General features: G+C 42.7%; 1 protein-coding gene across 2 annotated transcripts; it reads left to right on the plus strand.

Annotated features, from left to right (window-relative positions):
- Nucleotides 1-1,643: 1,643 nt before the first annotated feature.
- LOC135529976 (dual specificity testis-specific protein kinase 1-like) lies at nucleotides 1,644-49,454 on the plus strand. Of its 2 annotated transcripts, XM_064958372.1 has the most exons (10): nucleotides 1,644-1,863; nucleotides 2,384-2,486; nucleotides 20,064-20,272; nucleotides 21,572-21,693; nucleotides 23,758-23,806; nucleotides 24,409-24,558; nucleotides 38,216-38,389; nucleotides 38,621-38,704; nucleotides 38,861-38,947; nucleotides 48,110-49,454. In XM_064958372.1, the coding sequence occupies exons 2-10, from the start codon at nucleotides 2,456-2,458 to the stop codon at nucleotides 48,224-48,226; spliced, it is 1,023 nt and encodes a 340-aa protein (XP_064814444.1). In that variant the 5' UTR covers nucleotides 1,644-1,863; nucleotides 2,384-2,455; the 3' UTR covers nucleotides 48,227-49,454. The 2 variants fall into 2 exon arrangements, with proteins under 2 accessions (XP_064814444.1, XP_064814445.1); XM_064958373.1 differs by lacking the exon at nucleotides 2,384-2,486.
- Nucleotides 49,455-72,089: the final 22,635 nt, after the last annotated feature.

A 72,089-nucleotide genomic window follows, 5' to 3' on the forward strand; every position in this document is an offset into this window, starting at 1 on the left:
TACAAATATAGCTGGTTCATATAACGCGTGTGTGTAAAATTAAATATATGGTCCCATATAGCTCAGTTGGTAGAGAATGGTGTTTGCAACACCAGAATAATGGGTTAAATTCCCAGGACTACCAATATGTCAAATGTGTGCATGCATGACTGTACATTTCTTTGGATAAAGCGTCTGCTTAATGGCATATTATTATATACAGAACAAGTAAAAAGTTGGGATGCACCAACTCATTCCAGGATTTTTCTTTATTTTTTACTATTTTCTTCATTGTAGAATAACAGTAAAGACATCACAACTATGAAATAACACATATGGAATCATGTAGTAACCAAAAAAGTGTTTTAAAAAATCTCTATATTTTATATTTGAGATTCTTCGAAGTACCCACTCTTTGCCTAGATGCCAGCTTTGCACAGCCCACATCATCACACCTCCTCCTCCATGCTTCATGGTGGGAACCACACATGTGGAGATCATCCGTTCACCTACTCTGCTTCTCACAAAGACACAGCGGTTGGAAACAGAAATCTCAAAGGACTCAACAGACCAAAGGGCAGATTTCACTGATCTAATATCCATTGTTTGTGTTTCTTGGCCGAAGCAAGTCTCTTCTTATTATTGGTGTCCTTTAGTAGTGGTTTCATTGCAGCATTTCGACCATGAAGGCCTGATTCACACAGTCTCCTCTGAACAGTTGATGTTGAGATGTGTCTGTTACTTGACCACTGTGAAGCATTTATTTGGGCTGCAATCTGAGGTGCAGTTAAATCTAATGAACTTATCCTCTGCATCTGTGGTAACTCTGGCTCTTCCTTTCCTGTGGCAGTTCTCATGAGAGCCAGTTTCATCATATCGCTTGATGGTTTTTGCTACTGCACTTGAATAAACTTTCAAAGTTCTTGAAATTTTCCGGATTGACTGACCTTTATGTCTTAAAGTAATGATGGACTGTCATTTCTCTTTGCTTACTTGAGCTGTTCTTGCCATAATATGGACTTGGTATTTTACCAAATAGGGCTGTCTTCTGTATACCACACCTCCCTTTTCACAACTTATTGGCTCAAATGCATTAAGAAGGGAAGAAATTCCACAAATGAACTTTTAACAAGACACACCTGTTAATTGAAATGCGTTCCAGGTGACTACCTCATGAAGTTGGTTGCCAAGAGAATGCCAAGAGTATGCAAAGCTGTCATAAAGGCAAAGGGTGGCTACTTATTTTGATTCGTTTAACACCTTTTTTGGTCATTACATGATTCCATATCAGTTATTACATAGTTTTGATGTCTTCACTATTATTCTACAATGTAGAAATAAGTACAAATAAATAAAAACCCTGGAAGTGTGTCCAAACTTTTGACTGGTACTTTATATTACAGTATATACTGTGCTATTTACATCTTGTGCCTTATTCTTCTTATTGTACCTGCTGAATAATTACACGGGGAAAAAATAATGTATTTTCTATTGCATGATTACAAAGTAGCCAAGAGCACAACTGATCGGTGGCTATAATGTAGCTTCAAGCTTACAGAGTGGGTGGAGACTGAGTTGAGCGATATCAACCGGCGTAATTACAGTTGGCTCCAAAGGCAACCCATCAAACATGAATTTCATCAAGACTGTTTCACCCCCGCTCCGCCGTGCAACCGCTTTCACACCCTGAGTGGCGAGTGCGTTGGTTGGAGACTGAAGACCCAAACTGCATTCGGAAACAGTGCATAGCGCACCGAATTCGGATCCCAGTGTATCCTACGTAGCGAACGCAGTTCAAATATATCACTGTGTAGAATATAATCAATACATTTCTGGTGGAACACTTTACTCTTTATAAACGAATTGGACTGTTGTTATAACGATGTAAGTACCATTTATACCGATCAAGTATGTGTTAAATATGTGTTCAAGGTTGGAGTTTTGTTCAAGGATGGAGTTATAGCCTAAAGTTTCCCTTAATATTTTTCTAATAACAAGAGATCATTGATGGAAGAAGTGAAGATTAGGCTACATACCAACAATGTATTGAATAGAATATCGTACTGGGCAAATGGCTGGCTCTTAATCCAAAATCAAGACTCATTTGTTAGTATTTGTCATAGCCTACCCTACTTTACTTATGTAATCCTGTTTTCATTTGTAATATTTGAATTGATATTTACAGAAATTACAGACAGGGTCAATGTTTCTATTCCTTGCATGGAAAATGTGAATGCAACAGCTGGCCTACTGATTATTTGTTTATGCCTGCATGAACGCAAAGCCTAATGTATGTCACAGTATAGTAACAGTCCTGGCTCTGTGTGTGTGTGTGTGTGTGTGTGTGTGTGTGTGTGTGTGTGTGTGTGTTTGCTCATTGTTGCATGCATGTGGTTCTCCCCAGCTTCTAGATAAAGACTATAACTACTGGGTATTGCACTGACTGGCGGCCAGTGCATTTCCCCCCATCCTCAAGATGCATATGAATAGCTTATTAAATCAATGGAGTAAGTACTGTAACTGTTTCTTACCCCTCTTAATATTGCATTGAAAATGCTATGAAAATATACCACAAACGCATTATATGACATCTCTATCATATCATTTGGTTTTTGATGTTCCCATGACAACTATGTGTCATATAGAAATATTTCACAGTTTTACAGAAGTAGTGCATTGCATTTTTATCCTAAGCTCTATTTTTACTCTTAGTCACATGCCTTTGATTCCGAGTGACTCCATCCATTACACTGAATTGTTTTATATCTTTCATTTTTCTAATATGTTTTGCTGCTTGCCCGTGATGGTGATTAAAGCATGTGTGCATGGAGCACCGTGCATTGAGTTGGATGTTGTTGATGATCAGCAGCTTTTGTAGATGTAATAATATTCTGTGTCATATAGATGTGTGTGTGTTTCTGTTTCCAAACCTGCACCATTCAGATGTGTCCCAAATGGCACCCTATTCTGTTATTCCCATTTACCAGCTACCTGCCGGTTAAGAGTGATGGGCCAGTAACCAAAAGGTCGCTCATTCGAATCCCTGAGCCGACTCGGTGAAAAATCTGTCAGTGCCCTTGAGCAAGGCACTTAACTCTAAGTGTTCCTGTAAATCACTCTGGATATGAGGATACACAGGTGAAATAAAATAAAAACATGTAAAATGTACTTTTAACCAGAACCCTAGTCAAAAGTACTGCACAAGGGAATAGGGTGCCATTTGGGGCGCAGGCCAAGTCTCTGATACAGTGTGACTAAGTGTGTATAACTGTCTTGTCCTAATATAGAAACTCCTCAGTATTGTGCGCTACTATCCTAACCGTGTTCAGAGGTGTTGAGTCAGAGAAATGTCCTACTATCTATCTATCTATCTATCTATCTATCTATCTATCTATCTATCTATCTATCTATCTATCTATCTATCTATCTATCTATCTATCTATCTATCTATCTATCTATCTATCTATCTATCTATCTATCTATCTATCTATCTATCTATCTGTCTGTCTGTCTGTCTGTCTGTCTGTCTGTCTGTCTGTCTGTCTGTCTGTCTGTCTGTCTGTCTGTCTGTCTGTCTGTCTGTCTGTCTGTCTGTCTGTCTGTCTGTCTGTCTATCCTCTGTGGTTTGAAGATCAGAGACTCAATTCTCTGAACAGGCTCCAGGTGAATACATTTGATGAGAGTGATGTACTGGCATGATAGAGACTTGAGCATCTAAAATAACCTTTGCTTTAAGGAATATCAGGGCCATACTAGAGTAGGAGTGCTGATCTAGGATCAGTCATTGTAATCGAAAAGGCTAAATATATCCTTGATAAGAGCACTCCTACCCTGAGACCCTTTCTGAATATGGACTTTGAAGATGTGCTGGGAATTGGAGTTTTCTGTTAAAGTGGTTGCTTATGGTTGTTAAGTGAATGATAACAGAAGCCATAGAGAATGTGAAGGACAGTGGAGGCTCCTCAGAGGAGGAAGAGGAGGACCCTCCTCAGCGAATTTCATAAAAATAGAAATAGTGAAATATTATAAAAGTTATCATTTTTAGATAATATTATACAAAATATATTCACGTCACCAAAAAGTTTATTAAAACACACTGTTTTGCAATGAAGGTCTACAGTAGCCTCAGTAGCACTCTGTAGGGTAGCACTATGGTGTAGCCAGAGGACAACTTGCTTCTGTCCTCCTCTGGGTGCATTGACTTCAATACAACACCTAGGAGGCTCATAGTTCTCTCCCCCTTACATGGACTTAAACAGTAAATATGACAACTTCCGGAGGATGTCCTCCAACCTATCAGAGCTCTTGCAGCAAGAACTCTGTAGGGTAGCACTATGGCGTAGCCAGAGGACAACTAGCTTCTGTCCTCCTCTGGGTGCATTGACTTCAATACAACACCTAGGAGTCTCATAGTTCTCTCCCCCTTCCATGGACTTAAACAGTAAATATGACAACTTCCGGAGGACGTCCTCCAACCTATCAGAGCTCTTGCAGCATGAACTGACATGTTGTCCACCCAATCAAAGGATCTGAAAATAAATCTAGTACTGAAAGCATAAGCTACAGCTAGCTAGCACTGCAGTGTATAAAATGTGGTGAGTAGTTCACACAAACAGAGAGAGACAGTTCAAACAAATTCATTTCTTACAAAATTAAGGAGAAGCAAGAGAGAAAGTGAGAGAGAAAGAGAGAGCTAGCCATATTTCGTAGTCTATTTTTTTCATGTTCACTCACTTAGCTAGCATCAAATGCAGCTACCTAGTTTAGCCTACTTAAACACCTGGCTCAAAATGGAAGGGATGCTATGTTAGCTAGCTGGCTCTGGCTATCCAACACTGGAACTCTTCCAAGCCAAGGTAAGCTTTTGGTTTAATTAATTTATTGCCACCGGGGCCCACCAGTCTAACTGCTAAACTGCTTGCTGCTGACTGTACGTGTACACTGTACTGCATGATTATAGAGGGTTTACTAACACGTTAGTTCTAGTAGCTATGTTGACTATGACGTCACAATAATGTAGGCTGTGTGTAGCAGTTAGCAGTCATGATATAAAGGTTTAGTACTGATATAAAGGTTTAGTACTGCTCAAGAGTCCAATGGCGGTGAGCTTTACACCACTCCAGCCGACGCTTGACATTACGTGTGGAGATTTTTGGCTTTTGTGCGGATGCTCGGCCATGGAAACCCATTTCATGAAACTCTGTTGCTTCCAGAGGCAGTTTGGAACTCAGTAGTGAGTGTTTTTTAAACATTACGCGCTTCAGAACTCGGCAGTCCCATTCTGTGAGTTTGCGTGGCCTACCCCTTTGCCATTGTTGCTCCTAGACATTTCCACTTCACAATAACTGTCACATGAGTTGACGCTGGAGAGACGAAGCAGGTAGAGGGAGTCAAACATTTAATGAGGAACGGACATGGAACGAGACAGGAACAGAAAACAAAGACAAAAAACAATCAGCAGGGAACAGAGCAGGGAAACTGACAAATATAGGGGAGGTAATAAACAGATGATAAGTGAGTCCAGGTGAGTCCAATATCACTGAAGCTCGTGACAAGGGAAGGCAGGTGTGCGTAATTGATGGCAGGTGTGCATGATGCAAGAACTGACGATCCGGCTGAGGCCCGATGTGGGATGGGAGCCATCCGAGCCAACTGGGGCAAGGAAACCTCTCGAGCCAGCTAGGGCGTGGAAGCCCGACGAGCTGGCTAGGCACCACGTGTTCTATTGGTGGAGACCCAGAGCCGATGCCACTATACCAACCGGAACGCCAGTACGCTCCGATGCTTTGTGTGATGCATTCTGTCACATGAGTTGACGCTGGAGAGACAAAGCAGGTATGGGGAGTCAAGCATTTAATAAGGAACAGACATGGAACGAGACAGGAACATCATCAGCATACAAAAAACAAAGACAAAAAACAATCAGCAGGGAACAGAGCAGGGAAACTGACAAATATAGGGGAGGTAATAAACAGATGATAAGTGAGTCCTGGTGAGTCCAATATTGCTGAACCGCGTGACGAAGGAAGGCAGGTGTGCGTAATTGATGGCAGGAGTGTGTGATGAAGGGCAGCCTGGCACCCTCAAGCGCCAGGGGAGGCAAGAGCGGGACTATACGTGACAATAACAGCCCTTACAGTTGATCGGGGCAGCTCTAGTAGTGCAGAAATTTGCGGAACTGACTTGTTGGAAAGGTGGCATCCTATGACGGTGCCACATTGAAAATCACTGAGCTCTTCATTAAGGCCATTCTACTGCCAATGTTTGTCTATGGAGATTGCATGGCAGTGAGTTCTATTTTATACACCTGTCAGCAATGGGCTGAAATGACCAAATCCACTTATTTGAAGGTGTGTCCACATACTTTTGTATATATAGTGTAGATGCGAGAACGAGTTGTATATACAACTAGCTGTTGTCCACATGTGGCTGCTATGAAAGTGGACTGTGTTTGCATGTGATCAGGGGATTATTCATTCATCTTATTCTGTTGAAAAAAAATATTAAACGGAAGCAATCCGAATGAAACGGTGATAAACATACCTGAATTTGTCCAATAGAAACTCTTTTTTGCAACTGTTGGATCAGCTAGATGCAGGCAAGAGTGTGCTGTTGCAGGCAAGACTGTCTGTTACCTTGATTACTCTAAATTCTCTCGACCTGTGCACGTGCATTGCAAACTTTCATTCGTAAGCTAGGTTGTAGCAACCTCATGATAGGTACAGGGAACATTTTAGTATCATATACGTAGTAGCCTAAACCTGCCTCTGTTACATTGAGTTGGGTGAATGGAATATGAATGACAGCCATCCAATATGCTGCAATATAAATAAGGCTATTTTCAGGAGAGGGGAGTCAGGAGAGGGCAGTCAGGAGAGGGGAGTCAGGAGAGGGGAGTCAGGAGAGGGCAGTCAGGAGAGGGCAGTCAGGAGAGGGGAGTCAGGAGAGGGGAGTCAGGAGAGGGCAGTCAGGAGAGGGCAGTCAGGAGAGGGGAGTCAGGAGAGGGCAGTCAGGAGAGGGCAGTCAGGAGAGTGCAGTCAGGAGAAGGGAGTCAGGAGAGGGCAGTCAGGAGAGGGCAGTCAGGAGAGGGGAGTCAGGAGAGGGCAGTCAGGAGAGGGCAGTCAGGAGAGTGCAGTCAGGAGAAGGGAGTCAGGAGAGGGCAGTCAGGAGAGGGCAGTCAGGAGAGGGGAGTCAGGAGAGGGCAGTCAGGAGAAGGGAGTCAGGAGAGGTCAGTCAGGAGAGGGCAGTCAGGAGAGGGGACTCAGGAGAGGGGAGTAAGGAGAGGGGACTCAGGAGCGGGGACTCAGGAGAGGGGACTCAGAGGAGGGAGAGGCTGGGAGAGGCTGTTGTTGTTTATGATGATGTAATCAGAGGGGTTGAATCTTTCTGCCTGTCCTCCTCAGAATCAGGATTACAAAAGTACTGGGAAAATAGAGTGTGTTACAACAAGTATATGTTGGTGGTTGCATCCAAACGGTACCCTATTCATTTTATAGTGCACTACTTTCTAGTAGAGTCATGTGGTCACTGGTCAAAAGTTGTCTACTGTAAAAGGATTAGAATGCCATTTGCGATGCAGTCGTTCTGTCCGATTGACTTCATAGCCTTAGCCTCTTAGCTCACACAGATGTCACTGTGTGCTGTATGTTATAGTGAAGCATGCATGGGGAAAACCTTTCTGTAAAGACTTGCTCACATCGCACCAAATGTGGATCAGCGAGCTGTGTTTTGTAAGTCGCTCTGGATAAGAGCGTCTGCCAAATTACTTAAATGTAAATGTAAATGTCAGGGCTCACCTGCTGTAGATGTTTTACTGGCAACATTTTTCATGGGATTCCACATGGTAAACCGATGTACATTCGGTTTGCAATTTACGTTCAGAGGTGCTAAGTACTCTCGGCCAGCAAACACTGTTGGTGTGTCTGAGCCCTAGGTCTGTTGGCTCTGTCCCGAATGGTTCCTTATTCCCTTTATAGTGCAATACTTTTGACTTTTTCACTATAGTTCACTATATTGGGAATAAGGTGATGTTTGGGATGCCAAATGTTATTATCTGATTTATGGTGCATTTTCAAGAATGTATGGGGTGTTGTAGTTAAACACCCAAACTATTTCAGATTTGACACTGACACTCCACTCTTCCCTCATCTGACCAATGACTTGCAAATAAGGTTGGAAAGGGAGGGAATATTACTGGAAACTTTCGAAGTTCACCAGTAAACTACCAGAATTTTGGTATCTTTCAAGGAAAGGGATGACACAAATATTAATTCAGTGATTAAGTCAGTGATTCTCTCATTAACGCAGGTGTGAATGTTGACGAGGACAAGGCTGGAGATCATTCTGTCATGCTGATCGAATAACAGACTGGAAGCTTCAAAAGGAGGGTGGTGCTTGGAATCATTGTTCTTCCTCTGTCAACCATGGTTACCTGCAAGGAAACACGTGCCATCATCATTGCTTTGCAAAAAAATGAATTTACAGGCAAGGATATTGCTGCCAGTAAGATTGCACCTAAATCAACCATTTATCGGATCATCAAGAACTTCAAGGAGAGCGGTTCAATTGTTGTGAAGAACGCTTCAGGGCCCCTAAGAAAGTCCAGCAAGCGCCAGGAACGTCTCCTAAAGTTGATTCAGCTGCGGGATCGGGGCACCACCAGTAAAGAGCTTGCTCAGGAATGGCAGCAGGCAGGTGTGAGTGCATCTGCACGCACAGCGAGGCGAAGACTTTTGGAGGATGGCCTGGTGTCAAGAAGGGCAGCAAAGAAGCCACTACTCTCCAGGAAAAAAATCAGGGACAGACTGATATTTTGCAAAAGGTACAGGGATTGGACTACTGAGGACTGGGGTAAAGACATTTTCTTTGATGAATCCCCTTTCCGATTGTTTGGGGCATCCGGAAGAAAGATTGTCCGGAAAAGACAAGGTGAGTGCTACAATCAGTCCTGTGTCATTCCAACAGTAAAGCATCCTGAGACCATTCATGTGTGGGATTGATACTCATCCAAGGGAGTGGGCTCACTCACTGCTAAATGACTTAAATGTAAATGTAAATGTAATAAAGAATGGTACCAACACATCCTCCGAGAGCAACTTCTCCCAACCATCCAGGAACAGTTTGGTGACGAACAATACCTTTTCCAGCATGATGGAGCACCTTGCCATAAGGCAAAAGTGATAACTAAGTGGCTCCGAGAACAAAGCATCGATATTTTGGGTCCATGGCCAGGAAACTCCCCAAACCTTAAACCCATTGAGAACTTGTGGTCAATCCTCAAGAGGCTGGTGGACAAACAAAAACCCACAAATTCTGACAAACTCAATGATTATGCAAGAATGGGCTGCCATCAGTCAGGATGTGGCCCAGAGGTTAATTGACAGCATGCCAGGGCGGATTGCAGAGGTCTTGAAAAAGAAGGGTCAACACTGCAAATTTTGACTCTTTGCATCAACTTCATGTAATTGTCAATAAAAGTCTTTGACACTTATGAAATGCTTGTAATTATACTTCAGTATTCCATAATTACATCTGACAAAAATATCTAAAGACTCTGAAGGAGCAAACTTTGTGGAAATTAATATTTGTGTCATTCTCAAAACTTTTGGCCACGATTGTAGTTTACCACTTGTTATCTAGTGGGTAGTTAGCCCTTGATCCGCCACTATGTTTAACAGCAGAGAAAACACCCTAAATTATATTTTTTCAACTTGAAATTTGATTACTTTTCCTAGATTGACCCCAACATTAGAAAAAGTGAAACATCACCTTTGTTCATATGTCATAGAAAGCTGTACACCACCAGGGTACAAAGATTGTCTTAGGGTTTTTGACCCAACAGTTATAAAATAATTTACACACCACTAAAAACACACACACACACACAATGAGAAATTGAGATTATGTGTGTTACAGATTGAAATGAAGGGGAAGATCACCATGGTTGGCACAGTTAGAAAGAACAAGCCTGAGCTCACCCTGCACTCCTCGCAACAAGGGGGTGAGAGGCCTTTTCATCAAAGTTTGCCTTCATGCTCACCTCCACTCCAGTTTCTTACCTCCCAAAGAGCAACAAGAATGTGATCCCCCAGAGCACACTGCACAAAATGGCTGAGATCAGTGATCGTGAGGACAGAAAGCCAGCCATCGTCCTGGACTACAACCACAACAAAGGACACATGGACATCCTGGACAAGGTGATTAGAACTTAAAGCTGCAGGAGGATGACTGCCCACTGGCCCCTGGTCATCTTCCATAACCTAATTGATGTTACAATTTGTGATATGGAACAAGTTCAACCCTACCTGGATGCCTGATAAGCGGAACAAGAGGAGGGTGTTCCTGGAGCAGCTGGGAAAGGCACTTGTAACCCCATACATTCAAAGAAGGGAACACCTCCCCCGCACAGCAGCCTCTTCAGGGCTTGTGAAAGCTGTTCAGGGGGCGGAATCTTGTCCTGATCCATCTGAGGCTGCAGCTGGGGAAGGCAAGAGGAAGAGGTGCCAATTCTGCACCCCAAATATGGATTGTAAAACAAATACTATGTGCTGCACATGTGAGAAATGCATCAGCAAAGTCCATGCACACACACACTTGCATACTGTCCTACATGTGCTAATTAGTGTTGATTGATTTATGTTCTTCACATTTTTGTATCTATTATCTTGTGTTATTCTTATTTATTGTTGTTGTTTATACACCTTGTGGGTGGGGGCAATGGTTTAAAAAATGGGAGAAGACTAGTATTTTGTAGTTGAATTCCTCATTGTACAGTATATAAGAATATATCACTGTTGCCAAAAAAGACTGTTATTGTTTCCCTTCAATAAAACACATTCAAAACTTTCTGCACATTTCTGCTACTTTCTTAGGCTATACAGGTGCTATCTCTTGCTAAAAAAATGTATGTTTACACCTATGCAGTACCTTTAGCAATAATAATAATAATCAAGAATTATGACAGGTGTTGTAATAAAAAATGATTGCTGTCCACTGATTAAATGCAGTCTTTCTGCATTGTGTAGAGGGAAAGATATCAAAGTTTGTGATGAATGACAGGTTGTTCCTTTGCTTTATTTTAGGGGTTTAGTAAATTCTTGTGAATTTTGTACCCTTAAGACAAGGGGAGAATACAGAATGTTAAGACTACACAAGGGTTAAGATTAACACAGGTGTCTGTAATTTCTCTTGCCATCTCTCTGCCCTTTTCACATGTAAAATATATAAAATAATTAACTAAGATGATTTAAAAAATAAAATGACATATCTGTAAAACATTATCGTAAATATGAACCAGAAACTTAGTAAACAACATTGGTTTTTATGTGTGGTTCAGTTGGTAGCGCATAGCACTTGCAATGCCAGGGTTATGAGTTCAATTCCCACAGGGGACCAGTATAATGTATGCACTCACTGCTGTAAGCTCTTCTGGATAACAATGTCTGCTAAAATGTAACATGAGTTTTTTACATTTATTTTTTATTTTTTTATTTCACCTTTATTTAACCAGGTAGGCTGTTTGAGAACAAGTTCTCAGGTGCGACTGCGACCTGGCCAATATAAAGCATAGAAATCCGACACATACAACAACACAGAGTAACAGAGTTACACATAGAATAAACAAGACAATGCTTTCAGTATGAAATATCCTTATATATTTTTTACACACTATTATTTATTTTACTATGTATTTGTTGTCAATGTTTTGCTGGCAAACTGGTGGCAGTTGTGAAAAAAGTCAACAGTTGGATGAGTTGCAGAGATAATTGAAAATAATGGCATTATTGATTAAATGTTTATTTCATCAATTAGCCTATTATCTACTAGAAACTCATGGACAATATGGACACATAGATACAAATAAAAATGAATGCTGTATATGAATAAAAAATAATGTAGGTATAAATTACCAAAGTTATAATTGATTGCCATATATTTTCTGTTAGTTACCAAAATTACTAAATATTCCGTTAACTTTGGTAAATTACTGGTGGCTTTGCAAACTATGTTGTTCCTTCCTACAGTATTAGTGACGCCTGTCCAAGACTGTTCAAGAAACAGACTGTTCTTTAATTCCTAATCTGTCCTCCCTCACTAAATGTCAATTCCACATTTTAATGGAACAATGTCCCTACTTACATAATCAAATACCTCCCAGGTTTTAATGGAGGTTGCAATGCTTTTATTTCAGGATGCCTTAACATGATTGTTTTATTGAGTGCTGATGATAGTAGTCTTTGAGTCTGGAGTTTGCAATGGCCTACTCTTACAGTGGTTGGCTACCCTGAACATGCCGAAACAATCCTTAGTTCCAGTTGGTTGTTTGACCAATGCATGGGAGGAGTTCCATGGGATCTACAGGAGAACGCTGTGTCTGAAATGGCACCCTATTCCCTATATAGTGCACTACTTTTGAACAGAGCTCTATGCATGCCTTGGTCAAAAGTAGTGCACTATATAGGAAATAGAGTGCCGTTTTGGACAAACACATGTTAGAGAGGGACAGAGTTACATTGTGTGCTGTTGACATTCTGTGTAACCTGCCATATACTGCATCCAGCCAACAAATGCATATGCGAGGATGCTGTTCATCGACTACAGCTCGGCCTTCAATACCATAGTGCCCTATAAGCTCATTACAAAGCTCACAGCCCTGGGTCTGAACTCCTCCCTATGCAACTGAGTCCTGGACTTCCTGACTGACCGCCCCCAGGTGGTGAAGGTAGGCAACATTATCTCCTAGACACTGATCCTCAACACGGGGGCCCCACAAGGGTGCGTCCTCAGTCCCCTCCTGTATCCCCTGTATACCCACGACTGCGTGGCCTCAGACAGTTCCAACTAAATCATCAAGTTTGCCGATCAACAACAACGACGAGAAAGCCTACAGAGAGGAGGTAAGCACTCTGACGACATGGTGCCAGATTAACAACCCCTCCCTTGACGTTAGCGAAACAAAGAAGCTGATTGTGGACTTCAGGAGGAACCAGGTTGGACACATCAACGGGGCTGCCATGGAGACGGTCAATAACTTCAAAATCCTCGGCGTAAACATCTCAGTGAAGCTAAAATGGTTTAACCACACGGACAACATAGTGAAGAAGTCACAACGGTGACATCGAGAGCATGTTGTTGGGCTGCATCACAGCCTGGTACGGCAACTCCACCGCCGCAGACCGCAAGGCTCTTCAGAGGGTGTACATGCAGCCAAATGCACCATGAGGTGCACACTGCCTTACAGGACACCTACAACACCAGGTGTCGCAGGAAGTCAAGAAGATCATCAGGGACCCCAGGCACCAAACCATGACCTGTTCTCCCCACTTCAATCACTCAGACATGGCAGTACAGAAGCATCATGGCAAAAACTGAAAGGCTGGCAAATTGTTCCTACCCTCAGACTATCAGGCTGCTGAATAGCCACCACGAGTCAGCTACCTGCTCGCCCTGCCAACTGCTACTTCTCCTATGGACAATCCCCTCCCCCCTCCAATCCTCAACCCTCACTTACCTTACCTGCTAGCCTATGGACAATCCCCTCCCCCTCCAATCCTCAACTCTCACTTACCTTACCTGCTAGCCTATGGACAATCTTTAGCCTGCTGTCCCCCCTTCTACTCCCCCGTTAAATTTCACATGGATATTTAGCGCTGAACTTTCACGAAATAGCTTGAATAGAGCCTTAATAGTGCCTTTTTGGTTCAACGAAGGAAAGGTGGTCATACAATGGATCATGTAACTTTTTGATCCTGCTCCTGAAATTTGCTCCTGCATTCATCCCAGTAATCAGCAACAGAGCATTGGGGTATGTACAATTACAATAATACTTTATGGTCAATTTATAAAAATCTCTCTCTCTCTCTATATATATATAACATAAACATACTGTTGACACGTAGGGTGTGGTGTAATGGAATGTTTTGCCTTGTGTGGTATTGTGGGGTTTTATACTCTTATATAGGTGTCATAACCAGCCATAAAAACACACAATATATGTCACAACAGGTATAAATATATGTGTCATGACAGTGATAACAGGTTATGACAAGTTATATTAGCTGTTATGAAGTATTATGACTTGGTTATGACCGTGTTATAACCTGTTATGATGCTGGGTGTCACAAAGTTTAAATGATCAAATATAAAATGAGTCCTTTACTACTATACCCCATAGAAAACACATTCCATTCATAAATGGTAACAAAGACACTTATTTTACCCCTTATTTTTGTTTGCACAAAACTACCCCCATACGTGCATTCATTTGTATGGGTTACCTTCAGACGAGTTGTAGAGCAAAACAGAGAACACCGTCTTGTCTCATCTTTGAGGTCATACTAGTTAGTAGGCTAAGAAGTTTTTGATTTAGATGTTTTCATCAGAAAAAAATCTCAAATTTAAAATGATTTTGCTGGCAATGTTTGTATCATGTTGGTTAAATAGGGGGTTAAATATGTGTAAAAAAAACTGGAACCAACAAGCTGTCACAGTCGCACTGCAAAATTAGACATTTTTTCAAGTTTCTCCCTGACTGTAACACTGATGCTAACAGCTGCATATTTTACCTCATTGCTATGCCATCTATTTTGAACCTTTAAATGTTATTATGCAATTACATTCCTTATTCCTGGCAGAAACTCAGTTCATTGAAAGTCTCTCCCTTTGTATTATTTCCTTCAGTTCCTTCCTTTCTTTATTCCTCTCTCACTCTCTATCTCTTTCTCTAGAAAACATTTCAGCTGTTCATGCATAATTGAGTTATGCCTTGATTTGGACTCTCAGGTCAGGCTGAGCAAGAACCCATACAATCTCAGACAGACAGCCATACAGTACATGGCACATACAGTTGAAGTCAGAAGTTTACATACACTTAGGTTGGAGTCTACTGCTACTCTCTGTTCATCATAAATGCATAGTCACTTTAACCATATATAGATGTACATACTTCCTCAATCAGCCTGACTAACCGGTGTCTGTATGTAGCCTCGCTACATTTATAGCCTCGCTACTGTATATAGCCTGTCTTATTACAGTTGTTTTATTTCTTTACATACCTATTGTTCACCTAATACCTGTTTTGCACTATTGGTTAGAGCCTGTAAGTAAGCATTTCACTGTAAGGTCTACTACACCTGTTATATTCGGCCCATGTAACAAATAAATTTGATTTGAGTCATTGAAACTCGTTTTTCAACCACTCCACAAATTTCTTGTTATCAAACAATAGTATTGGCAAGTCGGTTTGGACATCTACTTTGCGCATGACACAAGTCATTTTTCCAACAATTGCTTACATTATCTCACTTATAATTCACTGTATCACAATTCCAGCAGGTCAGAAGTTTACATACACTAAGTTGACTGTGTCTTTAAACAGCTTGGAAAATTACAGAAAATTATGTCATGGCTTTAGAAGCTTCTGATAGGCTAATTGACATCATTTGAGTCAATTGGAGGTGCACATGTGGATGTATTTCAAGACCTACCTTCAAAATCGGTGACTCTTGGCTTGACCTCATGGGAAAATCAAAAGAAATCGGCCAAGACCTCAGAAGAAAAAAATTGTAGACCTCCACAAGTCTGGTTCATTCTTGGGAGCAATTTCCAAATCCCCGAAGGTACCACTTTCATCTGTACAAATAATAGTATGCAAGTATAAACACCATGGGACCACGCAGCCATCATAACGCTCAGGAAGGAGACACGTTCTGTCTCCTAGAGATGAACGTACTTTGGTGTGAAAAGTACAAATCAATCCCAGAACAACAGCAAAGGACCTTGTGAAGATGCTGGAGGAAACAGGTAAAAAAGTATCTATATCCACAGTCGAACGAGTCCTATTTCGACATAACTTGAAAGCAACTGCTCCTAAGCCGTCATAAAAAAAAGCCAGACTACGGTTTGCAACTGCACATGGGACAAAGATTGTACTTTTTGTAGAAATGTCCTCTGGTCTGATGAAACAAAAATAGAACTCTTTGGCCATAATGACCATCGTTATGTTTGTAGGAAAAAGGGGAAGGCTTGCAAGCCGAAGAACAGCATCCCAACCGTGAAACACAGGGGTGGCAGCATCATGTTGTGGGTGTGCTTTGCTGCAGGAGGGACTGGTGCACTTCACAAAATAGATGGCATCATGAGGATGGAAAATGATGTGGATATATTGAAGCAACATCTCAAGACATCAGTCAGGAAGTTAAAGCTTGGTCGCAAGTGGGTCTTCCAAATGGACAATGAACCCAAGCATACTTCCAAAGTTGTACATACAGTTGAAGTTAAAACTGTACATACTGTACATTTAAATAAACAATTCAAGTGGCTTCTGCATATTCCACCTGTGTGATGTGACCTATAGTTGAGACTGAGCACATTCAGCACCACAGATATGTGGTGTCTGGCCGGGTGCCGTATGTTTCAGACCTATTGATCAGCTGTAGAGCCACACAACAGGATCTCTACATGCTCTTCCTGTGTTGGTCACCAAACTGCAGACATAAGCAGGCAGCATTAGGGTTCCTGTGTCTCCCCTGGATGGATGTCTGAAGATCCACGAGGCAATTAACACTTCAAATGTCCTCATTGGATCCACCCTGTGTTTTGCGTCCTAAATGGCACTCTATTCCCTATCAGAGCCCATATATGCCCTGGTCAAAGTAGTGAATGTGGTGCCATTTGAGACACACAAGTGTTGTGTTCACCCTAATGCACTCAGCTGGAGCCACAAGCCCTGAGTAAATCGTTATGTAGGATTAATGACCCAGCTTCCAATCTGTACCATAATGGTCTGTGTCTGAGATCAACAGACAGAGCAGTGGAGACTATTTACAGATTCTGAATCTGGCTGGCCTGCCATATTGACTGAAGCCTATGTGTGGATGGCATGTTGCTGTTACACTAAGTTCATTATTACTGTATGTGCGTACACATGCATACAGACATACTCGCATTCAAACGCACACATGTGCACACAAACACACACACACACATACACACATAGTTCCACACATGCACTCAGAAACAGTGCCACACATGTACTCAAACGCATATAGTTAGCCTTGATGTCTTGTTTTTGTATGGTTATTTTCCTTAGGTTTTCTCTTTTTTCTCTTCTGTCCTTTCTGTTGGTTGTTGGCATTTTGGGTGGGTGGTTGTTTTGGTTGGGTTGGAGGGCGGCATTGGCTTGGGGTTTTGGAGGGGGGCATTGGCTTGAGTTTTTTTGGGGGGGACAGTGGGGGGTCTCAGATGGTTGACGGGCAGCTCTTGGGGGAACTGTGGGAGGATCTTGGATGGTTGGTGCGCTTGACCCTGGTAGTTCCTGTGGATCGCTCTGGATGGGAGTGTCTGCTAGATGACTGAATATAATGTAAATGTCGATTGTATGTTTTAAAATTTGAAAACACATAACTTAAAAAGCGTTAGCACTGGGTATTTCCGAAATGGCACCCATTTGGCTCTGGTCAAAAGTAGCTCGCTGCAATATATAGGGAATAGGTTGGCATTTTGGACACAGACACTTCTTTCTGTAGGTGAGAGAGTGCTGCTGCATGACAGGGATCCTGTCAGACTCGAGTAAAACTTTTGTCGCTTGCGTGTCTGTGTGAAGGCTGTGTCATCCTTTGTGACGTCACCTGTTGACGTGATTCCACATCAGTCAGGAAATGGCCTTGCTGAAGTACACAAGTATTTGGTTCAGATGCCTCTGACTCTCTCTCTCTCTGCCCTGAACTGAGATAACAGTCAGATATGTGGGACTTCCTCAGACAGAGAGTCGTTCCCCTGAGGAATAGTCTTGGTTCACCAGTTCATCTTGGTGTGAACTGGTCTCACTGTGAAGGTCTCATAACTGACATGTCTTATCTGTGGGTAGGACGTCAGTAGGGCGGTTCCACTAGTAGTGTTTCTCCTGAAGGCCTCTGTGGTCAGACACAGGTCAAACTCACTGTTTAGTGTGATAACAGGCTTTTCCACAGGAAATCACTTTACTAAGGCTGCGGCCCAAATGGCACCCTATTCCATAGTGCTCTACCTATTCGCCCCCTGGTCAAAAGTAGTGCACTATAGGGAATAGGGTGCCATTTAGGATGCATTTCTAACTCGAGTTCGTACTTTTTTTGCAGCTCTTGGCTCAGTAACAAAACCCCTCTGTAAGATAAAGCTGAAATAGACGGACCGAAAAATCTGATTTGTAAACACAAATTGAATCCCAAAAATATGAAATTCAATCTAGAGACAGATTTGTTGTTTGTAAACTGAGATTCACTCCCAATTAAAGTGAAGTGCCATCAGATTGATGCTAAGGGAAGATGACACCATTACCTGATTTTTCTACCATTGTGTATTCAAACAAACCAGACTGTAATCCACATCCATATTTTCTGAATGCCATATAGGATGTACATTCTATGGTCTGTCACACAATGTTCTGACTTCTATGGAAGTAACTGTTTGATTGAGGAGGGTTGCAGCAGGCTACAGCTCTGGTGACTGTGACAGTGTGGCTCTAGGATGAAGTGTGAGCGTGCGTTTCTGTGCACCATACAGGATGCCATATAGGGTGCTTTGTCTTGGGATTTCTGTGAAAGTAACAGTTTGATTGAGGTGGATTGTAGCAGGCTACAGAATAGCTCTGGTAACTGTGTGAAAGACAGTGTGCCTCTATGATATACTGTAGATCCTCACCAGTGAGAGACATAATAAGGCTGCACTGCAAGCGTTTTCTCTGACAGCCAGCCGGGCTGGTGTTGCCGTGGTGGTGGTGGTGATGGTATGTGTGGGGGGGGGGGGGGGGGGGCTGCAGTTGAGATGAAAACACTGTGATTGTTTGTACACGGCTGTGGCTGTTAAAACAATGGCAGCGTGTGTGAGAGCTAACCTCTCATGGTGATTACCATGGTGGGGTTGATTCCCACTTGATTGACAAAGCCCTGCCAATTGTGTCAGCGTGTCAGTCTGTGCTGTTCACTGGCGTCATTGTCAGGACCAGGTTTGTTGTTGCTCCCTCGGAAGTCAAGTAAAACAACTTATTTTAAGTAAGATATTGTTTTCATAGCAGCAGGATAGGCACCTTTCCAGTGTGGTACAGACACGATATGGTTTCAAACACACAGAATTGTCCTTCCCTTACTACACACAGACAGACCAGTATATTATTTTATTTTATGAAATGCATTTTACACGTTCACCCACTGAAAAATCACTAGCCTCTACGGCTACACACATCACTATATCTTACTTAAAATAAGTTGTTTTACTTGACTTCCGGTGTCGGGACAGCATGGTGAAAGGGCAGAGGGAGCAACAACAAACCTGGAAAGGTGCCTATCCTGCTGCTATGAAAACAATGACAGTGTGGTTTTGTTTGCTGCACACACTTCCTGTTAGAGTTGGTCTTCTCAGCTGCATTTTCCTGTGAGAGTCGATTCCAATCATTTGTGTTTGATGTCTGATAAGGGCTTAGAATGCCTCAAAGCCTAAAAAGGACTCCTTAACGATAGAAGCGCACACTGATAATTATACATAAAGCAATTAAGGAACATAATCTTATGAGAAAAAGCTCCATTCACCTCTATCTGGTTACAAATGAATTAATGGAAGAGGATCACCTTCTCCAGATGAATCATCAGAAGAGCACATTTTACTTTCAAATATCTCCCCCTCATCCTGTAGTAGGCGGACATGTCCCTCTCATCAGATGCTCTCATTAAAATGAATAGAACCCCTCTCGATCTTCCTTGTTATTATTAGCCTAGAGGGAAAACAAGTCACTTGATTAGTCAGCTACACTGGACAGTCTCTCACCTGCATTGCCCAGGCCTACTACACTATTTTAAGGAACCATTATTCATGTCTCTTTGTTTCTCTCCATAAAGGGGAGGCACGTTCCATCCCATTGAGCTAATGAGCGTAGATTTAATTATTATCCGTTCTCTCTTTCATCCACTCTACTTTTTTTTGACATAGAGTTATTGCAGACTCTTTGTAAGGACAGGCATTCAGTGTAATCTGTCACAGAGGTGAGGGGTGTGTGTGTGTATGCGTGCACGTGTTCATGTGTATTTTTGTGTGTGTGTGTGTCTACCTTATAGCAGACATCACTCCCCACTCCAGGATGTGTGACTGTGACGTGGATGTGTCTTCAGAGCCCACCAGCCCCAGGCTCTATGGTGAGTCCTCTGACAAATACTACCATGTGGACCGCTGGCAGAAGCTCCGCACCGCCGTCCGCAAGCTGGAGTTCTGGGAGAACTTCACCGCCGAGCTCATCGGGAGCGGCTTCTTCTCCAAAGTCTACAAGGTACCTGGTCCCTCAATAAGCCATCTGTAGTGAACCGAGAATGCATCGCAAATGGCACCCTACTACCTATATAGTGCACTCCTTTTGACCAGAGCCCTATGGGCCCTGGTAAAAATAGCGTACTATATGCACAATAGGGTTCCATTTGCGCTGCATATTTAAGACAAAGCATGTTTTGTGTTGGAATGGCTGAGCATACTGGCCATCAATCTGTTTGATTTTATGTGATGATATAATCACAATGAAATAATGGAGTCGTTAATTAATTTACCTGCAAAAACAGCTCCTTTCAGACAGTCACTTAAACATTTTGTACTGGTTATATTACTAGGTCTTGAGCAGGTTTTTTAGTGGTTAAACTGTAAAAATGTGTCTGTTTCTCTCAGGTGATTGACAGTACTGTGAAATAACTCTTGTCTGTTTCTTTCAGGTGATTCACAGTACTGTGAAATAACGTGTCTGTTTCTTTCAGGTGATTCACAGTACTGTGAAATGAACAGTACTGTGAAATAACTCTTGTCTGTTTCTTTCAGGTGATTCACAGTACTGTGAAATAACTCTTGTCTATTTCTCTCAGGTGATTCACAGTACTGTGAATTTATTATTGTCTGTTTCTCTTAGGTGATTCACAGTACTGTGAAATAACTCTTGTCTGTTTCTTCTCAGGTGATTCACAGTACTGTGAAATAACTGTGAAATAACTTGTCTGTTTCTTTCAGGTGATTCACAGTACTGTGAATTTATTATTGTCTGTTTCTGTTTTCAGGTGATTCACAGTACTGTGAAATAACTCTGTCAGGTGATTGTTTCTTGTCTGTTTCTGGTGATTCACAGCACTGTGAAATAACTCTTGTCTGTTTCTTTCAGGTGATTCACAGTACTGTGAAATAATTTATTGATTTGTCTGTTGTCTCTCAGGTGATTCACAGTACTGTGAAATAACTTGTCTGTTTTCTCTCTGGTGATTCACAGTACTGTGAAATAACTTGTCTGTTTCTTTCAGGTGATTCACAGTACTGTGAAATAACTCTTGTCTGTTTCTCTCTGGTGATTCACAGTACTGTGAAATAACTTGTCTGTTTCTCTCTGGTGATTCACAGTACTGTGAAATAACTTGTCTCTTTCTCTCTGGTGATTCACAGTACTGTGAAATAACTTGTCTGTTTCTCTCTGGTGATTCACAGTACTGTGAAATAACTTGTCTCTTTCTCTCTGGTGATTCACAGTACTGTGAAATAACTTGTCTGTTTCTCTCAGGTGATTCATAGTACTGTGAAATAACTTGTCTGTTTCTCTCAGGTGATTCATAGTACGAGCCATAAGGTGATGGTGGTGAAGATCTATAAGAATGATGTGGACCAGGATAGCATCGTGCGTGAGATCAGCCTCCTGCAAAAACTCTCCCATCCCAACATAGTCAGGTATTAGTCAGTTACACCTTTTTGTGATGCCGACTTATAATAGTTGGTATATGACCTTATTGATACCATGTAAGAATTTTGCATCATTGCTTATTAAATAAAATAAATATTAATAGATTCATTATACCTGTCAATGTAATAAATTAAATAAAAATTGTTTAGATAACATTAAGCCGGATAAGCTTATAATTTTTGATTTATGTAAGATTATCTGTGTTATTACAGGGCATACACTATGAATGGGAATGCTGGGATGCTTTGTGTACTTTATGTCGTGCAGTCAATGGCTCCAGAACATCATAATCTAGTAACCACAAAGGCCTATTCTACCCATCTGAAGTGGTTACATAAGGTGTGAAGGCATAGTTTCAAGTGGATGTTATGTCGCGCACCACAGAATCACGGCAGACCTTTCCTGAATTCCAATCCAAAATATAGGTTATTATACTGTACTTCCAGTCATACTTATGCTAAATATAGCTACCCAGAAATCACCTTTGTCTCAAGACATCTCCAGATAGCGTCATTTATATGTTTAAAGATGTCTCAAGACATGTCTCAAGACATCTCCAGACATCTTCATTTATGTCTTAACATGTCTCAAGACATCTCCACACATCTTCATTTATATGTCTTAACATGTCTCAAGACATCTCCACACATCTTCATTTATATGTCTTAACATGTCTCAAGACATCTCCAGACATCTTCATTTATATGTCTTAACATGTCTCAAGACATCTCCACACATCTTCATTTATATGTCTTAACATGTCTCAAGACATCTCCACACATCTTCATTTATATGTCTTAACATGTCTCAAGACATCTCCACACATCTTCATTTATATGTCTTAACATGTCTCACGACGTCTCAAGATATCTCCAGACATCTTCATTTATATGTCTTAACATGTCTCAAGACGTCTCAAGACCTCTCCAGACATCTTCATTTATATGTCTTAACATGTCTCAAGACATGGTGATGACTGGGTATGTATACACATGCTGCTGAGTCTGTGAGGTGCAGTAATGGCCACAGCAGGAGGGACATAGTACTACCTTGTCACGTAGGCCAGCTCTCCCCGTATGAAGTGGTTACATAAGGTGTGAAGGCATTGTGTTTGTCCAAGCAATCTTATTTTAGCCTTTCTTTCAAGGCCACAGTATCAGTGGTTATTAAACAGCACAGTTTATCTGCTGAAGTCAGAGCATAGAGAGTCAATGATGAAAGTGAATATGAGTCCAATACAATATGTACCTGGCACAGATAGGGCATCCAGCCCTCTGTGAGTGGGCCATACTCAAACAATGATGTGAAAATCTGAATAATTTCTAATGTTGGAGCCTGAGAACATTGCCTTCCTCCAAACCCAAATGGAATCCTATTCCCTGTATAGTAAACTACTTTAAACCAGGGCCCATAGGGTGCAATTTGGAACTTACTCACTGTTAGAATGGCAATGTTATCAGGCTCCAATGTCAGAGCACTGTAAGAAGACTGATATGTTCGGTGGTTTTATGTAAGCCGTTGGTAATAACCTTTCAGTCAAGGTATACTGTAAACCAGTGTCTGGAATGGATGTAGTTTTTAGGTTGTTACTCTCGGGTGAGCATTGGCTACCGGCGAGTTTCTTGATGTTGTTTCTGTTCACAAGAGTCTAGGTTGTTGTTGAATGTCTGGCTCAGCTGGTCCTCAAAACATGTTTTCAGCCCTGAGCATCTTATGTAACTTATTGTATATTATGACCTGGCAGACAGATAGTGTGACGACCGGTGGGGCCAGGAGTGGTGGTCTTATTAGCCACTAAACCATCTTCAAGTACAGTATATTATAAATGTCATTATGATTCCACATTATAATTCTGTTGTCCATATAAAATCAAAATTGTATTGGTCACATACACATATTTAGCAGATGTTATTGGAGGTGTAGCGAAATGCTTGTGGTCCTAGCTCCAACAGTGCAGTAGTATCTAACAATTCACAATAATACACAAATCTTAAAGTAAAAGAATGGAAATAAGAAATATATGAATAACATATTGTTGTGATTTATTCTAGGTATCTGGGGATATGTGTGAAGGAAGATAAACTCTACCCTATTTTAGAGGTGAGTGTTACTTCCTCCACCTTGTACGGATGACGACTTCATACTAGTGAGATGAGTGGGGAGACACACTGTCTGTTTCTAGGAGATGTACCCTGTACGTATAGAAGGTTGGGTTGTGTGTGAGCCTCTCCATCTGGGCAAATATGGCCTGTAAGCGACTGAAACATGTTGGGTTTTACAATAAAGAAGCAGTTTTATCAACTTCAAATAGTTGCTGAATTTCCTCAGAATTTCTTCAGTTTGCTACTCAATTCCTGCCCCTTGGTTGGAATGCCAGGTGTGGCAGTGTTCCTTATCCTTTAAACTCAACTCTTATATCCAGGTCTGTTTCAGTATGTGATGCTAATCTAATGAGGTGTCTATCTATTTCAGCATGTTAGTGGGGGCTGATGGGTGTCTATCTGTTTCAGAATCTTAGTGGGGGTTGATGTGGTGCATATCTGTTTCATCTGTTTATGTTAGTGGGGGTTGATGGGGTGTCTATCTGTTTGTCTATCTGTTTCAGTATGTTAGTGGGGGTTGAGTATGTTATGTTAGTGGGGGTTGATGGGGTGTCTATCTGTTTCAATATGTGAGGCTGACGGGCTGTCTATCTGTTTTAGTATGTTAGTGGAGGATGTCTGGAAGAACTGTTGGCCAGGAAGGATGTGTCTCTGTGCTGGAGGGAGAAGGTGGACCTAGCCTGTGACATCACCAGAGGAATGATCTACCTGCATTACAAGAACATCTACCACAGGGACCTCAACTCAAAGGTACAGTCGACCAGGGGAAATCCCACCCACATCTACAGTACCACAGGGACCTCAACTCAAAGGTACAGTAGACCAGGGGAAAACCCACCCACATCTACAGTACCACAGGGACCTCAACTCCAAGGTACAGTAGACTAGGGGAAACCCCACCCACATCTACAATACCACAGGGACCTCAACTCCAAGGTACAGTAGACCAGGGGAAACCCCACCCACATCTACAATACCACAGGGACCTCAACTCCAAGGTACAGTAGACCAGGGGAAAACCCACCCACATCTACAATACCACAGGACCTCAACTCCAAGGTACAGTAGACCAGGGGAAAACCCCACCCACATCTACAGTACCACAGGGACCTCAACTCCAAGGTACAGTAGACCAGGGGAAAACCCCACCCACATCTACAGTACCACAGGGACCTCAACTCCAAGGTACAGTAGACCAGGGGAAAACCCACGCACATCTACAATACCACAGGGACCTCAACTCCAAGGTACAGTAGACCAGGGGAAAACCCACGCACATCTACAATACCACAGGGACCTCAACTCCAAGGTACAGTAGACCAGGGGAAAACCCACCCACATCTACAATACCACAGGGACCTCAACTCCAAGGTACAGTAGACCAGGGGAAAACCCCATCCACATCTACAGTACCACAGGGACCTCAACTCCAAGGTACAGTAGACCAGGGGAAAACCCACCCACATCTACAATACCACAGGGACCTCAACTCCAAGGTACAGTAGACCAGGGGAAAACCCACCCACATCTACAGTACCACAGGGACCTCAACTCCAAGGTACAGTAGACCAGGGGAAATCCCACCCACATCTACAGTACCACAGGGACCTCAACTCCAAGGTACAGTAGACCAGGGGAAAACCCCATCCACATCTACAGTACCACAGGGACCTCAACTCCAAGGTACAGTAGACCAGGGGAAAACCCACCCACATCTACAATACCACAGGGACCTCAACTCCAAGGTACAGTAGACCAGGGGAAAACCCCACCCACATCTATCACAGGGACCCTAACCACAAGGTACAGTAGACCAGTGGAAAACCCCACCCATTTCTATTGTAGATTATTGTTGTATTTGTGGTGCATAGACCACAAAGTAACCCAGAAAGTGAAAAGGAAAAATAAGGATGGTCCGCACTCAGCATTTGCAGTGAAAGAAAGAGGAAGCTGTAAAGGATGTTACCTCACTCAGTGGCTGTGTCTGAAATGGCATCCTACTCCCTGTATAGTGCACTACGTTTGGCCTGGCTACAGCCACTGACTGATCTCTTTGACATTAAGAAAACCCCTACTCTTACGACAAACTTTAGCAACATTGGTGCTGTGACATCATGTAGTGATCACATTGGCAGGTTTCCCTTTTAAAAGAGGTCTTCTGACCTCAATGGGACTTCCTGGATAAATAATGGTTAAATAAATTGGTTTCAACTGTTGTGGACAAAGCAGGGAACAGTTGAGTTGAGGTTCATTCAGTAGTCAGACTGAGGCTGAGGATAACTCTCTACCATGTGGAAAAGATATCAGCCTAAAAAAATTGGTTGTCTCATTCCCAGTTGCCAGGTTCCACAGAAGTGCAGGTTGGTTATGTTATGTAGAGGGACGAGCAACAAGCACGGTCCATTGTCATGCTAATGTACTCCCACTCTGAGCTTTGTTATTGCACGCACACACACACACACACACACACACACACACACACACACACACACACACACACACACACACACACACACACACACACACACACACACACACACACACACACACACACACACACACACACACACACACACACACACACACACACACACACACACACCAACAGCCAGCCACTCTTTGTCTGGGAAAGTAGGAGCAATGGATCAATAGTAGAGTCCTGCCACCATCCTGACCTACCTCCCTTCTCTCTCTCTCTCTCTCTCTCTCTCTCTCTCTCTACCACTTCTCTCTCTCATATTTCTTTCCTTCTCTCTCCTCTTTCTCTCCTTGTCTCTCTCCCCTTCTCTCTCCCTCCCTCCCTCTTCACCATCTTCTCCATCTTTCCCACTCTCTCTCTCTCACTCCCCCCCTCTCCTCTCTCTCCCCTCCTTATCACCCTCTCTCTCTATCTTTCTCTCTCTCCCTCACCACATCCCATTTTACCAGTGACCTCTCTACTAACCATGGGAATACTGGTGGTGACACTGACGTGTTCCATACTGGCATTTAGCATGTCACCCAGAGGGACAATCCATTTGGCTCTGGTCTCAATGATGGCATTTTACCGGAAAGTAATTGGTGTGTCTGCAAAGCAGTACTGTTGTTTTTCCCCCTAGACCCCCCACTGGCATCATTAGAGTTGGCAAAAGGATGCACACGTCTGTCTTACGTCAAACAAACAATTGCTGTCTTCACAATTACAGAGAATGTTTCAAAAGATCAATGCTAGGATTGATGGCAGAGGCATATAGACAGACAAGGTCTTTTCTCATGTGGAATATGTTTCAATCTCTAAAGAAGGGACTTCAGTCTCTATAAATTATAGTGGATCCAAGCCAGACGTGCAAGGTAAATAATTATGTGCAGTGTATTTTCTGAAAAGGTCATGTTAGGTTAAACCAATTACTGTTTCAGTTAGAATCACACTATTAGGCTGCACAGCTCTTCTGGCATATCTTCTGTAGGAGAAATCATTAGAATTCAAAATGACCAGAATTAGGAAAGGTATGGTGGATGTAATTGCAAACGTAGATAATTTTAGTGAACTTGCTGTGTGTCCCAAATGGCACCCTATTCTGTATTTAGTGCACTACTTTCATAGGGTCCTGGTCAAAAGTAGTGCATTACATAGGGAATATGGTGACATTTGGGACACAGTCCTGGTTACAGTTTAGAGCAAGTCCTCAGTGTTCCATTGGAACAGCCCTTTTAATTCCCCCTGAAATTCTCCATTCTAGATCTGGTCTTCCGGGAACTGTTGCTTTTGTTTGGCTCTGAGGTGAGGGCCCATGCTAAATTTAGCGGTCAGGGTTGGTGCTTGGAGTGATACCCAGGTTGCCCAATAATCACAGGCTGCTGAATGAAAACACTGGAGAGAGGGGGCCTGTAGTGTGGTTCCCTTTGTAATGACTTCTAGATGCTAAGGAGACGTCAGCCAACTAGCTAGTCGGACAGCCAGCCAGTCAGCCAGGGCCTTCCTTCCCTCCCTCCTTCCCCCCCCCCTGCTCTGCTCCACACCCCTGTCAGCCTGCCTATCTGTCTATTTTTTTGCCCGTCTGCTTGCCTGTCTACATCCCTTGTTTTTGCCTGCCTGCCTGCCTGCCTGCCTGTCTACATCCCTTGTTTTTGCCTGCCTGCCTGCCTGCCTGCCTGCCTGCCTGCCTGCCTATATTTCAGTCTGTCTGCCTGCCCTGCTTGTCTCTTTTCCTGACTCTCTCTCTATCTCTGCCCGCCTGTCTATTTTCCTGACTCTCTCTCTATCTCTGCCTGCCTGTCTCTTTTCCTGACTCTCTCTCTATCTATGCCTGCCTGTCTCTTTTCCTGACTCTCTCTCTATCTCTGCCTGCCTGTCTCTCTGCCTGCTCGACTTATGTAACCGCTCCACTACCTTGTGTCTTCTAGAATAGCTCACCCACTCTCACTGAGCTCATCCAGCCCACTAGTGCTCTCTCCACACCTACAGTAAACCACCTACTATGGTAATCAATACCCAACACACATAGCTACATTTGGGCGTTGTTCTCAGTAGGCATAGATGCCAAATCAGGTGGATCATCAGGTAAGGACTGAAAAATGTAGCCTGGTGGGGAAGTGATTAGTGCAGACCTCATTGAGTCAGGCTATTTAAGAGTGTCTGGTCTGGCTGTCTGTATGTAGGGTCTCCTCTTCATACTGGCTGGCTTCCTTCCAAATGGCACCCCATTCCCATACAATGTGCACTACTTTGACCAGAGCCCTATATGGGCCCTGTTCAAAAGTAGTGGATTATAGGGAATAGGGTGCCATTTGGGATAGACACGCTGTTATATCTGCTTACACTATGGATATAATCAAGAGATGTGCCATGAGATGTTTATCAACACGTTTACTCAGCTTTCCCCATAGGCCTGATTTTGATTTGCTGAGGTAGCTAAAACAGCATTAAGTAAACCCACAAGCAGGTATAATGTGTGAGATTCGAAGGCAGAGAATGTTTAGTTGAGTTGTCTGTTTATTCAGACCAAGCTTGGCTATTGGGCTCCCAAGTGGTGCAGTGGATGAAGACACTGCATCACAGTGCCAACGTGTCACTGCAGTACCTGGTTCAAAACCAGGCTGTATCACATCTTTCTGTGATTGGGAGTCCTATATGGTGGTCCACTGTTGTCTGGAGTAGGCTGTCATTGTAAATAAGAATTTGTTCTATACTGACTTGCCTAGTTAAATTTTAAAAATGATTGTTGTTATTGTACTATAACAGTGTTATACTGCTCTCTGGTGGTAAGCAGGTGTCATACACAAATGCCTTGAGTGGCAGTACTACTCTAGTGCCAAAAAAAGGGACTCAATTAAATCTCCTTATTGTAATTATTACATGTTGTTCATTTGGCTGGATGTTATGTTGAAAATCATTTTCGATATGCACTGCAATGTCATGGTGAAATGGCTTGGCATACTGCGGTATACTGTGGAAAATCATATTCAATATACACTGTAAAAAGTACCTGCCTGACTCATTAAAGAAATTGAATAGTGGCAACTCGAACATCTCCAACAGTCAGTAGAACTCAAATCATAAAAGTGTTAGTACATCTTATTGACATATGAGTTAGTATCGCTTAATGTTTTGAGTACTGTTAAAGTTATTGAGTTGTTTCATATTTGAGTCACTCTAACATTTATTAATTAAGTTGATCTTACTTGATTCTATTATGTTTTACATCTTTACTTAAAATAATAAAGTAGTAGTCAGACACATTTATATTTTCATATTAAACACTTGATTTATTTGTGTTGTGCTGATATAGAATTATTACGTTTAAGTTATGAATACTTAATAATACCACGTGGCTCTATTTTTAAAGAATTGTGGGTAAAATGAAAATGTTTAGACTTCATGATAATTTTACATAACATTGTATGCATGTTTGAAGGCAGAAAAGTATATTTCTAAAATAGTATTAAGCAGTTTGTTGTGCTATGAGGTGTAATTGATTATGATGAACGGATATCAACACTGTCAGGGAAATTGATGTAAAATAATGAGACAAGCCATTCCCACAATCATCAAAATAATGTGCACTACTCTCAATGACAGAGGCTAATGCAACATAATGTGTAGTTACAGCTCCAGTATCTGCTATAAGAATGAGCACTGTGCTCAACAATGCATGCAAAGATGGGTTAAAATGACAAATTGTCAAATACATAGGACAATGTTTAACATTAAGGCACAATAATGCCGAAACGTTGTTGTTTTACACAATACATTACTGGGAGTTTATATATAGAGTGTTCGACTCTATTGATTTTTTATAGTTAAAATTTTAATCGCCGTCAGACAGCACCTCTACACAAAATAATGTTTTCTAGGTGTCAGCTCATGCTTTTTATTAAACATTAAGACACGATCACTGAAAATTACGAGGGCACCATCGCATTAGCCTAAAGCCACACACTGGCTTCATTCATTCTCAAAAATAATTCAAAGACATTATAATGTTTTCTAGGTGTCAGCTCATGCTTTTTATTAAACATTAAGACACGATCACTGAAAATTACGAGGGCACCATCGCATTAGCCTAAAGCCACACACTGGCTTCATTCATTCTCAAAAATAATTCAAAGGCATTAATAAATCATGTTTCGTGTCATTTGTAGTTAATTCTAATTATACAACGGGTGTCTCTAATCCTGAAAACTGATTGGTTAAAACCGCATTACATCCGTTGTCTATTCCACAAATTACCAACGGCTAAATCTATGACGTTGAAATGCCTATTTACTTTCTGTTCCATCTGACTGCGCAATCCACTGGCTCATCAGCCAAGGCAGGAAAGTTATACACTTGATCTCCACTATAAAAAGCATTTAGACATTATCTAACATTTATTTTAGACTAACAGTTAGTTTTCAACAGCGGATATTTGTATAATTACTGTCTGTCTCCGACATTTGCAACATTGTTTCAATATTCCAATTTGATCTCGAACTGTCCCATAGTAATGAACGTGTCGGGGTCGGGAGTCGTGGCGAAAGAGAGAGAGGCAGGCAGAGTTTCTCAGCCGGTCGAAATCATGAATCAGCTGACATCATTTTTATGGATATTTACAAAGAAATGTCAATTGAATAAAGGTCAAACTAAATAAAGTGCATCTAGTTTGCGGTCTTCCCAGCTTCAGATTGAAGTTATGGTGTTAACTGTGTTGTTGGCTAGCTCCTCAACCGTGTCCTAATGAGAGAGCACATTTCTATGCCAGGTACTTCATTAGCATATTATTATGTATGTATCCAAATAAATGTCACTAGAAAACAGCTTAAACAAATGCATCTACTGTTGTTTTTCTGTCTGCACTGTTTGACGTGTCTGTAAGTTAGACGTAGTTGGCTAGCTAGTAAGCAAGGGATAAGAACGTTGCCAGCCAGTATGGCAATGGAACATTTACAACGAATCCATAGATACAGAACAAAAAGACTGAACGACTGGGTCGCCTCCATAGATACAGAACAAAAAGGCTGAACGTCTGGGTCGCGTCCATAGATAAAGAACAAAAAGACTGAATGACTGGGTCGCGTCCATAGATACAGAACAAAAAGACTGAACGACTGGGTTGCGTCCATAGATACAGAACAAAAAGACTGAACGACTGGGTCGCGTCCATAGATACAGAACAAAAAGACTGAACGACTGGGTCGCGTCCATAGATACAGAACAAAAAGACTGAACGACTGGGACGCGTCCATAGATACAGAACAAAAAGACTGAACGACTGGGTCCAGAACAAAAAGACTGAACGACTGGGTCGCGTACATAGATACAGAACAAAAAGACTGAACGACTGGGTCCAGAACAAAAAGGCTGATCGACTGGGTCGCGTCCATAGATACAGAACAAAAAGACTGAACGACTGGGTCCAGAACAAAAAGACTGAACGACTGGGTCGCGTCCATAGATACAGAACAAAAAGACTGAACGACTGGGTCGCGTCCATAGATACAGAACAAAAAGACTGAACGACTGGGTCGCGTCCATAGATACAGAACAAAAAGACTGAACGACTGGGACGCGTCCATAGATACAGAACAAAAAGACTGAACGACTGGGTCCAGAACAAAAAGACTGAACGACTGGGTCGCGTACATAGATACAGAACAAAAAGACTGAACGACTGGGTCCAGAACAAAAAGACTGAACGACTGGGTCGCGTCCATAGATACAGAACAAAAAGACTGAACGACTGGGTCCAGAACAAAAAGACTGAACGACTGGGTCGCGAACAGAAAAAAGACCATAGATACAGAACAAAAAGACTAAACGACTGGGTCGCGTCCATAGATAGAGAACAAAAAGACTGAACGACTGGGTCGCGTCCATAGAAACAGAACAAAAAGACTGAACGACTGGGTCGCCTCCATAGATACAGAACAAAAAGACCGAACGACTGGGTCGCGTCCATAGATACAGAACAAAAAGACTGAACGACTGGGTCGCGTCCATAGATACAGAACAAAAAGACCGAACGACTGGGTCGCGTCCATAGATAGAGAACAAAAAGACTGAACGACTGGGTCGCGTCCATAGATACAGAACAAAAAGACTGAACGACTGGGTCGCGTCCATAGATACAGAACAAAAAGACTGAACGACTGGGTCGACAGAACGACTCCATAGATACAGAACAAAAAGACTGAACGACTGGGTCGAGTCCATAGATACAGAACAAAAAGACTGAACGACTGGGTCGCGTCCATAGATACAGAACAAAAAGACTGAACGACTGGGTCGCGTCCATAGATACAGAACAAAAAGACCGAACGACTGGGTCGCGTCCATAGATACAGAACAAAAAGACCATAGATACAGAACGACTGGGTCGCGACTGGGTCGCGTCCATAGATACAGAACAAAAGACCGAACGACTGGGTCGCGTCCATAGATACAGAACAAAAAGACCGAATGACTGGGTCGCGTCCATAGATACAGAACAAAAAGACTGAACGACTGGGTCGCGTCCATAGATACAGAACAAAAAGACCGAACGACTGGGTCGCGTCCATAGATAGAGAACAAAAAGACTGAACGACTGGGTCGCCATAGATACAGAACAAAAAGACTGAACGACTGGGTCGCGTCCATAGATACAGAACAAAAAGACTGAACGACTGGGTCGCCTCCATAGATACAGAACAAAAAGACTGAACGACTGGGTCGCCTCCATAGATACAGAACAAAAAGACTGAACGACTGGGTCGCGTCCATAGATACAGAACAAAAAGACTGAACGACTGGGTCGCGTCCATAGATACAGAACAAAAAGACTGAACGACTGGGTCACGTACATAGATACAGAACAAAAAGACTGAACGACTGGGTCGCGTCCATAGATACAGAACAAAAAGACTGAACGACTGGGTCGCGTCCATAGATACAGAACAAAAAGACTTAATGACTGGGTCGCGTCTCTAGCAACCGAAACAATAGAAGAAACGACCAGCCGGCTTGGGTAGCAACCCAAGATCTGTGTCGGGACTATATCTTGTGGAAGGATTACATATTATTAATATATTTATCAAAATAACGTTTTTAAGGAAAATATGTCAATCATTAATTGAATATGTTGGTAACCTGTTGTATAAAGTGGTAATGCTCTCGAAGCCGGTGTTTGGAGAATATATTGGCACGGTTTGCCGGCCCTCAACCATGGCAATATATCCTCCAAGTCCAAACACCGGCTTCGAGGGCATTATCACGTCACAGCCTATATGGCCAATTTATAGACTACTTTATAATGATTTAACTTCTTGAAACTCCCCATCCCGGATCCGGGATCGTGACTAAAGCCTCAGGCTCATTAGCATAACGCAATGTTAACAATTTCTGAAAATCGCAAATAAAATTAAAATAATGCGTTTGCTCTCAAGCTTAGCCTTTTCTTAACAACACTGTCATCTCAGATTTTCAAAATATGCTTTTGAACCATAGAAATTGACTAATTTGTGTAAGAGTATGCAAAGCTAGCATAGCATTTTGTGTAGCATGTAGCACGCAACATTTTCACAAAAGCCAGATAACCAAATAAATAAAATCATTAACTTTGAAGAGCTTCGGATGTTTTCAATGAGGAGACTCTCAGTTACATAGCAAATGTGCAGTTTTTCAAAAAAATATTATTTGTGTAGGACAAATCGCTCCGTTTTGTTCACGTTTGGCTATGAAAAAAACCCTGTATACAGTTATAGCCTGAAGCTCATTAGCATAATGTAACGTTAACGATTTCTGAAAATCGCAAATAAAATGAAAATAATGCATCTGCTCTCAAGCTTAGCCTTTTCTTAACAACACTGTCATCTCAGATTTTCAAAATATGCTTTTGAACCATAGAAATGTACTAATTTGTGTAAGAGTATGCAAAGCTAGCAATGCATTTTGAATAACATGTAGCACGCAACATTTTCACAAAAACCAGATAACCAAATAAATAAAATCAGTTACCTTTGAAGAGCTTCAATGAGGAGACTCTCAGTTACACACCAAATGCGCAGTGTTTCCTGAAAGCGTCTGTGTGTAGGAGAAATCGTTCCGTTTTCTACATTGCGCCTGGCTACTGAAACGAACCGAAAATGCAGTCACCTACAACGTAAAACTTTTTCCGGATTAACTACATAATATCGACCGAAACATGGCAAACGTTGTTTGGAATCAGTCCTCAAGGTGTTTTTTCACATATCTCTTCATTGACATGCAGTTCGTGGAAGCTTGCTTTACTCTCTGTATTGTTTGGAAAAATACTGGCAGGTGACTTTTGCGCACCAATTACAGGCGCAGGACACCGGGTGGACACGTGGTAAATGTGGTCTCTTATGGTCAATCTTCCAATGATCTGCCTACAAATACGTCACAATGCTGCAGACACCTTGGGGAAACGACAGAAAGGGCAGACTCATTCCTCTTGCGTTCACAGCCATATAAGGAGATCATGACAAACAGAGCCTCAAAAATCCTTGTCATTTCCTGGATGCCATCTCATCTTGGTTTTGCCTGAAGCTCACGTTAAAGGGCACGCACAGAGAAGATCTTTGTATTTCTGGACACGTCAGAGTGTTTTCTTTCGAACAGTAGCAATTATATGCATAGTCGAGCATCTTTTTGTGACAAAATATCTTGTTTAAAACGGGAACGTTTTTCATCCAAAAATGAAATTGCGCCCCTAGAGTTCAAAGAGGTTAATACAACAAAGTGTTGTTTAAATGCTGAATGCTTTAGGTCCCTATCAGCTTGTTTCGCACTGACAGATGTTTCACAATGTATTTCTTTGTAGGCTATAGCCTAAATAATTCATTTCCATTCTTTCTTAGTCACCCTGTCTGGCTCTGGACCTATTTAGAGTGTTTATATGCAGTTTAATATGACATGTAGCCTAATTGAAATGATGTGCGGTTCCTACATTCACCTTTTCATGTTTATTCAAATACTTTTAATTCCAATCATATGGTTTGGTTTCAATAGTTCAAAAACAAATGGTAGGTTCAGGTACTCACAAAAGAAGATGTGTGTTGGTTAAATTGGGATTTTAATGAATGGAGCGAATTTGGGGTAGCAGTTTTTTTCCCCTTGTGAGGGCAGAGTTTTTAGTGGAGCGGTTGGAAAGGATGTGGAGCACCAAAGTGGTCCATGAGCAATGAACAGGATTTACAACCGCTCAACTCCAATCGCTCAACTCCAACCGCATACAGTATGTATGTTCATTACAACAACAATTCTAGTAACTTCAATCGGTAGTGTCAAAAATTCACAAAACAGTTAAGTATTTACAATTTAAAAAGAAACATTTCTCCTGGGATTAAGTGTTTTACGTGGGTGCTTCTGTCCTGTGTGAGTCATATCCTCCGGACATTGTTTGGATAAATATGCCTTCATTCAACAATAGCTTCACTGTTGTCTTTTCGCTTCTACCCGTCAGCATGCCTGCCTGTCTTTCTGCCTGCCTGTCTCTTTTCCTGACTCTCTCTCTATCTCTGCCTGCCTGTCTCTTTTCCTGACTCTCTATCTCTGCCTGCCTGTCTCTGTCTGCATGTCTCTCTGCCTGCCTGTCTGCCTGTCTCTCTGCCTGCTCGACTTATGTAACCGCTCCACTACCTTGTGTCTTCTAGAATAACTCACCCATTCTCACTGAGCTCATCCAGCCCACTGGTGCTCTCTCCACACCTACAGTAAACCATCTACTATTCATGTGATTGTACTATAACAATGTTAGACTGCTCTCTGGTGGTAAGCAGTTATCGTAACACAAATGCCTAGAGTGGCAGTACTACTGTTGAATGAATTAATTTTGAAATGTATAAATTACTATTCAAACGTTTGGACACACCTACTCATTCCAGGGTTTTTCTTTATTTTTACTATTTTCTACATTGTAGGATAATAGTGAAGACATCAAAACTATGATGTTTAAAAAAAATGTATTTCACCTTTATTTAACCAGGTAGGCCAGTTGAGAACAAGTTCTCATTTACAACTGCGACCTGGCCAAGATAAAGCAAAGCAGTGCGACACAAAAAACAACACAGCGTTACACATGGAATAAACAAACATACAGTCAATAACACAATAAAAAAAGTCTATATACAGTGTGTGCAAATGATAAGGGGGGTAAGGCAATAAATAGGCCATAGTGGCAAAATATTTACAATTTAGCAATGAAACACTGGAGTGATATATGTGCAGAAGATGAATGTGTAAGTAGACATGCGGGTGCAAAGGAGCAAAAGAATAAATAACCGTATAGGGATGAGGCAGTTGGATGGGCTATTTACAGATGTGCTATGTACAGGTGTAGTGATCTGTGAGCTGCTCTGACAGCTGGTGCTCGAAGTTAGAGAGGGAGATATGAGTCTCCAGCTTCAGTGATTTTTGCAATTCATTCCAGCCATTGGCAGCAGAGAACTGGAAGGAAAGGCAGCCAAATGAGGAATTGGCTTTGGGGGTGACCAGTGAAATATACCTGCTGCAGCTACGGGTGGGTGCTGCTATGGTGACCAGTGAGCTGAGATAAGGCGGGGCTTTACCTAGCAAATACTTATAGATGACCTGGAGCCAGTGGGTTTGGCAACGAATATGAAGCGAGGGCCAGCCAGCAAGAGCATACAGGTCGCAGTGGTGGGTATAATCATGTATTAACCAAAACACTGTTAAACAAATGTATTTTATATATTTTAGATTCATCAAAGTAGCCACCCTTTGCCTTGATGACAGCTTTGCACACTCTTGGCGTTCTCTCAACCACCTTCACCTGGAATGCTTTTCCAACAGTCTTGGAGGAGTTCCCACATATGCTGAGCACTTGTTGGCAGCTTTTCCTTCACTCATCCCAAACCATCTCAATTCGGTTGAGTTCAGGTGATTGTGGAGGCCAGGTCATCTGATGCAGCACTCCATCCCTCTCCTTCCTGGTCAAATAGTCCTTACACAGCCTGGAGGTGTGTTGGGTCATTGTTCTGTTGAAAAACAAATAATAGGCCCACTAAGCGCAAACCAGATGGGATGGCATATCGCTGCAGAATGCTGTTGTAGCCATGCTGGTTAAGTGTGCCTTGAATTCTAAATAAATCACTGACAGTGTCACCAGCACAGCACCCCCACATCATCACACCTTCTCCTCCATGCTTCACGGTGGGAACCACAAATGCAGAGATCTTCTGTTCACCTACTCTCCGTTTAACAAAGACATTGTGGTTGGAACCAAAAATATCCAATTTGGACTCATCAGACCAAATTGCAGTTTTCCACATGTCTAATGTCCATTGCTCGTGTTTCTTGGCCAACGCAAATCTCTTCTTATTATTGGTGTCCTTTAGTAGTGGATGATTCTTTGCAGCAATTTGACCATGAAGGCCTGATTCAGTTGATGTTCAGATGTGTCAGTTACTGAAACTATGTGAAGCATTTATTTGGGCTGCCATCTGAGGTGCAGTTAATTACCGATTTCTCAGGCTGGTAACTCTAATGAACTTATCTTCTGCAGCAGAGGTATCTCTGGGTCTTCCTTTCCTGTGGCGGTCCTCATGAGAGCCAGTTTCATCATAGCGCTTGATGGGTTTTGCAAATGCATTTGAAGAAACGTTCAAAGTTCTTGAAATGTTCCGTATTGACTGACCTTCAGGTCTTAACGTAATAATGGGCTGTTGTTTTTCTTTGCTTATTTGAGCTGCTTTTGCCATAATATGGACTTGGTCTTTTACCAAATAGGGCTATCTTCTGTATACCACCCCTACGTTGTACCTACCACCCCTACCACTTTTTTTGTTACTACATGATTCCATATGTGTTATTATTCTACAATGTAGAACATTTTCAAAATAAAGAAAAACCCTTGAATGAGTAGGTGTGTTAAAACTTTTGACTGGTACTGTATACACTTACATGATTTGTATATGTCTGACTCATCAGAACTGTCTGATCCGTGTGACGGCGCGGGGCAGGGAGGCCCTAGTCACAGACTTTGGCCTGGCCAGAGAGGTGGTGGAGCTGCCGGTTAAAGACCCAGAGAGGAAGCTCTCCCTGGTGGGATCTGCCTTCTGGATGGCCCCGGAGATGTTGCGTGGGGAACCCTACGATCGCAAGGTAAGGATACGTCACCAAGACCCTTCATTTGAGTAAATACCCTTGCCTGAGTCAAAACTGACCATAGATCAGGAGGCCCAACAAGGCCGCTGAGTTTGAGAAGATGTGGTCAAAAATACTTTGGGTAGAAAGTTACAGAGCTTTGTCATGTCTTAGTATCCTAGTAGTTGGAACACAGCTCATCGTTGGTTGGCTCTCTGTATGACAGACGTGATTCTGTGTTGTCACCAGGTGGATGTATTTTCCTTTGGAATTATGCTGTGTGAAATACTGGCAAGGATCCCTGCAGACCCAGAGATTCTACCAAGAACCCAGGTAAAGCTCTACTCTGTTTTTACGTTATATACGACTACACAGATCCAGGTTTTCTACCATGTGTGAATGCTCTGCCATGCAACTTGTGTGAAATCTCTGGCATATGGACCATGTGTGAAAGCTCAGCCCTATTAACCGTGTCTGTGTGTTTGACAGGACTATGGCCTGGATGTGAGTGCATTTAGGGAGCTGGTGGGCGGGTGTCCTCAGCGGGTGTTGGAGCTGGCAGCCAGCTGCTGTCTGGTGAGTACATACAGTATACTTTAAAGTACAGTTCATACAGAAAACGTTACAGCATAGTTCATACAGTATACCTTACATTCTGTTGAGTGCATAGAGTACAGTATACTTTACAGTACAGTTCATACAGTATATGTTACAGTACAATGCATATAGTATAATTTACAGTATAGTCCATACACTATACTTTACGGTACATACTGTATACTTTAGTTTGGTGAGTAGATATATTACAGTATGCTTTACAGTACAATTCATACAGTATCCTTTACAGTACAGTTCATACAGTATACTTTACAGTACAGTTCATGCAGTATTATTTACAGTCTGGTGAGTAGATATAGTAAAATTTACTTTGCAGTACAGTTCATACATTATACCTTACAGTACAGTTAATGCAGTATACTTTACAGTACAGTTCATACAGTATAATTTACAGTCTGGTGAGTAGATATAGTAAAATTTACTTTGCAGTACAGTTCATACCTTATACCTTACAGTACAGTTAATGCAGTATACTTTACAGTACAGTTCATACAGTATAATTTACAGTCTCGTGAGTAGCTACAGTACAGTATACATTACAGTACAGTTTGTGGTTGCCCACAGCCGGATGAAGGTATATTTTTGCTCTATACACTTGGTAGCATGAACTTGTTGAGGATAGGGGGCAGTATTTTCACTTTGGATGAATTGCGTGCCCATTGTGAACTGCATCCTACTCTGTCCTAGATTGCTAATATATGCATATTATTACTATTTGATAGAAAACACTCTGAAGTTTCTGAAACTGTTTGAATTATGTCTGTGAGTATAACAGAACTCATAGGGCAGGCAATCTTCCAAAAAGAAAGTGAAATTCTGAATACATGGCTAATTTCAAGTCATCGCCTATCCACTTCACAATAAGATATGGATCTGGTAGCACTTCCTACGCCTTCCACTAGATGTCCTCATTCAGTAGAATGTGGAATGGAGCTTTTGGTGTGAACTGGTGTGACCGAATGGGAGGGGAAATAGTCACTGTCCCGACAGAATTTCCCTGTGGTGCATTTCTCTGTGGGTGCCACCGTTGTTCCATTTGGCTGCAGATGACAACGTATGATCCGGTTGGAACGTTATTGGATATATATGAAAATAACATCCTGAAGATTGATTCTCTACTTAGTTTAACCAGTTTATTTGACCTGGAATATATCTTTTTGAAGTTTTTGTGCGAGGTGTCCTGGACCAGCGTCAGCATTTGGGCATGTGAGCTGAAAGTGCTAGCAAATGCAGCTAATTGGATGCTAGTATTGGACATTATGGAACAAAACAACAATTTATTGTGGAACTAGGACTCCTTGCACTGCATTCTGATGAAAGATCATCAAAGGTAAGGGAATATTTCTGATGTAATTTCGTATTTCTGTTGACTCCAACATGGCGGAGAAATACTTTTACGTCTGAGTGTTGTCTTAGACTATTGCATGGTAGGCTTTTTCCATAACGTTAAAAAAAAATCTGACACAGCGGTTGCATTAAGAACCAGTGTATCTTTAATTATATGTAGAACATGTATCTTTAGTCAAAGTTTATGATGAGTATTTCTGTTATCTGGTGTAGCTTTCTATAATTCCTCCGGATATTTTGGAGGCATTTCTGAACATGGCGTCAATGTAAACCGAGATTTGTGGATATAAATATGCATATTATCGAACAAAACATAAATGTATTGTGTAACATGTCATATGAATGTCATCTGATAAAGATTTTCAAAAGGTTAGTGATTCATTTTATCTCTAATCCTGCTTTTGTGACTCTATCTTTGGCTGGAAAAAATGGCTGCGTTTTCCCTTTGATTTGGTGGTGGTCTAACATAAATATATTTTTAAAATATACTTTAAAAATTGGACATGATGGGTAGATGAACAAGATGTTTATCTTTCATTTGAGGTATTGGACTTGTTAATGTGTGAAAGTTAAATATTTCTAAAGAATATTTTTGAATTCCCTGCGCCACCTTTTCAGCTGGATGGGGGGGTGGAGTTCCCCTCGGGGATCGCCTTGCCATAACAGGTTTTAAGGTTTGTGAGTTTACTTGTTTCTTACAGCCTGGTGACCAATAGAGAGCCCTAGCTGTGTGTAAACTTAAAGTGGCAATCAGTAGTTTAAACAATAGCAAAGCCGCCTCCCCATCCTTTTTTTGATAAAAACTGAGGGATAGGGCTGGAGGAATGTAACCAGTCTCAAATTCATGGACAGAGCTATGGATGCAAGGAAGGACCATACATGATATTCAAATTATAGTTTTAACAATGTTTTGTGGTGTTTGTTTACATTTACTTTGTTTACAAACAGTAGCGTGAAACAAGCTTATTTTGGTTCTGATGGGGTACGACAGTTGAACTAAGCTCATGAGGCATTTATAAGTTATATTCTTCAAGAATCAATGGGTACATTTAATTAATTCAGAAGTCCAAGAATAGATGAAGCAACTGCAGATTGCTACTTTAACACAACATGAAATGGAACGTCAAAATATCTTGGTCTCTGGTCTGATGCCAGACTTCCTCCATCAGAAGTAGTTGTCCAGGGCCAGTATTCACAAAGGCCCCAGTTCCGACCTGAGTGAAGTGTGCATAAATGGAATGTTATTCCCTTTTTATGCACTTTTCTCTATATGTGTACTCTGACCTTAAACATAAGCATAAAAATAGCATGCATGTTCATGGTTAACCCGCTATTCATTCTAGGAGGAGATCTAAGAAATGAGGGTGTGGTAGAGGTGTGTCTATAGATAAGCTGGATTCTGACCTTGATTTAATTCCCTCATAAATCCAGCACTATTACGTGTGAGGAAACCAGGGAAAAATGCAGCGCTGCAAATTCAAATAAAATGATATAAAAATCAAACTTTCATTAAATCACACATGTAAGATACTAAATTAAAGCTACACTGGTTGTGAATCCAGCCAACATGTCAGATTTTAACCTCTAGCGTCGAGCAATCCCGTATCCGGAAGCGTAATCATAGCCTCAAGCTCATTAGCATAACGCAACGTTAACTATTCATGAAAATCGCAAATGAAATGAAAGAAATATATTCACTCACAAGCTTAGCCTTTTGTTAACAACACTGTCATCTCAGATTTTCAAAATATGCTTTTCAACCATCGCTACACAAGCATTTGTGTAAGAGGTATTGATAGCTAGCATAGCATTAGCCTAGCATTCAGCAGGCAACATTTTCACAAAAACAAGAAAAGCATTCAAATAAAATCATTTACCTTTGAAGAACTTTGGATGTTTTCAATGAGGAGACTCTCAGTTAGATAGCAAATGTTCAGTTTTTCCAAAAATATTATTTGTGTAGGAGAAATCGCTCCGTTTTGTTCATCACGTTTGGCTAAGAAAACAAACAGAAAATTCACTCATTACAACGCCAAACTTTTTTCCAAATTAACTCGATAATATCGACAGAAACATGCCAAACGTTGTTTCGAATCAATCCTCAAGGTGTTTTTCACATATCTATTCGATGATAAATCATTCGTGGCAGTTGTGTTTCTCCTCTGAAGAAAATGGAAAAATGCACGCAGCTGGAGATTACGCAATCATTTCGACGGAGGACACCAAGCGGGCACCTGGTAAATGTAGTCTCTTATGGTCAATCTTCCAATGATATGCCTACAAATACGTCACAATGCTGCAGACACCTTGGGGAAACGACAGAAAGTGTAGGCTCATTCCTGGCGCATTCACAGCCATATAAGGAGACATTGGAACACAGCGCCTTCAGAATCTGGGCCATTTCCTGTTTGAAATTTCATCTTGGTTTCGCCTGTAGCATCAGTTCTGTGGCACTCACAGATAATATATTTGCAGTTCTGGAAACGTCAGAGTGTTTTCTTTCCAAAGCTGTCAATTATATGCATAGTCAAGCATCTTTTCGTGACAAAATATCTTGTTTAAAACGGGAACATTTTTTTATCCAAAAATTAAAAGAGCGCCCCCTATATCGAAGAAGTTAACAAGGCTTTTTGGCGAAAGCATAAGAAGCTATTATCTGATGATAGCACAACAGTCTGTGTGAGTCTGTGTTCTAATAGATGATAGATGGTGTAAAATGATGATTGTCAGGAATAAAATCTGCACTCCTGATATAGAAATACTATCAGTGTCACTACTTCTACCTCCTCCGTGAATTCACCATGCGTTTTCTGACTGTTGTTTATATCCATGCGAGAGCAAACCGTGTCAATGCAGACATAATTTTTTCAACCCACTAAAGAGCTTGATGCGATTTCCCCTGATGCGCCCAAATTCTTCATGGGGGTTTAGCTGCACTCTCAAGCTCACTTTGAATACTTACACCCAGTATGTGACTTGTCTAACAAGGAAAAATAAGATCATTGACTTGTGTTAATACTCAGTCTCCAAAGCGTATTCATCCTTGGCTAGACCTTCACTGGGTGGATCAGATCATAACACTGTTTTTCTACGACCAACTTACACACAGTAACTCAAAAGGGAGAAGGGGTTACAGGTGATACAAACAGATACAGGTGTGGGACAATGACAGTATTGATCAATTGCAGGGATGCTTTGATTGTACCACCTGGAGTGGATTTGAAGAATCATCAGCTGACCTGAACGAGTTGACTGATATCTGGCTATATTGAATTCGGTGTTGATTTGGTGATCCCCAAAAAACATGTAAGATATTTCCTAACAACAAACTATGGGTGACCAAATATTTGAGTGGATCCGGGGATCCACTCAAAAGAAAATATGTACAGAGAAGTGAACAAAGGGATAAACTGGCGAGATGCCAGTACAAGATACGGTGAAAGAGATATGGTCACAGGGAGACTCTCCAGTACAAGGATAAGGTGAAAGAGATATGGTCACAGGGAGATGCCAGTACAAGATAGGAGACTCTCCAGTACAATGTGAAAGAGATATGGTCACAGGGAGACTCTCCAGTACAAGGATAAGGTGAAAGAGATATGGTCACAGGGAGACTCTCCAGTACAAGGATAAGGTGAAAGAGATATGGTCACAGGGAGACTCTCCAGTACAAGGATAAGGTGAAAGAGATATGGTCACAGGGAGACTCTCCAGTACAAGGATAAGGTGAAAGAGATATGGTCACAGGGAGACTCTCCAGTACAAGGATAATGGGAAAGTACAAGGATAAGGGAAAGAGATATGGTCACAGGGAGACTCTCCAGTACAAGGATAAGGTGAAAGAGATATGGTCACAGGGAGACTCTCAGTACAGTACAAGGATAAGGATGAAAGAGATATGGTCACAGGGAGACTCTCCAGTACAAGGATAAGGTGAAAGAGATATGGTCACAGGGAGACTCTCCAGTACAAGGATAAGGTGAAAGAGATATGGTCACAGGGAGACTCTCCAGTACAAGGATAAGGTGAAAGAGATATGGTCACAGGGAGACTCTCCAGTACAAGGATAAGGTGAAAGAGATATGGTCACAGGGAGACTCTCCAGTACAAGGATAAGGTGGAAAGAGATATGGTCACAGGGAGACTCTCCAGTACAAGGATAAAGGGAAAGAGATATGGTCACAGGGAGACTCTCCAGTACAAGGATAAGGTGAAAGAGATAATGGTCACAGGGAGACTCTCCAGTACAAGGATAAGGTGAAAGAGATATGGTCACAGGGAGACTCTCCAGTACAAGGATAAGGTGAAAGAGATATGGTCACAGGGAGACTCTCCAGTACAAGGATAAGGTGAAAGAGATATGGTCACAGGGAGACTCTCCAGTACAAGGATAAGTGGAAAGAGATATGGTCACAGGGAGACTCTCCAGTACAAGGATAAGGGGAAAGAGATATGGTCACAGGGAGCCTCTCCAGTACAAGGATAAGGTGCAACAGATAATATCACAGGGAGACTCTCCAGTACAAGGATAAGGTGCAACAGATAATATCACAGGGAGACTCTCCAGTACAAGGATAAGGTGAAAGAGATATGGTCACAGGGAGACTCTCCATTACAAGGATAAGGTGCAACAGATAATATCACAGGGAGACTCTCCAGTATAAGGATAAAGTGCAACAGATAATATCACAGGGAGACTCTCCAGTATATGGATAAAGTGCAACAGATAATATCACAGGGAGACTCTCCAGTACAAGGATAAGGTGCAACAGATAATATCACAGGGAGACTCTCCAGTACAAGGATAAGGTGTAACAGATAATATCACAAGGAGGCTCTTGGTCTGCCTGGTTGTGCATTAAGAATATGGCAAACACCCCTTTCAAATGTCGGCAATGTATCGATTCCTGCCTAGACGAGAGGGTGTGCCTCTCTACAGCCAATGAACGAAACAAGTTCTTCACCCGCTTTGAAACAGGTGGCTCCCCCGGCCTGTCAGCAGGAGGATGTCATGGCAACCGAGAAAATCTATTGTTGTACCTGTCCCAAAAACCTCTCATCCCATCTGTATCAAATGATTACAGACCTGTAGCTCTTACCTCTCCCTTGATGAAATCTCTTGAAAAGATCATCAAGGCATAATCAACACCACCAGAAACCTTCTTGATCGCCTCCAATTTGCATACCGGTCAGAGAGGGGGACAGATTACGCCATCCTCTCTTACATATAGTGTACATGCATTTGTAGGGCAGTAAAACCCATGTGCTTATTATGTTTGCAGATTTCTCCTTTGCATTTAACACAATCCATTGGTCCTCACGGACAGACTGAGAGGAGACTTGGTACTTTATGCTATGCTTATCACATGGATCACCAACTTCCTAACTGAAGTTGGTGATCCTCTCAGTAGGTTACGAGTTGGCAACACACTCTCTGAGGTGTGCACTACCCCAGTTGGAACCCCACACGGCAGTGTTCTTTCAACAGTACAATACATCCTGTATACAGACAGCTGCCAGAGCCGGTTCCCGCTGCCAGAGCCGGTTCAAATTGTGCAGTAATTTGGGACATGTAGCCTATTTGAATCATTATGGAACTTAGACCACACGTAGAAAGTTAACCTTTCTAACGCAGGCGTTCGGCTAGCAGAACCCCTCGACAACATTCCGCTGAAAAGGCGGCATGCGAAATTCTATTTTTTTTTAAATATGTAACTTTGACACATTAACAAGTCCAATACAGCAAATGAAAGAAACTTCTTGTTAATTTACCTATCAGGTCCGATTTCAAAAAGGCTTTACAGCGAAAGCACTACATATGATTATGTTAGGTCTGAGCCAAGTCACAAAAACACACAGCCATTTTTCCAGACAAAGATAGGAGTCACAAAAAGCAGAAATATAGATAAAATTACTCACTAACCTTTGATAATCTTCATCAGATGACACGCATAGGACATCACGTTACACAATAAATGTATGTTTTGTTCGATAATGTACATATTTATATCAAAAAATCTCAGTTTACATTGGCGTGTTACGTGCAGTAATGTTTTGATTCCAAAACATCCAGTGATTTTGCAGATAGCCACATCAATTTACAGAAATACTCATAATAAACATTGATAAGAGATACAAGTGTTATTCACAGAATTAAAGATAGACTTCTCCTTAATTCAATCACTGTGTCAAATTTGTTTTTACATTACGTAATAAGCATAATCTGAGTACAGTGCTCGGAGCCCAATCCAGCCAATGAAATATCCTCCATGTTGGAATCAACAGAAGTTAGAAATAACATTATAAATATTCACTTACCTTTGATGATATTCATCAGAATGCACTCCCAGGAATCCCAGTTCGACAATAAATGACTGATTTGTTCCATAAAGTCCATAATTTATGTCCAAATAGCCACTTGTTGTTAGTGTGTTCAGTCCAGTAACCCATCTTCATGAGGAGCGAGCACAACGTCCAGACAAAAACTTGAAAGGTTCCGTTACAGGTCGTAGAAACATGTCAAACGATGTATGGAATCAATCTTTAGGATGTTTTTAACATGAAACTTCAATAATGTTCCAACCGAAGAATTCCATTGTCTATAGAAAAGCACTGGAACGAGAGCTAACTGTGTCGGGACCGCGTGTCACGAACCTGAGACACTCTGCCAGGTCACTGACTCATTCAGCTCCCTTCCCCCCTCCTTTATAGCAGATGTCTGAAACAAGTTTCTGAAGACGGTTGACATCTAGTTGAAGCCTGTGTATTCGGTAAGCCAAGCTTTGAAAAACTACAAACCTCAGATTTCCCACTTCCAGGTGGATTTTTCTCAGGTTTTCGCCGGCCATATGAGTTCTGTTTTACTCACAGGCATCATTCAAACAGTTTTAGAAACTTCATAGTGTTTTCTATCCAATACTAATAATAATATGCATATATTACCATCTGGGACTGAGTAGGAGGCAGTTCACTCTGGGCACACTATTCATCCAAAAGTGAAAATGTTGCCCCCTATCCCAAACAGGTTAAACGGTTCACGACGACTGACCATACCAACTACTGAGAAGTGTGTAGGAAAGGCTTGTGTAGGAAAGTCATTTCCTAAACCAGAATCGTACCCAAAGCGTCTTAGGGTGGAAATGCTGATCTAGGATCAGGTCCTCCCTGTCCAAATCATATTTATTTTTATATTAAAAACAAAACTGATCCAATATACTGTGATAGAAAAATGTAATATTTACCTGATTTGTTAGATATTTGATGATTAAATACTTAACTAAACAGTAAGACAATTAAATGTCTGTGTGAACTGAGAGGAGCCTAAAACCTACAGCTGGAATTCCATAGATAAGATGCGGTGGGTGTAACAGAGATAGAGAGAGCCTGGAGGAACAGAACAAAACCCTCATTGTCTCATCATCCTTGTATCTGGAAAATAACACCAGAGACAGATGACCACAGGAGATGAACGCAATCTATATGTGAGGGCTGGAACTAAGCATTCTTGGTATCAGCTGTATAAGAAACAGCATTGTCTGTAAAGGTTAGGCTGCTCGGCCCAACAGACAAGAGTGTTGGGCTGACTAGTCTCATTATTGCAATAATTTATCGATATTGAATAAAGATGATTGTTTGAAGGAATGTCAAAGTCTCTCTCAGTACTGACATTTCCACGACAATACGCACTCCTACTCTGAGTCGCTTTGTGAACAGTTACATTTAAACCCCAAACAAGGCCAAATACTGATCCTTATGTTCTCTCTGTGTGTTCAGATGGAGTCCTTCAGGAGACCAGCATTCACAGAGCTGCTGGATGAACTGGGGGAGATCGCTGAGACTCTGGAACCGTCCCCTAACCCGCCCCCTAACTCAGAGCTGACTACTGGGTGAGCTGCCTGGGTTGGCCGAAGCCCCACCCACCCATCTATCCTGAGGAGGACTGGAGGATTTGGGATTTGTATATGAGCTCAATCCCAAATGGCACCTTATTCCTTATATAGTGTACTATGTTTTACCAGAGCCTTGTGCTCTGGTCAAAAGTAGTGCACTGTATAGGGAATAGGGTACCATTTGGGAAGCAACAATAGACAGTTGCACAGGGGCAGGGGCACAACACTTCACCAGGATGACCTCTCTACAGGGGCTGACCTCTCTGTTTGTGCCTGCCTACACTGCACCTAAACTGCACCTACAGATGTGTCGGGGGTAGCTCCACAGTTTTCAAGTGAGACCCTGGTGAAATAATGGATGGAATAGGCAGTATGTATCTTGAAGAGAGGGTTTCTTTGGAAGGTTTCTCTGGAAGCTTTATTTGACCAGTTCACACACTTTGTGTACAGGTGATAGAAGTTGGGCATAATTTTGCTTAACGGCATGTCTTTCCTTAACTTACATTTTCTTAATCTCATAAACTGCTTTTTCAAAATTTGTTGTTGTTGTTGTTGTTGTTGTTAATGTTTATGACAGTGTTTCGTGATGTAACTGATGATGATGAGGATAAACATGATGATGAGGAGGATGGTGATTGAGGATGATGGTGATGGAGGATGATGGTGATGGAGGGTGATGGTGATGGAGGGTGATGGAGGATGATGGTGATAGTGTTGGAGGAAGATGGTGATAGTGATGGAGGAGGATGGTGATGGAAGAGGATGGTGATGGAGGATGATGGTGATAGTGATGGAGTATGGTAATGGAGGAGGATGGTGATGGAGGAGGATGGTGATGGAGGAGTGTTGTGATAGTGATGGAGGAGTATTGTGATAGTGATGGAGGATTATGGTGATAGTGATGGAGGATGATGGTGATGGAGGACGATGTTGATGGAAGAGAATGGTAATGGAGGACGATGGTGATAGTGATGGAGGACGATGGTGATGGAAGAGGATGGTAATGGAGGACAATGGTGATAGTGATCGAGGATGATAGGGATGGAGGACGATGGTGATGGAAGAGGATAGTGATGGAGGAGGATTGTGAAAGTGATGGAGGAGGGTGGTGATGGAGGAGGATTGTGATAGTGATGGAGGACGATGGTGATGGTGGATGATGGTGATGGAGAATGATGGTGATGGAGAATGATGGTGATGGAGAATGATGGTGATGGAGAATGATGATGATGGAGGAGGATGGGGTTGGAGGAGGATTGTGATAGTGATGGAGGATGATGGTGATAGAAGAGGATGGTGATGGAGGATGATGGTGATGGAGGATGATGGTGATGGAGGAGGATGGTGATAGTGATGGAGGATGATTGTGATAGTGATGGAGGAGGATGGTGATGGAGGAGGATAGTGATGGAGGAGGATGGTGATGGTGATGGAGGATGATAGTGATAGAGGATGATGGTGGAGGAGGAGGAGGATGGTGATAGTGATGGAGGACGATGGTGATTGAAGAGGATGTTGATGGAGGAGGATGGTGATGGTGATGGAGGAGGATGGTGATAGTGAATAAGGAGGATGGTGATAGTGAATGAGGAGGATGGTGATAGTGAATGAGGAGGATGGTGATAGTGAATGAGGAGGATGGTGATGGAGGAGGATGATGATGATGGTGATGGAGGAGGATGATGGTAATGGAGGGTGATGGTAATGATCATGATGATGATTATGGTAGGGAGAGGATGGTGATGGAAGAGGATGATGGTGATGATGATGACGGTGATCATGATGATGATGGTATTGGTTTCTCATGATGGTGATGGTGATGATAGTGATGATGATGATGATGATGGTATTGGTTTCTCATGATGGTGATGATGATAGTGAATATGATGATGATGATGGTGAAGATGATGGTATTGGTTTCTCATGATGGTGATGATGTTGAGGATGATGATGATAGACACTCATCCGTTGATTTATTTCCTTCAACCGTTGTTTTCTATTGTCTTTCTATTTCTATTCTATTGTTTTTTTCCACTCTGCCTAAATCATCAGACGCTAGAGTGACGTCATGCTCAACTCTCCATGTCACCTCTTTTCAAACATGATATTGCTTCAGTTCAGTTAGCTGAGCTGTGAATAGGGCTGTTGCTTTACAAGGAACTCAACAAAGACATCACCATCAATTCAGCTAGCTAGCGCAATACAGACGGCAGGCAGGCTAATACCAGTGGGTGCACAGTGGATAGGTATACCCAGTGGGCAAAACTGGTTGAAAATACGTAATTTCAATCAGTTTTTCCCACTGGGTTACGTCATTAGCTAGTTAGTAAAGTTCAGCTGTTCTCTGTCTACCTGGTTGAGAGATCTTATCTCAGTGGATCTGTATTTTCTTGTTGTTATATAAAGTACAGTATGTCATATTTTTTACTTAGCTTATTTTCCCATCAGTCTTAAATAATATATATTTTTTTGTTATTATATATTATTGTTATTTATTATTTTTGCAATCTACATTACTGGGTACTGGGTACTTGTTACATTTGATTTAATACCCAATCTGATATTACTGGTCATTCATGACATGTTGTGTTGAACCTGTGGCTGTAAATATTCCAACTATCTGAGAACGTTCCATGCTGTTGCCAGGTAACCAGTATTTGCCAGTAAGTATGTGTCATCATCTTAATCTGATGTTTACAGTGTCACTTGAAGAGTAGAAAGAAATAGGCTGCTGCTGTAGGAACATTTTATTTGATTTATTTAAGCTTTTGTTTCGAGAAGCATATCAAATAATGATGTAAAATATTCTAAACTGAAGCTTACAGACATAAATGTAAGTAAGTCTTGGACAACTAGCTAGGCTTGGGCGTTCAAAGTATTTCCATTCTAATAAATAAAATAACAATCTTCCTCCTGCCATATCACTTTTTAGAATTTCAAAATCTTTGTGATACTATATGAAGGGCAATTCTTACATTATTTCAAATTTGTCTGCTACATTTGGCATTACTCTGTAAAGCGAAGTACATTTGTAAGAAATAGAAATTGGCATTTAAAGATAAAGAAGTTATATTTGAAACATGTACATGTATTTTACAGATGAATTGCTTCTTTCAATAAACTGTTTCTCTGGTTCAGGGTAAGACTGTGGTGTGTGTGTGCCATGGATCGGATCTTAAATCATCAGTGGCTGTCTAGGTTTAGGATCCTAACTATAACGACATTGTGGTGGTGAGAAGTAGCTTTCATTAAAGTCTGGTTACCCGGGAAATTCACCACCTCCTCAGGTGTTCTTGACCATGCTAATCAGATTTCAGACTGGCCCTATGCTCTTTGAAGCTTGGTCATTGGCATAGTTAATTTACAAAATGATTATGACTATCATGTAATGCAGGGTTGAATCAGCTGTGTAGTACTAGGGAAAAAAACAAAACGTGCAAACAGGCGGAGGCCCAGGACTGAGTTTGGGAAAGTCTGATGTAGTGCACTGTAATGGACATTTCCTGTATTTACCAAATCATGAGACCAAACCACCACACAAGTCAGAGTTATCATAAAGTCTATATTTATTTATTATGAGCTCCATCACAACCCTGTGACTCTCAGATCAATTCAGTGTCTATAAATGAATTCTCTGAGAGTCCTTACACATTGCAACTGAGAATCCTTTATGGCAAAGACACACATAGCCAGACAGCATTGGCTATAAATTATTGTTCAGCTTTGTCTCCTAAACTATGTTCTTATCTCGCTCTTGGTACCACTCAGGACCAGCACCATTACCTCACCCAATAGCATATATCAAATACACCCCCCCCTGGACAAGATCACAGAGAGACAGTGACTGGCACACAGACATTGTGGAGCCAAGAAATAATTGGTTCCCCCTCAATCATCCCTTCACATGGTTTAAAAGATATGTTAACATATGAAGACAAGCTTGACCTCTCCCCTCTCTGCGGCCCAAGTAACTGAACCCAGGACAAGAAAGGATAACTGCAAATGGCCACCACTGTAGTACAACAAGATACATTCTAAATGAGAAGTAAATCAGAAGCATATAATGAATATAACACATCTTATCTATGTTGCCCAACTATTCTGATTAATCCCCAACAGCAAGTAACATATTTTTCTGAAAGATCAGGCTCATGTTCAATGGAAATGAAATTCAAAATGTTTTGAAACTGAAATTAGCTAGTATTCTTATGGTAGTTAATTGTGTACCTCTCCAGTTTACTGATCATGATCCATGTATAGTATCTGGTATAGTTGTTCACTTCCTGTTGTGTGAACAAACACAATCTGCATTCCAAATAGCACCCTATTTCCTCTATAGAGCACTAATTGTAACCCGAACCCTATGGGTCATGGTCAAAAGTAGAGCACTCTAAAGGGAACAGGGTGCCATGTGTGAACAAATACAAACTCAACCAAGGCTCCTTCTCTCTCCATGTGAGCTGATGAAAAGGTTAGATGTCATGTTGGTGTCACCATAGTGAAGAGGCAGCTGTGTTGTCAGAGCTGCCCATCATTCAGATGGATGTCCTGGTCTTCACTCTCTCTCGAAGACATGCACATGTGTACATGCACACAGTGGTGTAAAGTACTTTGAAGTATGACTTAAGTCGTTTTTTGGGGTGTCTCTGTACTTTACTTTACTAAACTCAGCAAAAAACGATATCTGTCCAGAAGGACATAATTGTCAACCGTGTCGAATGCAGCACTTAAATCCAAACGTACAAGGACAGAGAGCTGTAAGGCTGTCTCACAACATTTATCTAAAATGAACCCTATAAATAGCACTGTTGGGAGATTTAGCAAGCCATAGTCTAGCAATCAACAATATAATAATACTTTTATCTTTAAATCGCAATCTGTAGATACCATGCGATTAGACAGGTTCAGAATGTATGTAAAACATCACAGCACAGATTAAAAATACTTGGCACATGGAAATCATAAGATGGTGGTTTACGGAGATAGGTGGGATGGACTGAAAGTAGCTAAGGGGTGGATTTAAAAGCTCATGTTCTAGAATAGTTATGGCTGAAAACACAATGTATATTGTACAGTATAAGTACTATCTATCCAGATGTGATGTAAACTCAGCAAAAAAAGAAACATCCCTTTTTCAGGACCCTGTCTTTCAAAGATAATTAGTAAAAATCCAAATAACTTCACAGATCTTCATTGCAAGGGTTTCCCATGCTTGTTCAATGAACCATAAACAATTAATGAACATGCACCTGTGGAACGGTCTTTAAGACACTAACAGCCTACAGACGGTATGCAATTAAGATCACAGTTATGAAAACTTAGGACACTAAAGAGGCCTTTATACTGACTCTGAAAAACAGCAAAAGAAAGATGCCCATGGTCCCTGCTCATCTTCATGAACATGCCTTACGTATGCTGCAAGGAGGCATGAGGACTGCAGATGTGGCCAGGGCACTAAATTGCAATGTCCGTACTGTGAGACGCCTAAGACAGCACTACAAGGAGACAGGACGGACAGCCGATCGTCCTCGCACTGGCAGACCACTTGTAATAACACTTGCACAGGATCGGTACATCCAAACGTCACACCTGCAGGACAGGTACAGGATGGCAACAACAACTGCCTGAGTTACACCAGGAATGCACAATGCCACCAGCCATACTGCTGATCAAGTGCGTGATTTCCTGCAAGACAGGAATGTCAGTGTTCTGCCATGGCCAGCGAAGAGTCCGGATCTCAATCCCATTGAGCACGTCTGGGACCTGTTGGATCGGAGGGTGAGGTCTAGGGCCATTCCCCCCAGAAATGTCCGGGGATTTACAGGTGCCTTGGTGGAAGAGTGGGGTAACATCTCACAGCAAGAACTATACAATCTGGTGCAGTCCATGAGGAGGAGATGCAGCTGGTGGCCACACCAGATACTGACTGTAACTTTTGAGATGACGTTTATTTTTTTGCCGAGTTTATTTAGATTTTTGACAACTTTTAAGTTGGCTAAATAAATAATAAATGTACTTCTTACTCCATCCATTTTCCCTGACACCCAAAAGTACTTCTTACATTTTGAAAGCTTAGCAGGACAGGAAAAGTGTGCCACTCACGAACAAAACATCCCTAGTCTGCCTGTGGGCGGACTAAATTATGTCTTGTGTTGGGGTTTACCCCTGGTTTTCCATAAATAAATAAAAAACAAGAAAATGATGTCATCTGGTTTGCTAAATATAAGAAATGTGATTTATACTTTTAGTTTTACTTTTGATTCTAAAATATATTTGAGCAATTTCATTTACTTTTGATACTTAAGAATATTTTAGAAATTACATTTACTTTTGATACTTAAGTATATTTAAAACCTAATGGTAATACTTTTAGATGTATAGTCAAGTAGTAATTTAGATGTATAGTCAAGTAGTAATTTACTGGGGGACTCACTTTTACTTATGTTATGGTATCTTTACTTTTACTCAAGTATGAAAATTGAGTACTTTTTCCATCACTCTGTGCATATGCACACACGCACACACACACAAACAAGTACCTGTACCCTTCCCTGCCTGTTCCCAATGAACACAACCCACATAAAGAGATAATAAAAGATGTAGCTGGTCCATTTAGTGTTTAACCAACAGCTCTCTCGCGCTATACTTGCCACCGTGTCTCTCTCAATATTACAAAAATGAATAGATCTATATTGATGAATTATGTAGAAGGCCTGTTCTATTTCTTGCCGGTGATCTTGTCTGATGAAGCTTTGTTACCTCCCAAGGCTCTGGCCCTTGAGATGAAGGCTTGTATCCCCCTCCTCTCATGTGAGCTGTTGTGTATTATGCATCCACAGTATGTGATGCAAAGAACACATTCGGACAGAAACCAGAATCCACTGGGAACACTGGGTTTCTCTCTCACAGTTTAGTTGGATGATGACATGCATGGCTAGTTAGGATGATCAGTACTCGAGTCACTTTATATTCCATTTAGGTTGTTATATTATACTTGACTTTGTACTTTTGTTGCAGGAATGTGAATGTTGTTGTTTAGTTGTCAGTAGCTTACCCTGAAATTAAAGCGTCACAACAATGCATGCAAGTACTGCATTATGCATTGACTCAAGCTGCCCACAATGTGGCAGTATTTTATAAAACACATTTTAAAAGACTACTGGTATGTAGGACTGTTTCTGCTTGCTTTTCTCCTGGGATTAAGTGTTTTACTTGGGTGCTACTGTCCTGTCTGAGTCAAATCCTCATGCCATTGTTTGGCTAAAGATGCCTGTTGTCCCCCCTTTTAGCTTCTACCCAAGGGTGTGTCTTCAGCCCTCTGCTGTAATCCATATTCACCCACAGCTATATGGCTTTGCATGACGCCAACTCCATCATCAAGTTTGCTGACGACCCCATGGTTGAAAGTTTGATAACCAACAACAACCAGTCAGCCTATAGGGAGGAGATAAGTGAACTGGCATTGTGGTGCCAGAACAACAACTTTAACATCAGCAAAAACAAAGGAGTTGATTGTTGACTAATGGAAGCAGAGGAGGGAACATGCCCCTATCCACATTGTGGAGGTTGTTGTTATAGTCCAGTGGTGGCTCCTCCGAGAAGGAAGGGGAGGACCATCCTCTTCAGTGAATTTGATAAAAACAAAAATAGTGAAACATTAAAAAAGTTGTTCTTTTAAGATAAAGCTAAATTACATATATTCACGGCACCAAATAATTGATTTAAACACACTGTTTTGCAGTGAAGGTTTACAGTAGCCTCAGTAGCACTCTTGTAGGGTAGCACTATGGTGTAGCCAGAGGACAGCTATCTTCGGTCCTCCTCAGGGTACATTTACTTCAATACAAAACCTCTTGGTTCTCACCTCCTTCCATAGACTTACACAGTAATTATGACAACTTCCGGAGAACGTCCTCCAATCTATCAGAGCTCCTGCAGCAAGAAGTGACATGTAAGCTTTTGGATGTATTACTTTTTTTGCCAGGTCGCAATTGTAAATGAGAACTTGTTCTCAACTTGCCTACCTGGTTAAATAAAGGTGAAATAAATAAATTATAAATTATTGTCACCGGGGCAGGCCTGTGTAACTGATTAACTGTTTTCTTACTGTACAGTGCACTGCATGATTGTAGTGGGTTACTAATGCGTTAGTTATAGTAGCTAGTTCGAAGTATTTGACACTTCTCTGTTTTCTCAATGACATTTAAATCACCCTTGAAATAAGACACAAATTTAATTGTGTCTACATAGCGCATTGGTGTGAATCACACTGCTGCTCTCATTTAACTATTTGCACCTTACGGATTGTGGTTGTTGTGGATGGCTGTTCACAAATCTAAATGTGTATTTGAACCCAATAATGGTTGAATTAAAGACGTTTAAGCTGCCTAGCAATAATTGTTTTTGAAACCAGTGGACAGGCGGTAAAAAATGCTCTCTTGCAACAGCTGCACAGTGCAGATCCCAGCCTATGGAACAACAGCTGCACAGTGCAGATCCCAGCCTATGGAACAACAGCTGCACAGTGCAGATACCAGCCTATGGAACAACAGCTGCACAGTGCAGATCCCAGCCTATGGAACAACAGCTGCACAGTGCAGATCCCAGTCTATGGAACAACAGCTGCACAGTGCAGATCCCAGCCTATGGAACAACAGCTGCACAGTGCAGATCCCAGCCTATGGAACAACAGCTGCACAGTGCAGATCCCAGCCTATGGAACAACAGCTGCACAGTGCAGATCCCAGCCTATGGAACAACAGCTGCACATTGCAGATCCCAGCCTATGGAACAACAGCTGCACAGTGCAGATCCCAGCCTATGGAACAACAGCTGCACAGTGCAGATCCCAGTCTATGGAACAACAGCTGCACAGTGCAGATCCCAGCCTATGGAACAACAGCTGCACAGTGCAGATCCCAGCCTATGGAACAACAGCTGCACAGTGCAGATCCCAGCCTATGGAACAACAGCTGCACAGTGCAGATCCCAGCTATGGAACAACTATGGAACAACAGCTGCACAGTGCAGATCCCAGCCTATGGAACAACAGCTGCACAGTGCAGATCCCAGCCTATGGAACAACAGCTGCACAGTGCAGATCCCAGCCTATGGAACAACAGCTGCACAGTGCAGATCCCAGCCTATGGAACAACAGCTCCACAGTGCAGATGTGTTCCTCCCTTCCTATAGTTCCTCCCTTCCTATAGTCTCCCTTCCTATAGGCAGGAAGTGCCCATGCTAAGGTCTATTCAACGCTGGTCTGACCAATTGGAATCCATGCTTCAAGATTGTTTTGATCATGCGGACTTGGATATGTCCTGAGTTGCTTCTGAGAATAACATGTATACGCTGACACGGGGACTGATTTCATCAGTCGTGTACAAGGGATGTTGTTCCCAATGTGATGATTAAAACCTATCCAAACCAAAAACTGTGGATAGATGGCAGCATTCGATGCAAAACTGAAAGCGCACACCACTGCATTTAACCATGACAAGGTGACTTGGAATATGGTTGAATACAAACAGTCCAGTAATGCCCTTCGTAATGCAATCAAACAAGCAAAACGTCAGTACAGAGTCAAAATGGAGTAGCAATTCAATGCCTCAGACACGAGACGCAAGTGATAGGGACTCCAGACAATCATGGATTACAAATGGAAAACCAGCCATATCGTGGACACCAACGTCTTGCTCCCGAACAAGCTAAACACCTTCTTTCGCCCGCTTTGAAGATAACACAGTGCGCCACCGACGCGAGCCTCTCCTGAGGACTGTGAGCTGTCATTCTACGTGGCCGACGTGAGTAAGAAATTTAAGTGTGTTAACCCTCGCAAGACTGCCAACCCAGACGGCATCCCTAGTCGCATCCTCAGAGCATGTTCAGACCAGCTGGCTGTAGTGTTTACGGAGGTATTCAATCTCTCTCTATCCCAGTCTGCTGTCACAACATGCTCCAAGAGGTACGCCATTGTTCCTGTATCCAAGAAAGCGAAGGTAACTGAACTAAATTACTATTGCACCATAGCACTCAATTCTGTCATCATGAAGTGCTTTGAGAGTCTAGTTAAGGATCATATGACCTCCACCTTACCCGACAACCTAGACCCACTGCAATTAGCATACCGCCCCGATAGATTGACGGATGATGCCCTCTCCATCACACTGCCCTATTCCATCTGGACAAAAGGAATACCTATGTAAGAATGCTGTTCATTGACTACAGCTCAGCATTCAATACTATAGTACCTTCCAAGCTCATCATCAAGCTGGATTACCTGGGTCTTAACCCCGCCCTGTGCAACTGGGTCCTGGACTTTCTTACGGGGCCACCCTCAGGTGGTGAAGGTAGGAAACAACATCTCCAATTCGCTGACCCTCAACACTGGGGCCCCACAAGGATGCGTGCTCAGACCCCTCCTGTACTCCCTGTTCACCCACGACTGCGTGGTCATGCATGCCTCCAACTCAATCATCAAGTTTACAGACGACACAACAGCCTACAGGGGAGAAGGTGAGGGCACTCGGAGTGTGGTGTCAGGAAAACAACCTCTCACTCAATGTCAACAAAACAAAGGGGAAAGTTGGATGCATGTAATGTATGTATAGTATGTATGTAAGTGTCTGTGGCAGAAAGGAAAATTGTAGCGGAACTGTAATAAAAGCCCTGCCCTAGGGTTTTAGATTTCTGTCCAGAATGTGCAACAGCACCAATAATCAGCCTTACTCCCCAGCAGCCAGCAACCAGCAGCAGGCTGACAGTACCTACAGGTTTAATGTTATGTGTAGAATGAGGGTGATTTCATCCCTGGCTAGATCCACCCAGCCCAGCTAGCCAAACCTTCACTACCTTGTTCTTCCTACCCCCCTGTGCCAGATAGATGACATGCACTCCCAGATTTCAGTATGGAGCTGAGCTGTTCCACATGTCAGCTAGCGCATGAAACCAGTGATCGATGAGCCTTGTCAAACCCCAGACATTGAAATGTACTGTAAAGAAACAGCTTTGTCCCAAATGGCACCCTATTACCTATAAAGTGTTCTACTTTTGACCAGAGCCCGATGTAGTGCACTGCACCCTTTAAATAACCCTTTTTGGTTCCAGGTAGAACCCTTTTGGGTTCCATGTAGGACTCTTTCCACAGAGAGTTTTGCATGGAACCCAAAAGGGTTCTACCTGAAACCAAAAAGGGGGTGTCATGACTGTCCTGATCAGGTCAGGTTACAGGAGACCACAACCCTACAGATTATCTCTCAACCTCAACAGAGGAGGAGAGATCTAGGGGTCTGAAGATGTGTTTTTTTTATGTCCCCTCATGCCCCTGGTAAATCTTAGGCCACACAACATTCCTGTGTCCCCTCAATATGGAGAACCAACTTCAGAACATTAAACATGCAATAAAGGGACTTTGTAACAATGGTTTGCGTCAGCCACAATGGTGGTCATGACGATAGATGGAATATGAAAATGTATGTCATTTTTGTTTTGTTATTAAAGGTTAATAGATGACGTTATTACGAAAACGTTGTAACGCGAAGAGTTTTCCTAGTATATGTTTGATGTTTATACATTGTACGTTGTGTGGAAAATGTCCAAATCAAAGAGAATGTTTTGGTGAAGATGAAATGTGAAGTTAGTTGTCTAAAATTGGATTTGAGTAAAACCTAGACCTTGCCTCTTAATTTGGTACACCCAGAGAATTGCCCTAAAGGCGGTTACGCCCACTTCTGACCAGAGGGTATGAAACCTGTGTGTGAAGAATTAAGTGACACAAGCTGCAGCTGAGGTCTAAAAAGTCAATGAACCCAAAACGCAACACAAGTTTGAAGACAAAGATATCTTTTGCTACCCAAGCAACGGATGAGTAGCTGTGTCTAAGCGGGTGAATTCAAATCGAACCACCTAGCCTCCACCTCCCATCGAATTGTGGTATCTACAATGTTTCATTCCTACGCTGTGAGCTATGAGCTACAGAGCTGTCTATCCTCAGAAGAGCCCTTCCTGAACAAGGGCGAAGGAACAGACTCCTAAGCCAAAAGGACAATGACATCGTGAGGATGACCAGAGAGGTGCTCCGGAGAAGTGCGTCATTGAGCAGCCTGAACGGTCCACGCGGAGGATCCACAGAGACCTTCCCCACGTAATTACATCATTATATTCTGACCCACAAGAGCGGCAGTTTGGGGCAAGGCTCGGGTTAGAATAAGCATAGCTGACAAATTCACACAAATGTATATTTCTCTCGTGTACTTTCTCTTTTTCTCTCTCTTTTAAATCCCCAAAAACACGCGCCATAGTGTGTTGGCCCGTTATACTACGTTTTAATCAATAGCCTAGAATGTGTTTTTATGTATGTGTATCTTTTATCATCATTTTAGCTTTAAAGTAAATAAATACTCAACTAAGATTGGTGTGGTACGAACTCATTGGTGAGACCCGGGTCCGTGCAGATTCCCGGATTATGCGACGTTCAGAAAAGAGATTCTAGAGGAAACTGATTAATTAGCGGCTGTTGTAAAATTGATATTCTGATATTCTTTGAGTTAATTTTGGAAATAGAAACTCAATAAAAACGTATTAATGAGTTAATAATTGCTTGATTCAGTTAATCACGCAATTAGAAACTTTTAATCATTCAATGAACAACAGTCGTCACATTAACTAATACAACGTCAATCCTTTTGTGCATAGGGTGTGCATAGGGTGTGCATAGGGTGTGCATAGGGAATAGTGTGCCATTTGAGACGGCGTCAACATAAAGAGCAGGAATGAGTTGATCTTTATGACGTCAATCTATATTCATGTCTGTCCACAGATATAAATATGACCTCCCCAGTTCAAATAAGAGTAGGGGGGAAATGATGCATAAAAACTGTGGTGTTGGAGAAAGCTTCAGTCATTCTAAATGAATAAATATTGGTGGGTGAGATGGAATGCCTGCGTGCTGAGCTAGAAACTGTGTGGTTGCATCTGTGTGTGTGTGTGTGTGTTTCCAAATTAGGTTAAGGGAAGACTGGAGGGGGGTTTGGACTCAAGGTGACCCAACATTTGGAAGTAATATGCAGGCTCATTTAGTAGAGAATGATGCTTGCAATGCCAGGACAGTGGGTTAGATTCATTGGACCACCAGCTCTGTAGCTCAGTTGGTAGAGCATGGTCCTTGCAATGCCAGGATAGTGGGTTAGATTCCTGGGACCACCCATATGAGAAATGTATGCTCGCATGACTGTTAATTGCTTTAGATAAAAGCGTCTGTTAAATGCCAGATATTATTCTACATTATTTACCTCTCATATCTCGCCTAGGGAAAGGGGACCTGTTAAGGCTCGGGACAATACTGCCCCCTTTGGATGAATTGCGTGCCCATAGTAAACTAAAAGAAAATCTGCCCAAAATTGCTAATATATGCATATAATAATTATTACATTTACATTACATTTAAGTCATTTAGCAGACGCTCTTATCCAGAGCGACTTACAAATTGGTGAATTCACCTTCTGACATCCAGTGGAACAGCCACTTTACAATAGTGCATCTAAATCATTAAGGGGGGTGGTGAGAAGGATTACTTATCCTATCCTAGGTATTCCTTGAAGAGGTGGGGTTTCAGGTGTCTCCGGAAGGTGGTGATTGACTCCGCTGTCCTGGCGTCGTGAGGGAGTTTGTTCCACCATTGGGGGGCCAGAGCAGCGAACAGTTTTGACTGGGCTGAGCGGGAACTGTACTTCCTCAATGGTAGGGAGGCGAGCAGGCCAGAGGTGGATGAACGCAGTGCCCTTGCTTGGGTGTAGGGCCTGATCAGAGCCTGGAGGTACTGCGGTGCCGTTCCCCTCACAGCTCCGTAGGCAAGCACCATGGTCTTGTAGCGGATGCGAGCTTCAACTGGAAGCCAGTGGAGAGAGCGGAGGAGCGGGGTGACGTGAGAGAACTTGGGAAGGTTGAACACCAGACGGGCTGCGGCGTTCTGGATGAGTTGTAGGGGTTTAATGGCACAGGCAGGGAGCCCAGCCAGCAGCGAGTTGCAGTAATCCAGACGGGAGATGACAAGTGCCTGGATTAGGACCTGCGCCGCTTCCTGTGTGAGGCAGGGTCGTACTCTGCGGATGTTGTAGAGCATGAACCTACAGGAACGGGCCACCGCCATGATGTTGGTTGAGAACGACAGGGTGTTGTCCAGGATCACGCCAAGGTTCTTAGCGCTCTGGGAGGAGGACACAATGGAGTTGTCAACCGTGATGGCGAGATCATGGAACGGGCAGTCCTTCCCCGGGAGGAAGAGCAGCTCCGTCTTGCCGAGGTTCAGCTTGAGGTGGTGATCCGTCATCCACACTGATATGTCTGCCAGACATGCAGAGATGCGATTTGCCACCTGGTCATCAGAAGGGGAAAGGAGAAGATTAATTGTGTGTCGTCTGCATAGCAATGATAGGAGAGACCATGTGAGGTTATGACAGAGCCAAGTGACTTGGTGTATAGCGAGAATAGGAGAGGGCCTAGAACAGAGCCCTGGGGGACACCAGTGGTGAGAGCGCGTGGCGAGGAGACAGATTCTCGCCACGCCACCTGGTAGGAGCGACCTGTCAGGTAGGACGCAATCCAAGCGTGGGCCGCGCCGGAGATGCCCAACTCGGAGAGGGTGGAGAGCAGGATCTGATGGTTCACAGTATCGAAGGCAGCCGATAGGTCTAGAAGGATGAGAGCAGAGGAGAGAGAGTTAGCTTTAGCAGTGCGGAGCGCCTCCGTGATGCAGAGAAGAGCAGTCTCAGTTGAATGGCTAGTCTTGAAACCTGACTGATTTAGATCAAGAAGGTCATTCTGAGAGAGATAGCGGGAGAGCTGGCCAAGGACGGCACGTTCAAGAGTTTTGGAGAGAAAAGAAAGAAGGGATACTGGTCTGTAGTTGTTGACATCGGAGGGATCGAGTGTAGGTTTCTTCAGAAGGGGTGCAACTCTCGCTCTCTTGAAGACGGAAGGGACGTAGCCAGCGGTCAGGGATGAGTTGATGAGCGAGGTGAGGTAAGGGAGAAGGTCCCCGGAAATGGTCTGGAGGAGAGAGGAGGGGATAGGTTCGAGCGGGCAGGTTGTTGGGCGGCCGGCCGTCACAAGAAGCGAGATTTCATCTGGAGAGAGAGGGGAGAAAGAGGTCAGAGCACAGGGTAGGGCAGTGTGAGCAGAACCAGCGGTGTCGTTTGACTTAGCAAACGAGGATCGGATGTCGTCGACCTTCTTTTCAAAATGGTTGACGAAGTCATCTGCAGAGAGGGAGGAGGGGGGGGGAGGAGGATTCAGGAGGGAGGAGAAGGTGGCAAAGAGCTTCCTAGGGTTAGAGGCAGATGCTTGGAATTTAGAGTGGTAGAAAGTGGCTTTAGCAGCAGAGACAGAGGAGGAAAATGTAGAGAGGAGGGAGTGAAAGGATGCCAGGTCCGCAGGGAGGCGAGTTTTCCTCCATTTCCGCTCGGCTGCCCGGAGCTCTGTTCTGTGAGCTCGCAATGAGTCATCGAGCCACGGAGCGGGAGGGGAGGACCGAGCCGGCCTGGAGGATAGGGGACATAGAGAGTCAAAGGATGCAGAAAGGGAAGAGAGGAGGGTTGAGGAGGCAGAGTCAGGAGAAAGGTTGGAGAAGGTATGAGCAGAGGGAAGAGATGAAAGGATGGAAGAGGAAAGAGTAGCGGGGGGGAGAGAGAGCGAAGGTTGGGACGGCGCGATACCATCCGAGTAGGGGCAGTGTGGGAAGTGTTGGATGAGAGCGAGAGGGAAAAGGATACAAGGTAGTGGTCGGAGACTTGGAGGGGAGTTGCAGTGAGGTTAGTGGAAGAACAGCATCTAGTAAAGATGAGGTCGAGCGTATTGCCTGCCTTGTGAGTAGGGGGAAGGTGAGAGGGTGAGGTCAAAAGAGGAGAGGAGTGGAAAGAAGGAGGCAGAGAGGAATGAGTCAAAGGTAGACGTGGGGAGGTTAAAGTCGCCCAGGACTGTGAGAGGTGAGCCGTCCTCAGGAAAGGAGCTTATCAAGGCATCAAGCTCATTGATGAACTCTCCGAGGGAACCTGGAGGGCGATAAATGATGAGAATGTTAAGCTTGAAAGGGCTGGTAACTGTGACAGCATGGAATTCAAAGGAGGCGATAGATAGATGGGTAAGGGGAGAGAGAGAGAATGACCACTTGGGAGAGATGAGGATCCCGGTGCCACCACCTCGCTGACCAGAAGCTCTCGGGGTGTGCGAGAACACGTGGGCGGACGAAGAGAGAGCAGTAGGAGTAGCAGTGTTATCTGTGGTGATCCATGTTTCCGTCAGTGCCAGGAAGTCGAGGGACTGGAGGGAGGCATAGGCTGAGATGAACTCTGCCTTGTTGGCCGCAGATCGGCAGTTCCAGAGGCTACCGGAGACCAGGAACTCCACGTGGGTCGTGCGCGCTGGGACCACCAGATTAGGGTGGCCGCGGCCACGCGGGTGGAGCGTTTGTATGGTCTGTGCAGAGAGGAGAGAACAGGGATAGATAGACACATAGTTAACAGGGTACAGAAGAGGCTACGCTAATGCAAAGGAGATTGGAATGACAAGTGGACTACACGTCTCGAATGTTCAGAAAGTTAAGCTTACGTAGCAAGAATCTTATTGACTAAAATGATTGAAATGAAACAGTACTGCTGGAGTAGGCTAGCTGGTAGTGGCTGCGATGTTGACACTACACTAATCAAGTCGTTCCGTCGAGTGTAATAGTTTCTACAGTGCTGCTATTCGGGGGCTAGCTGGCTAGCTAGCAAGGTTGATTGCGTTCCGTTACTTTAAAAGAACGACAATAGCTGGCTGGCTAACCTAGAAATCGCTCTAGGCTACACAATTGTCTTAGATACAAAGACGGCTATGTAGCTAGCTAGCTACGATCAAACAAAACAAACCGTTGTACTGTAATAGTTACTACAGTGCTGCTATTCGGGGGCTAGCTGGCTAGCTACGTTAGAAGAACGACAATAGCTGGCCAGCTAACCTAGAAAATCGCTCTAGGCTACACAATTGTCTTAGATACAAAGACGGCTATGTAGCTAGCTAGCTACGATCAAACAAAACAAACCGTTGTACTGTAATAGTTACTACAGTGCTGCTATTCGGGGGCTAGCTGGTTAGCTACGTTAGAAGAACGACAATAGCTGGCCAGCTAACCTAGAAAATCGCTCTAGACTACACAATTGTCTTAGATACAAAGACGGCTATGTAGCTGGCTAGCTACGATCAAACAAATCAAACCGTTGTACTGTAATGAAGTGAAATGAAAATGTGATACTACCTGTGGAACGACGCGGAATGTTGACCGGGTAGTTGGAGTTCAATTCGGTAGAGGTTGGCTAGCTGTTGGCTAGCTAGCTAGCAGCATTTCCTACGTTAAGGACGACAAATAGCTGGCTAGCTAACCTCGGTAAATTAAGATAATCACTCTAAGTCTACACACTCTAAACTGCACAATTATCTTGGATACGAAGACAACTATGTAGCTAGCTGACACTACGCTAATCGAGTCGTTCAGTTGAGTGTAATAGTTTCTACAGTGCTAGTGGACAGTGGATGTTAGCTAGCTGCTTAGCTAGCTGCTGGGCAGATACGTTAGGACGACGAAATACGATAATTATGCAATTGTCGTTGATACAAAGACGGCTATGTAGCTGGCTAAGAAGAAGTTGCTAAGATTAGACAAATCAAACCGTTGTACTATAACGAAATGTAATGAAAAGTTATAAAAAGTTATACTACCTGCGGACCGAAGTGTAGATGCGGCCGCTCGCTCCAACCGGAACCGGAATTATTATTGAATAGAAAACACTCTAAAGCTTCTAAAACTGTTTGAATTGTCTGAATTGTCTGTATGTCTGTATGTATAGCAGAACTCACAGGGCAGCCAATCTCCCAAACTAGTTTTGGAAACATGAAAGTTGGACCAACTTTGACGTCATCGCACCCACCCTTCCCAACCAGCTATGGATCTGGGAACAGTTTCTATGTCTTCCGCGAGATGTCCTCTATCAATAGAGTGTTTAATTGTGCAAATCCCGCGAGCTTTGACCCTTTGGCAGGCAAAATAGCGAGTGTCGCGAGAAAATACATGCGCTTTCAGGCGCGCGTTGGGCACAGAGCTCCCTTTGTTCCAACTTGCATGAGAAGAAGTCAGATAGTCCGTTTGAATTGAGAATTGTTTTGTACGTTAATAACATCCTAAAGCTTGATTCTGCACTTAGTTTGACCAGTTTAGTCGACATATAATATGTAATTTTGAAGTTTTGTTGCGCAACTGTTCGGGACCAGAAGTCTTTTTGGATGCATTTCAGCTGAAACTTTTAGCATATGCTAATACAAAGACACACGACTTGAAACCAAACGATGTATTGGGTAAGTATGACTCCTTCCACTACATTCTGATCGAAGACCATCAAAGGTAAGGGAATATTTATGTTGTAATTTTGTATTTCTGTTGACTCCAACATAGCGGAGAAATATTGCTTATGTCTGAGCGCCGTCTCAGATTATTGAATAGTGAACGATTTCTGTAACGTTAAAAAGAAATGTGACAAAGTGATTGCATTAAGAAGCAGTGTATCTTTCTAACTATATGTAGAACATGTATATTTAGTCAAAGTTTATGATGTGTATTGCTGTTATCTGGCGTTATCTGACGGAGCTATCTATAATTTCTCCGGACATTTTTTAGCATTTTCTGAACATGTTGTCAATGTAAATGGAGATTTATGGATATAAATTGCATATTATTGAAAAAAACATAAATGTACTGTGTAACATGTCCTATTACTGTCATCTGATGAAGATTTTCAAAAGGTTAGTGAATTATTTTGCTTTTAATCCTGCGTTTGTGATGGCATCTTTTGTTTGACAAAATGGCTGCATATCGTCTGTGTCTTTGTGGTGGTTTGATATACATATGTGCTATGTTTTCGCCGTAAAACATTTTAGAAATCTGACTCGCGGGTAGATGAACAAGGTGTTTATCTTTCATTTGAGCTATTGGTCTTGTTAATGTGTGGAGGTTAAATATTTCTAAGAATATTTTTGCATTCTGTGCACCACTTTTTGAGTTGAGCGGGGGGGGGGGGGTGCCCTTGGGGAACGTGTAGCGTGAACTCGTTAATTCTCAGTCATAAACTCTGATTTCAAGAGGCAGTTAAGTATTTTAACTGCTCTGGGTCTAATTAAGGTTAATACTGTCTTTCCAAGAAACGGGGGAGAAATGTGTTGAGGAGGTTTACATGTGTTATTGAAGCACTCAGCAAGTCTGTCATTCAATTAATTGAACTTCAGCCCCCACAGCTTATTCATTCTGCCCCATTAGCACCACCACATTCTGTGACCCCTAAAGGGCTAGATGGAGCAGAATACAGAGTAAATAAATGGGACTGACGGGATGTTTCAGTGCTAATGGATAGCTGGGAGAGAGTTATCTATAAAACCTGCTGCTGGGAGTGAGTCCCAAATGGCACCCTATTCCCTATATACCCCCTTATAGTGCATTACATAGGGCTATGTTCAAAAGTAGTGCACTATATAGAGAATAGGCTTCCACTTGGGATGCGTATAGTGTGGATAGACCGAGGAGGAGGGAACTCTGTTCTTGGTATTCCGGTAAGGCTCTCCTCTCCCGGCCAACCCAGTACTTTATGTAGTTGGGGTGGTACATGTCTGTTATTTTCTGTAAGTGAAGTGCCATGGTGACAGAGGATTAAGTGTTCTGCCAATAGTAGGTGTTTGAAGAGAGATGAGTGCTGGCAGAGCCCTGGCAGATTGTATTGTGCTCAGTGACAGTTGTTTGTTATTTCTAAAAAGTCTAAGCAGTTGACCAAATATTCAATTTGGCATTAGGCTACTACTATAGCCCAGAGAAACGCATTGAATAACACATTCATAAATGGCAAAGAATACTGGCAAAAAAACGTATCATAAGAAACAAGGTTTTGAAGTGTTTGTCCTATACTGTATCTAAGAGATATAAGAAAGCTAAGGAAATTATTTGATTTTTTTACACATATTTAACTCCTTTTTTGGTTAGGCAGAAATCTACCTTCATGCTTCCTTATTATTTTTCTTACCAGGTACCGGTTACCTTTAGACGAGTCCCATGACACTCGTGGGGGTCGCAGAGCAAAATGGTGTTCATCGTGTTTGTGAGAGTCTCTCCTTTCCATAGAGCGTAGGTCAAACCATTTGGACTCTACAGACGTTTTTGTCGGAAGACTGATTTTCATGATAACCCTTGAAGGAGCTGCAAAGCTCCACAGCAGAGATTGGAGTATCTGTCCATAGGACAACTTAAAGCTGGGCTTTACAGAAAAGTGGCCAGAAAAATGCCATTGCTTAATGAAAAAAAAATAAGCAAACACGTTTGGTGTTCGCCAAAAGGCATGTGGGAGAATTTTCAAACATATGAAAGAAGGTACTCTGGTAGCTTTTTGACTATCAAGGAAAACGCTATGTCTGGTGCAAACCCAACACCTCTCATCACCCTGAGAACAGCAACAGCATGTTTTTCATCGGCAGGGACTGGGAAAATGGTCAGAATGGAAGAAATGATGGATGGCGCTAAATACAGGGAAATTCTTGTAGGGAGACATGTTTCCGTTTTCCAGAGATTTGAGACTGGGATGGAGGTTCACCTTCTAGCAGGACAATGACTCTAAGCACAATGCTAAAGCAACACTCAAGTGGTTTAAGAGGGAAACATTTAAATGTCTTGGAATGGCCAAAACTCTGTCCCGTGTTTCGATGATGGCATTGAACATTCAATCAAGAGGGAAAAAAGAGTGAAACGAAACTGGGGAGATGGAAGTGAAATGAGAGAAAAGAAGATTGGAAGTGGGAGTGACGGAAGGAGGGAACGAGAACAATATTGTATAAGGGGCCATACGTTTTCTACTGTGCTGGGGGAGTGACGTAGTATAGTTGGTGCTGGTGGAAAGGGACTGAAATTAATGGTAGGAAAGGTTGTGTCTTGGTAGGTAGGTCAGACGGATATTATTGTGTTTGTGTATTGTAAAGAAAGACAGAAAAAAATAACACCTCAGTGAGCGTGTTTTACGTGTCCTTGTTTGTTTATTGGAACAGATTGAATAGTGTCGTTTGAGAGAGAAGGATGTTGGGGATTAATCAGAATAGTTTGGTAACATAGATAAGATGTTTTAGTTTCATTGCATGCTTATTATGAGATATGTCATTAGAATGTCTATTTTTGGATAATACTGTTGGCCGGTTGCAGTCATCTGTTCTCTGTCAGGGTTCAGTTACTTGGGCCACAGAGAGGGGAGAGGTCAAGCTTGTCTACATATGTAAATATATATTTTAAACCATGTTAAGGGATGATTGAGGGGGAACCAATTATCTCTTGGCTCCACAATGTCTGTGTGCCAGTCCTGTGTCTCACTCGCTATGTTCTATAGGATTGAGGTCAGGGCTTTGTGATGGCCACTCCAATACCATGACATTGTTGTCCTTAAGCCATTTCGCAACAACTTTAGAAGTATGCTTGGGGTCATTGTCCACTTAGAAGACCCATTTGCGACCAAGCTTTAACTTCCTGACTGATGTCTTGAGATGCTGCCTCAATATATCCACATAATTTTCCTCCCTCATGACGCCATCTATTTTGTGAAGTGCACCAGTCCCTCCTGCAGCAAAGCACACCCACAACATGATGCTGCCACCCCTGTGCTTCACGGTTGGGATGGTGTTCTTCGGCTTGCATCCCCCTTTTTCCTCCAAACATAATGAAGATCATCATGGCCAAACAGTTCTATTTTTGTTTCATCAGACCAGAGGACATTTCTCCAAAAGGTACGACCTTTGTCCCCATGTGCAGTTGTAAACCGTAGTCTGGCTTTTTTTATGCCGGTTTTGGAGCAGTGACTTCTTCCTTGCTGAGCGGCTTTTCAAGTTATGTCGATATAGGACTTGTTTTACTGTGAATATGGATATTTTTGTACCTGTTTCCTCCAGCATCTTCACAAGGTCCTTGGCCGTTGTTCTGTGATTGATTTGCAATTTTCACAACAAAGTACGTGTCACGACTCCCACTTAAGGTGGCTCCCCTACCTGTTCTGGCGGTGCTCGTCGGTCGTCGTCGCTAGTCTACTAGCTGCCACCGATCCCTTTTTCCTTTTCTGTTAGTTTGGTCTTATTGGTTGCACCTGTTCCTTATTTTGTTTCTTGATTTATGTCTATTTAAGCCTGTTAGGCCCACCGTATCTGGTCGGCAATGGACCAGATGACGGAGAGGATGGACCGATGGGAGAGGAGTGGCCTCCCTAACTCACCCCCGGCTCCTCTTCCGCCAGCACCACCTACCCCTCCTCCGGTGTCCGGATCCGATGCTCTACGTCTGGCACTCCCCAGGGAGTACGATGGAACGGCGGCTGGGTGCCAGGGGTTCTTACTACAGATGGAGAGGTACCTGGCTACCGTTCGTCCGACTCCCTCGAGGGAGGAGAGCGTAAGCGTCCTCGTCTACTGTCTGACGGGTCGAGCTCCGGAGTGGGCCAACGCAGTTTGGAATGGCCAACCATTAGGGTCAGGGCTGGTCAGGGAGGCCACTGTTCCACTGGACATGGTAATGCAGGGGGATCATAAGGAGCTGATTAGTCTCTTCCTTATTGATTCATCTGCATTTCCAGTGGTGTTGGGGATTCCTTGGCTGGCTAATCACAATCCTGAGATTTCATGGAAAACATGGGGCTCTCCGAGGGTGGTCAGAGGAGTGTTCAGTTAGATGCCTAGGAGTTTCCCTTGGTGCGACGACGGTGGAGAGTCCAGACCAGGTTTCCACTGTGTGCATTCCCTCGGAATTTGCCAATTTTGCTATCGCCTTCTGTAAGAAGAGGGCGACCCAATTACCACCTCATCGACGAGGGGATTGCGCGATAAACCTCCTGGTGAACGCTGCACTTCCCAGGAGTCATGTGTACCTGTTTTCCCAGGAGGAGACGGTGGCTATGGAGACATATGTCACTGAATCTCTGGGACAGGGGTACATTCGGCCCTCCACGTCACCCGTCTCCTCAAGCTTCTTTTTTGTGAAGAAAAAGGAGGGAGGTCTGCGTCCGTGCATTGATTAAAGAGGTCTAAATTCCATCACAGTGGGGTTTAGTTACCCGCTACCTCTCATCGCCACTACGATGGAATCATTTCACGGGGAACGTTTCTTCACAAAACTGTACCTTAGGAGTGCGTATAATTTGGTGCGTATCTGGGAGGGAGATGAGTGGAAGACCGCGTTTAGTACCACATCTGGCCATTATGAGTACCTCGTCATGCCGTATGGGTTGAAGAATGCTCCAGCCATTTTCCAATCCTTCGTAGACGAGATTCTCAGAGACCTGCACGGGCAAGGTGTGGTAGTGTATATCTATGACATACTGATGTATTCTGCCACACGCGCCGCGCAAGTGTCTCTGTTGCGTAGGGTACTTGTGCGACTGCTGGAGCATGACCTGTACGCCAAGGCTGAGAAATGTGTGTTCTCCAAACAAGCCGTTTCCTTCCTGGGTTATCGCATTTCTACCTCTGGGGTGGTGATGGAGTGTGACCGCGTTACAGCCATGCATAATTGGCCGACTCCGGCCACGGTAAAGGTGGTGTAGCGGTTTTTAGAGTTTGCCAATTACTACTGGAGGTTTATCCTGGGTTTTGGTCAGGTGGCTGCTCCCATTACCTCACTGCTGAAGGGGGGCCCGGCGCGCTTGCACTGGTGGGGAGAGCCGGCGGAGGCAGGGGAGCCTGGCGATCTGGCTGAGGCATGAGAGGCTGACAAGCCGGCGGAGGCAGGGGAGCCTGGAGATCTGACTGAGGCATGAGAGACTTACAAGCCGGCGGAG

This window comes from Oncorhynchus masou, unplaced genomic scaffold, assembly GCF_036934945.1.
Source record: "Oncorhynchus masou masou isolate Uvic2021 unplaced genomic scaffold, UVic_Omas_1.1 unplaced_scaffold_1225, whole genome shotgun sequence".
Lineage (NCBI taxonomy): Eukaryota > Metazoa > Chordata > Actinopteri > Salmoniformes > Salmonidae > Oncorhynchus > Oncorhynchus masou.

What these genes read in the sequence shown, in the direction of transcription:
- LOC135529976 (XM_064958372.1), top strand. Translation starts at nt 2,456, where the DNA reads ATGCATATGAATAGCTTATTAAATCAATGGA. An exon ending in TAGCTTATTAAATCAATGGA is followed by an intron (nt 2,487 to 20,063) that starts GTAAGTACTGTA and finishes TCTACCTTATAG; the next exon opens with CAGACATCACTCCCCACTCC. An exon ending in GGGAACCCTACGATCGCAAG is followed by an intron (nt 38,390 to 38,620) that starts GTAAGGATACGT and finishes TGTTGTCACCAG; the next exon opens with GTGGATGTATTTTCCTTTGG.